The following is a 72,089-nucleotide window of genomic DNA, read 5'->3' as shown; positions in this document are numbered from 1 at the left end:
ATCATGGTCTTTTCTTTTCTCGGGCTTTATTTTTTCATCTTTTTTGACCTTTTTTATTTTTTTTTTCCCTTTGAATTTTCTTTTAGGACGTACCCTCTTTACATTTTTTAATTTTTTGAATATGGAAAACATTTGGAGAAAGCAAAGGTATGTACATATTACAAGTTTAGTCTCACCCATTCAAAAATTATGACTCCTATTGGTATAGGAACCTAACAGATTCTACAACTTGAAGTAATCAACACCAATATGGTTTACATCAAGTCCAAAGGGAGAGATTGTTGCATTATGATGCGTGTGCTTTACTAGATGGAAACCCACTTGTAGCAGAACAACTCACTTGTATATGGTAACTAGATGAATCTATAGAAAGATATCGAATGTGACAGAATGCATGGAAGTTGTGTTTGCAGATGTGGAAAAATACAGGGCAATTCAAAGGAATCAGTTTAGAAGTAATGTACAATGGAAAATCACATTATAATAGGTCTAGTTAGAGGGAACAAAGTAATGCTACAAAAGAATAGGATGAAGGAACAAAGGACTATAGATCAGAATCAAGAAGTTGAAGAAAAAGGACATTTTAGGTATGTTGAGTTGTATACGCGGGTTCACTGTACAAAAAGAGTGTATACATGTGGGATCATTGTACAAAAAGATCATATATGTATGCACACACTTTCACAAGAGGAAAAACATATATGGGTTGGGAAATCAAGGAAATTCAAGACTAAAGAATACAAAGGGTCAATACCATGCTATTAGCCCACAATATTAAGTAGAGTAATGATTATTTGATCCCGTCTAAGAATAACACAAGTTCTAAGTGCTTTTTTCGTCCAAGGTATTGAGAAAGGCTAAAACTATATAAGGAGGAGAAGATCAATTGGATATGAGCACAAGTAATGAATCTCTTATGAAGTGTTAGATCAAAAGAAAATTTGCATGTTATGGATTTTTGATGCTTTGCTTGATCTGGACTAAGTATGCACTTGAGTGTTTGATGATGAATGAGATCTAATGATGGATCAGGATCATAATGACTTATCTTGATGTGATCTGATAATGGATAGGCTAGATCTGAGTGCTAACAAATGTTTTATCCTTTATATGTTATGATTTGGGTATGACTGAAGTCTGGAATAACTACAAAGTTATAAGTAAGTATTTGCAGATCTATATGTTGGTTCGCTTGGGTGAAGGTGCGTATACATGCTGGTTTGGATCTTCCAAGTAGCGTATGCAAAAGAAAATTCTGTTGTTCAGAGATGACTGATCTATCTGATCAGTGCTATTGTTTTACTGTTGTTTGTTAATGATGTATTCATTAGATCTGATAGTAAAATTGAGTGTACAAGGAGATTGAGTCTGGTTGATTGATTGATTAAGTAAGAAGGGTGATCCTTGCTACTATCTATTTTGAACTCTGTAAATTGACAATAGATATTCAGAATGTCACTGATTGGTACAGTTTGTGGTTCAAAGGGTTTTATGATTCACTATCTTTAGAGGTATATGTAGGTTGAGCTAAAGGAATTAGTATATACATGCAGGTTGGCTTTATTGAAGGAGTGTATACATTCTGACACATGAGTTTTGATGTTACAGTTGGTTCTGGTTGCTGATGTAGTGTTCTGGGTTCAGATATGTGTACTGGTTACAGTGATCTATCTGTTCCAGTTGATTGGTTGAATTCAATTAAGTTTGAATGAATGGATGATTCAATTGTGTTAGAGGTTTAGTGATTGTTTAATTTAGTATGTCATAGGGTTCAATAATTGATTGATTCGGTTATGGTTGATCTAGTTATTGATGATTGGGTTTCATTTATATCAGAGATTGATGATTGAGTTTCAATGATTGGTTGATGTAGACGTATTTGATGGATGTATTACAATGGTGATTTATTTTGAGCTTCAATGTTACTGATGGGTCCAGTATGAAAATTTGATGAAGTGTGTCCTACATATTGTTTTTTTGTGTACGAGGAGTATCCAGTTTTGAAAATTTATGAAACGTGGTCCATGGAGGATACTGAGGGTTGGAACCTTCAGTGAGGAATTCAAACCTTCCTGCTAGTAGTGGCTTGTGATTTGATCAGTGGGTTGGAGCTCCCTTCTAGTAGCAATTGGAGAATGAGTGAAGGTTGTAGCCTTCTATTGGCTGACACCTACATACTTGTAAACATATCGGCTAGTACAAGAGATAGGGGGTTGTATCTCCCTTGTTGTAGAAGCTGGAGAACGAGAGAAGGTTGTAGTGTTCTGCAAGTGGGTACCTACATACTGGTATGAGTATGCACCAATACAATATTGTAAACATATTATTCTTTATATTAAAAGAAGAAAAATACAACAAAAGCAGGTGGTTTTTCTCCCGCATTGGGTTTCCACCTTAAATCTTGGTGTTCATGTGTGTTGCTTATGTGTGATGGTTTATTTTGTTATTACTGCACCTGTTTACTATTTAATGTTTAATAAAGTACTCATGAACTGATTAAATATCAACATATAATGAATTAATTGAGTCATAAGTACACTGGATATATGTTGGTTACCTTTAGAACAGTTGCGTGCACATGTAAGTTCCCTTCAATGAAGTAGCACATATAAATGTGACTATGGAAATGAAAACGTTATTGATTTGTAAATATTGATTCACAACCCCCCCCCCCGCCCCCCACATTATTATTCCCAAAAATGTTTTCATCATGTGTTTAATTGATTCTGGAATTTATAATAAGTTCTGGGCAATGGCCGAAATTTTGGGCCAGAAAAGTACCTTAAATTCCGTAGACACTAGCATAGGTCTGATGGGAAATGTTCCTGGACACAGACATGCAATATTGTGGGAGCATCCAGAGGTCCCTAGATGCTATCATGCCCATAGAATGCTAGTGTCTAGAGGTCAAGAGGTCTGAAAACTCAGTGGGACCAAGGGGGAGAATGCCTTAGTGGCTGGGTTACCTCTCGGGAGTGTTGTTGTTGATGTGGAAGGTATAGTTGATGTGTTTCTATTGATTCCATTTCCTTAAGGTCACTAAGGAGGTTGAATCCTATCATAGTATCCTCTCGTCACATGTTTACCCATGTTGGCCGATTACTTGGGTAGATGTGGGTGGTGGGTGGTGACATATAAGTATCAGAGCATGGTTCACCCCTCAAATTGGATGGATCATGTGTTGGTCATGCATTCGTGTTGGTTGCACATATGTCAGGCATCCTTTAATTCTTTTTGCATATGTATGGCATTAGTCATGGTCGTAGTGATGTTTCCATGGGAATAAAAATGTCGTTGTTTGAAGTGTGTTGTCATGGGTGTATGATTGAGTACATGTTGTTTATGTTTGTGTATGATTTGTATACAATGATATGGTTGTTTTTGTCATGCACAAGGTCATGGAATGTGTAGTTGATATGGTCATACATTAATGACTAGACTCTAGCCAGAATGATGGACATATGGTTACATGTTTATGTGTTAAATTTCATATTCTATCATGATTATATCGTACATGTATCATGCTTATTTGTTTATCTTGCAAACAAGATATTCTCCCTAAAGTATACTAAGGTACATTGAATTATTTTGATTTGGTTTCGCTGATATAATATTCCTTGAGGGAAATAGATCAAAATGGCTAGCAATATGGTAGACTACAAAGAATCTCCCTATGAAAATGATGAGTAACGTGGTGTTGGGCACTCTTATGATTTGGCAGATACATTGAGAAGCTTGAAGGGAGAAATAAGGAGTTGTAAGGAAGACAATGACAAAAGCATGCATGCACAAGAGAAACAAGCAGAGGTTAATGCAATACTACTTGAGGGTTTGTTAGAATTGTAACAATAGGGACCACTTCGGATTAGCCATGAGAAGGAGGAAAAAACTAATGGGGCATATGGAAACATGTCTTATGGTTGTCACAAGTCATACAAATATGACAGTATTAGAGATATTAGGTTGTTGGACACTCCGGATAGGAGAGGTGATGGACACAGGTACTATTCTAGTTCTGGTTCAAACATGCATCATGATCATCATCATTATCATCCTTACAGGAGGAGTGATAGGGGATACTTGTCAAATGAGTTTAAGAAGGAAAAGCCACCTACCTCTGATGGAGAGATGAAGAAATCACAGGATTCAGAGGCATGGTTGCTTGGCATGATGAAGTTAATTAGATTGCATGAGTATTCATAAAACATGAAAGCAAAGATAGCCACTTTCCGTCTTAAAGGTAAAGCAAATATTTAGTGGGAAGATGTGAAGAATGTTAAAGGTATAGATGATGATGATTTGACTTGGAATGAGTTTGAGAGGCTCTTCAAGGAGAAGTGTTTGTAAGAGAGATACTTTGATAACAGAGCTAAGACGTTTTATGAGTTGTGGATGGGTTCCATGATAGATGATGAGTATACTAGCAGGTTCTTGGAGCTGTTGAGATATGTGCCTTACCCCAAGGAGGAGAAGGATAAGGTTCAAAGATTCATTAGTGGAATTCCAGTAGCATACATAGACCAGATTGATTTCGATGAGCCTAGATCATTGGAGGAGGCCATCCGAAAGTTGAAACATTGTTATGAGTAGTTGAAGGGAAAAGTTGAGCCTAAGCGTGAATTGAAAGGAAATGATAAAGCTAAAGGAAAATGGCTACCAAAGCAAGGAAGACCTCAATATGCAAGCAAGAAATAAAATGTAGTCCCTTACAAGAAGTTCAATACAAATGAGAATGGATATGGAGAGCAAGATGTTAGAGGCGATAGTAGAGAAACATTGCAGCATTGGATATGTGGCAAGGATCATCATAAGAGGTATTGTCCACAGTATCAGGGTGGTAGATCCAAGATCTATAGTGCTTAGGGGGCACATACAGTTGGTGATGTTGGTCATAGAATTCCTCGGATCAATGCAGTTGTGGACAACAAGCAAGTAGATCATTAGACAACTACCATTGAGATGGACGGTAAGCTTTGTGATCAAGTTGTTTATGTTTTGAACGATCATAGGTCTAACTATAATTATTTTAATCCTGACCTGGTGGATAAGTGTGGTTTAAGAGAAGAAGTGCATGCAAAATATTGGTTGGTATAGTTGGCTACAAGTACAAATAAGAGATTTTACCATTGGGTAAGAGCTTGTGCATTTGAGTTAAATGGTATGCCTACAACAACACATTTGAATGTACTGCCATTGGGATTGTATAGTATGATTTTGGGTATGGATTGGCTATATCTTCACAGGACCAAAGTGGATTTATTCAACAAGGCCATTGAGTGTGTGGATGATAGTGGGGAAAATAGAAATTTGCAAGGGAAGAAGAAGCCGACATCAGTGAGGATGGTAACCACTATGCAGGCTAAGCGTAGTTGCCGAAAAGGCTGTGTGATGTTTACAGTAAATATATCTAGTGACAAGACAAAGATATTGAGGATGAAAAAATATTCAAGAGGTGACCTGTATTGTAGCAGTATCAGGATGTGTTTCCAGCAGAGATTCTTGAGTTACCTCCTCACTGAGAAGTGGATTTCTCTATTGAGTTGGTTCCATGGACGACAATAGCATTGAAGGCACCTTATAGGATGAGCACTCTAGAGCTAGTAGAGTTGAAATTGCAGTTAAAAGAGATGCTTGAAAAGGGATACATTAGGCCAAGTATATTGCCTTGGGGTGCTCCATTGTTTTTCATAAATAAGAAAGATTGTACTCTCAGATTGTGCATTGATTACAAGCAGCTAAACAAGGCAACAATCAAGAACAGGTACCCATTGCTAAGGATCGATGATTTGTTTGATTAGTTGAAGGGAGAAACAATTTTCTCTAAGATAGAATTGAGATTGGGATACCAACAGGTACGCATCGAGGAAGAGGATATATTCAAGACTGCATTCAAGACTAGGTATGGGAATTATGAGTTTGTTTAATTTCCTTTCAGTTTGACTAATGCTCTAGCTACCTTTATGTGTTTGATGAATAGTGTGTTGCGCCCTTATCTAGAGAATTTTTTTATTGTATTCATTGATGACATATTGGTATATTCTAAAAATGAGGAAGAACATGTCAAGCATTTAGCAGCAATGTTTAGATTTCTAAGAGAACATCAATTGTATGCTAAGCTTAATAAGTATATCTTCTTTCAGATAGAGGTGCATTACTTAGGACATGTCATTTCCAAGGAAGGCATAGCAGTAGATCCAAAAAAGATAAGAGCAACCATGGAGTGGGAAGCTTGTAAGAATGTGGATGAGGTGAGATCATTCATGGGATTGCAAAGTTACTATGGGAGTTCATCAGGAACTTCTCACGCATCACATATCCTATCAAATCATTGTAGAGGAAAGGTAAGAAGTTCTAATGGAAGGAAGAATATGTAGTTAGTTTTGAGAAGCTCAAGCACTTGTTGACACATGCACCATTAATAAAGATTGCAGATCCAGACAAGGAGTTTGTAGTGTGTACAAATTCATTCAAGGGAGAAATTGGTGGAGTTCTCATGCAAGAAGGATAGGTAGTTTTCTATGAGTCACAGAAACTGAATGAACAAAAGCATAACTATCCGACACATGATCTCGAGCTAGTAGTGATCAAACATGCATTAAATATGTGAATGCACTATCTTCTTAGCAAGATTTTTGTATTGATGAGAAATCACGGTGGGTTGAGGTGTTTGTTTGACAAGCTGAATATAAATTCTAGGTAAGCTAGATGGGTGGCCACCCTTAGTGAGTTCAACTTCGAGATTAGATACATCAAACGAAAGGAGAACTAGGTTTCTCATGCTTTTAGCAAGAAGGTATGGGTAAATCATATATTAGCTTTGAGCTCTTATGGGATAGAGTTACAGAATAGGATCTTGCAGGTAAGACAATGGGATGAAAAGTACATGGAGATCATGCACATGTTATAATAGAGTATAGGCACATGAACGTGTACAAGTATAGGTGCAGGTACATGCATAGGTATAGGTACAGGTGAAGGTATAGGTGATCAAGATGCAGACTATTGTCTCACGATAGATGTTTGGTGAGATTCAGGGATATGATATATGTGTTGAATTGCAGTGAGCTTGAGAAGATTATCTTGAGGGAGTTTCACATGAATTCATACTTAGGTCACCTAGGATATCATAAGACGTTGAAAACGGTGAATAAGTTCTACTATTGGAAGAATCTAAAGAAGGAAGTGGCATAGTTCGTGGCTATATGTTTAGATTGTCATTAGGCAAAGGAAAAATGTAAGCATCCAGGTGGTCTACTATAGCATATTGTGATTTTGGAATGGAAATGGGAGGTCATTTCCATGTATTTCATTACAGGTATTCCGAGGACAGTGAGACAAAATGATTCTATTATGGTTGACAGGTTGAGCAAGGTAGCTCACTTCATTCTAGTGAAGAATACATATTCAGCTAGTAAGGTGGTAGATGTTTTCTTCAGAGAGATAGTGAGATTAAATGGCGTTCTGCAAAAGATTGTGTCTGATAGGGATGCAAATTTTAATTCCAATTTCTAGAAGGAGCTATTTGTAGGTTTAGGTACAGAGTTGGCATTCTATGTAGCTTATCATCAACAAACAGATGGAAGAACAGAGAGGGTCAACATGATCTTGGAGGATATGTTGATGATGCACATTATGCACCAACAGAAGAAATGGGAGCAATATCTTCAATTGGTTGAGTTTTCATACAACAATGGTTCTCAGGATTCATTGAGGATGAGTCCTTTCGAGGCATTGTATGGACAAATTTGTAATACTCCAATCAAATGGAGTGATCCAGTGAACATGGTACTTATTAGAAAGGATATGTTGGTAGACATGGAACAAGAAATGTAGTTGATAAAGAAGAATCTAAAGGAAACACATGATATAAAAAAAAAAGTTATGTGGACTAGTGCAGGGTATTCAAGGAGTTTCAGATTGGGGAGCATGTGTATTTACACGTCAAGCCCAAGAAGAGCTCTTTGACGATTGGATCATGTGCTAAGTTGGCACCACAATATTGTGAGCCTCTTGAGATCCTTGAGAGGATTGGACCAATGGCCTATTGACTTTCACTGCCTCCAATAGTGAAAGTCCATGATGTTTTCCATATTTCACTGCTTAAGAGGTATATAAAGGATGTTGATCATGTTATTGATTGGTCTATATTGCAGGTGGAGCAATAAAGAATGTTCTCGTTGGAGCCTCAATGCATATTACAACGTAATCATCTCATGCTCAGGAACAGATCCATATAGCAATTTAAAGTGAAATGGATGCACCTTGGGCCGGAAGAAGATACATGGGAGATGGCGGATCAGATGCAAACCATGTATCGTTCATTATTTTCCAATTGAGGCAAAGACATCTTGGTTTGATATTTGGTATATGTTTGGAATATGTTTTGCTGATGTTTTGGTATATGTATATATATGGATGTAAATACCACCATGAGCTAAGTTATAAAGCTCCAATAATTGGTATGGTTGTTATCTTGTCATGTTGTCATGATGTTTTTATTTTGAGCAGGTCTTTCATTGTAAATACTGCAATGAGATAAGTTATAAAGCTCCATGGGCAGTATGCTTGCTTTTCAGTGGTTTAGCTAAGGTCTTGGTGTGGTTTAACATTGAGGATGGTCTTCCCCAAGGGGGGAGGGTTCTGTAATAGCCCTGGTGAAAATTCCATGTAATAAAGGTATATAAAGGTAAAAAATAAGACCACGGGTAAGGGACATGTATTCCAAGCTGAATATTGGGGAAAGATATCCTAGTGGGCATCACAGGATGTGTTTATGACTAAAGGACATTGGAAAAGGAAAAGGAAAAGGCATAAAAAGGAAAAAAGGCATTTTTGGCACATTTATTTATGAAAATAAAGGAATTTAGGAGAAAAGTAAGGTGAAAGGTTCCAAGTTGCATGTGAGGAGGAAAATGAAGGAAAATAATGGAAAATGAAGAAAATGGAGGTGTCATTAATAAAAAGGTTTTCGAGGATCAGTTGGAAACTCTTGTTAGTTTAGTTTTGGAGCTCTCTCATTATTCTCTCTCTGTCTCTCACTCTTGGACACATAGAGTTTTCTTGGAGCACTCTAGCTTTGGAGAAAGGAAGGAAAAGCAAGCAAAGAGGAAGGAAGGAAATCAAGGATCAAGGATGGAAGAGCAGGATGAAGGAAGGAAGAGCATGATCAAGCAACTTCAGTAGGAATCCTTGCAGATAACATATTGCATCTGTTATTTCCTAGCTGGTTTTCACATGCACGACTTTTCATGTTGGTGTATGGTTCTCTTGCTATATGTGGCATGGTTTTTTTTTAGGTTATGACAATGGCTTTTAATCTAACCTTGCCTTTTCTAGATACCATGGTGTGTTGTGATGTTTATCTCAGTTTTTAGCTTTTGAGTTGAAGGATGGATTTCAGAATCCGGGTGGAGGTGGTCTCAAGGTTCATTCTCAAAGGCCAAGGAATCCCTTCGATTTTGGTGGGTTACGTGGTAAATCCTGAGGGAGGAGTCTCGATTTAGGGCATAGTGATCCAATGTGGATTGTGATAAATCCTGAGAGGCTGGTGTCTCAGTTTATGGCCTAGTGATCCTAGATTAGATTGAAGTAAATCCTGAGAGACAAGGAGACAAATTTTCCTCAAGGATAGTGATGGATTCTAGATGGAATTCCAAGTTTAGTTTGGTTTTGTGACTGGAGCACCGATTTTGGTGTGATCATGGTTTGGTGAGGGAGGAGGTGGCTTAACCTCTGTATTCCCTTAGTTGTTTTTAAATTATTTTATCCATGAGATCCGACATTCATGCTTGGAATATGGCATGGGGGTAAGCTGAAAGAAAGATTTGGTTCAATCATGTCTACGGCCAGGTGGTACGTGGAAGTCCCGAACCTAGTCAGATTTTCCTATGGTTAATAAAAGCGAAGTTCTCTTTCTTTTGTACTTGTTTATATGTGTATTTAATGGTTGATATCTCATTTTTATTTCCATGGTTTTATGATGGTTATAAGCATGCTTAATTAACTGGTTCATGTCATGGTTACTTCGTGTATTTACTTATAATGGTTAAAATGATGGATGAAATACCTAATTGATGTCATAAATGTTCAAAGGAGAAGGTGGTGATCCTTCTTATGTTGTTTCATAAGATTTTTTAGTCATTCATGTTTTGTCTTGTATCCTAGACCTGCAGATTACATTGATGCCAAGTGTTTGACAAAATGCGAATCCCGATTGAGGATGGTCAGGCCTAGTCCCGAAGTTGATTTTCGGCTTATTAGTATTTTCATAATGTGTTTAATGGACTTTGGAAGTTACAATAATTTATGGGTAGTGGCCAGAATTCTAGGCTAGAAAAGTGCCTTAAATTTCATGGATGATGGCACAGGTCTGCTGGTAAAAGTCCATGGATGCAAGCATGCATGCTTGTGGGAGTGTCCAGAGGTCCCTGGATGTCTACATTCCCATAGCATGAGAGTGTCTATAGGTGAAAAGGTATAAAAAATCAGAGGTCTAAAAACTCAGTGGGAGCCAGGGGCAAGATGCCTGAATGGCTGGGTTTCCTCCTGGGATTGTTGTTGCTGACGTGGAAGATATGGTTGATGTGTTTCCATTGATTCCATTTCCTTAAGGTTACCATGGAGGTTGAATCCTATCATACTACAATCTCATCACATGTTTACCTTGGTTGGCTAGTTACTTGGGTAGATGTGGGAGGAGAGTGGTTACAACTCTAATCCTCCATGTGGACAACTCTATGATGGTGTCAGCTTCTAGCAAAATTGCACCCATTTACGATAAAATTATACTAGTAAACGTACAAAATCCTATTTGCAAATTACCATTATTTTGATTTTGAAAATGAATAGATGAACAATGATGCTTTCCCCTATAGTAAATAAAAATAAAAAAACAAACAAACTTGACTGGAGGTATGACATCCAATAGAAGTCCTCATGTCAAAGATGAAAGACCATGTTTGTGAACACCCACATGAGTATGCATATTAAATATCAATACTAATTATAGTTCCTAATTTTATCATTTCAGTAATAACATAGTCGACAAGAAATGCTACATTAATACATGTCACAAGGAACATAAATCCATTATAATATTTTCCAACGTTGTTGAGCATCATGCACTTTTTCTTTTTCCTCAATGGTTGAGACCTTTCAAAATCCCACACCCATCAAAATTCAAGTAGAAACAACTTCACTACCTCAATATTGAAAGAGTACAAAATTGAGGAAATAAGTAGTGTCACTCTATCATCGCATTGTTGTCACACCTAACATATTTTCCAGGAATTTCCTTAGGGGACAAAAAATGTCCTTGAATCACTTCGCTGAATTGGTTTCTAAATACATGCTCACTTGAAGATAACACCAATTCTTTAGATACTTGTCCAACACATCTTTAGACACTTTATTGATAATAAGAGGGAGGAGATGCTTCTTGGTATTATCACAATGTAGAAAACCCAAAAATGAGAAGAAAAACTTGAACTCTTAAGCCATGAATATGGTTGGAAACAAATTTTTATCATTATAGAGTGAATGGATGTGTATCAAAGACTTAAATATAGATTTAAATGACTAAATGAATTTTCACGCTCTCTATTTTGCATGCTTGAATCTTGATTAAGGTTATTTTCTAAAAATTGCCTACTTTCATAAAATTGATTGTGTGAAGGTTTTAGAGATTGATTCTCTATATTTGATTAATGGGTCTACCTTCAATACATCTCCTAGACTAATCCATAGTCTATAGTAATGATACTTTCAAGGTATATAGGAACTCATAGCTATGGACAAGAACATATACTAGACGCAAGAGAGAAGGCCTATGAGAATTCTAGATCATCAAGCAGAGAGTGAAGGTCCATTTAGAGGGATCTCACATAGAGAATATGAATGGTTGCACTAAAATGTAAATGACTAAGGGAATTTCAAACCAGTGTAGGGCACATACCTAACAAGAATTGGGGAGTTTCCATCTCTAATACAACTACTGGATTACAAAGAAAAATAGATGATAAGTGCGAGTTACATTTTTATTCAAATAATACACATATAAATAAATGGTCTTATGACCTTTGGTTTTTTCTTCCAAGATCCCTTGGAATCCCAATGATAGTTCCTATTCCTCACCATAACCATAATGGATGACATGTCTAACAATATTGAAATAATGCAATTAACTAAGTATCATGTGCTATGGTCAAATTTGATATCTTTAGTAACAATGTATTTATTAGTTTTGAGATTCAACATGTCTAAGGATAAAAAATGTCATTTTCATTTATCTTCTTATAGTAAAGAGTATGTACTTAGATACATCTAGGTATTTTAAAACTTAATTTACTAAACTTTATAATTAGTTATTTTCTCTTGTTTTATTGAAAGTACATTGAACTCAACATATCTATCTAGAAATTAATGCCTATTGATATTTTTTTTTGTTGCAAAGAATGTCGTGTAATATGGAAATGATTGATAAATTACAAATATGAGAAAATTTGATTCTCCCATGTGATGTTGGACCTAGGACCATAGGAAAATAAAGAACTATTGGGATGAACACTTTATAATATACATCCCTTTATGTCTATAACACTATATCCCTTGAGTTTGGATGATATAGTAGTTTATCACTTCCATTTAATCTCAAAGAGAATAGAAATAATGGGTGACTAGGAACTAAAGAAAAAACCTCCTATACATCTCTCTTGGGATTGTATACCCTTTTTTTGGTCATATAATTCCATAACCACATATAAAAGGGTCATGTTTATCCCATTATCTGAAATTTTCAATGTATCTCACAACGTTCAATAAGGATTCTGATAGCAATAAATCACAAGCATTGTTCTCAACTAAAAAACATCCCCTACATTAAAAAATAATAGGACAATTTATGGGATACATAGAATATGTGAACATGCATTATATTTATCACACTTATTGTATGGTTTGATGATGTTTCCTCCTCTTATCATTATACTCAAGTTGTAATCCCCAACTTTCTAAGGGGCTTTATATGGAAATACTGTTTGTTTCTTAAAGATCATATGTTAAGGCCTTATCACTTACCCATGATTAGTTTATTAGTTATGGTTATGTTGGATAAGTGGTAATTTATGTTATGCTCAATTTATCTCATATTTATATAAAGGAGATTAATTTGTGTAGGAATTATGTCTTGTGCATTGGATTCATTATAAAAAAAAGGTTTCCCACCGAAGCGGATTGTTATTTATTGAAATTTTATCATTCCCAAGATGTGAGGTTTCTTATTTTTTCTATTCTTATACTATTTGTGGATTTTGATTCATAAGATTTGGTATCAAGGGAATATAATCCTATGGCTTTTCTCCTTCAACCAAGATATCTTGGAAATTTCAGTATAACTCTTATGTCGAGAGGTTTCAAATAGTGAAATGTTGATGTTGGGTTGTGTTATATTCTTTCCACGTAGTTAATAGGGGGTTTGAAGGGCACCCTTAACCCCACTTTATGGTGGACCATATGTTAGGTTGGGCGGACCCACCTATGGTTTTGTGCATGATTTTCGCACATGTTTTTTGGACGCGATGGTTTTCGGTCCATGGTAGTGGACGCGATGGTTTTCGGTCCATGGTATTGGATGCTTCGGCATGTATAAATATGTATTGTAACATTGAAAGGAACATAATGAAAAATCAAGCTGGTAGTCCCGGTTTTGGGACCCAGGGAAAAATCTCTGTGCATATGTGTTTTATGGGTTATGCTCTCGCATTGTTTATTTTCTTTGTTTAAGAATTCGTATGCAGGTAATTTCTGTACAGGGTTAAAACCTACATTTGGTATCGGAGCTATTTTGGCTTCAAGGGGATGCCTTTGTTGCTGAGGGGTTTCGCTTGGGCCTGTGGTAGACCCTGTTCAGTGGGAGATCTGCGAGATCGATTCTGGTGGTGAAAGAATATGGCGAGCAGTGGAAAGATAGAGATTGAGAAGTTCAATGGTTAGAATTTTGAGTTGTGGAAACTCAAGATGGAGGATCTGTTGGTGGATAAAGATCAGTGGATCGCGATAGATCCAGGTACTAAACCATCGGGAGTGACCGATGAAGAATGGAAGAAGTTGGATCGAAAGGCAAAGAGCACAATACGGTTGTGTGTCTCGGATTCAGTATTGCTGAATGTATCAGGGGAAGCTACGACAAAGGCTTTGTGGTTCAAGTTAGTGACTTTGTACCAATCTAAGTCTCTGGTGAATAAACTGTTCCTACAGAAAAAGTTGTATAACCTGAGGATGAAAGATGGAGACTCGGTGACAGAGCATCTGAATGCGTTTAATACTGTGGTAAGTCAGTTATTATCTATTGATATTAAAATTTCAGATGAAGATAAGTGCATTAGTCTTTTGTGTTCTCTACCAGATTCGTGGGATAGTCTGGTTATTGCAATAGGTAGCAATGCAACTGCTTTGCAGTTTGATGAAATAGTCTTAGCCTTGCTGATGGAGGAGATGAGATGGAAAAATATGGAAAACCAGAATGGTGATGCCTTGTCTGTACGAGGCCGGTCCCAGAACAGAAACAAAAATAAGTCATCGAGTGGGAGATCTAAATCTAGAGGGAGATCTAAATCTCCAGGAAAACCTACAAAGGTGGTGTGCTGGAAATGCGGAAAGGAAGGGCACTTCAGAAGGGATTGTAAATCTAAAGCTCCTGGTAAAGGAAAGGGATCTGATGATGCTCCTTCTGTAGAGGCAAAAACCACCTCAGATGAAGGTGGGGATGTGTACCTGGCTTCTTCAAGTACACATGTAGATCATGAGGCATGGTTGATTGACTCAGGCGCATCCTTTCACTTCACTCCCCATAGAGAGTGGTTCTGCGAGTATGAGAAATACGATGGTGGTGATGTCTTCTTAGGAGATGATAGGAAGGCTAGAATCATTGGTCGGGGAAAAGTAAAGTTGAAGTTGCATGGTGGAAGGGTTATAACACTTCCGGGTGTTCTACATATTCTTGCATTGGCCAGAAATCTGATTTCTGTAAGCAAGTTGGATGATGCGGGTGTAAAGACGGTGTTCGAGAAAGATACCTGCAAGATGGTTCGAGGAGCACTGATATTAATGCGGGGAGTTCAGATTGGAACTCTGTACAAGCTGCAAGGTAGCACTGTTGTTGATGGGTGCATTAGTTCTATGGTTCCTGAAAATGGAGTAGAGAATCTAGTGGTCTCTGGAGAGAAGACCATGTTGTGGCATCAAAGGCTTGGACATATTGGAGAGAAGACCATGTTGTGGCATCAAAGGTTTGGACATATTGGAGAGAAGGGCCTTCGAATACTTCATGGTAAAGGTATGGTAGAAGGTATGAATAATAGCTCTCTGGATTTTGATTTCTGTGAAAATTGTGTATATGGGAAGCAGAATCGGGAGAGTTTCCTCTCTGGTGGTAAGAGGATGAAACAGATATTAGAGATTGTGCACAGTGATGTGTTTGGACCTGTGAAGGTTCCATCACTGGGTAAGTCTGTGTACTATGTATCATTCATAGATGACTTCTCAAGGAATACATGGATATATTTTCTTAAGAAGAAATCTGAAGTCTTTGACAGGTTTAAAGAATTTAAGGCTCTGGTGGAAAATCAGACAGAGAAGAAGATAAAGGTGTTGAGGACAGATAATGGTGGAGAATTTTGCAGCAAGGAATTTGAAGAATTTTGTAAGAAGTGTGGTATAGCATGGCAGAAGACTACTCCATATACACCTCAGCAAAATGGAGTCGCAGAAAGAATGAACAAGACGTTGATGGAAAGGGTAAGAAGCATGCTCAGTGGTGCTGGGTTAGGACAAGAATTCTGGACAAAGGCGGTGGATACTGCATGTTACCTGATCAACAGATCACCTTCATCAGCGTTGGAGGATAAGACTCCACAAGAAGTATGGACTGGTAAGAGACCCTCTCTTTCACATCTAAGGGTATTTGGATGTGATGCATATGTACATGTTCCAAAGGAGAAATGAACCAAGTTGGATAGTAAATCAGAAAAGTGCATCTTTATTGGGTATAAAGATGGTTTAAAGGGTTATAAGCTTTGGAACCCAGTCACATGGAAGGTTGTGTACAGCCGAGATGTGTTGTTCAGAGAGGTAATGGATGTTATTCAACATGAAGTCCAACCAAAGGAACCTGAGAAGATAGAGTTTGAGCCAAAGGAGGAAGAATCAGACTCTGCAGCAGAGGAGGAATCAGAAGATGAAGAGCCACAAACTCCGGCTGTGAGAAGATCAGTTCAAGAAAGAAGGCAGCCAGAAAGGTATAGTCCATCTGCTTTTAGTTCAAATTTTTCTTTGTCTGTTACTGATAATGATCCTATAACTGTGAAGGAAGTAGTGGATTCAGAGGATGGAAAACTCTAGAAAGAGGCCATGGTCGATGAAATGGCATCTTTGCACAAAAATGAGGCTTGGGATCTGGTGGAGTTGCCGGCTGGAAGGAAACCCATTGGCAGCAAATGGGTGTTCAAGAAGAAGAGAAATGCAGAAGGAAAGGTGGAGAAATACAAAGCTCGGTTGGTAGCAAAAGGTTATTCCCAGGTGCCGGGAATTGATTTTGGTGATATTTTTTCTCCTGTTGCCAAGGTAACTTCTATTAGATTACTTTTATATGTTGCTGCCGCTTTTGATTTTGAGGTAGAAGAGATGGATGTGAAGACAACATTTCTTCATGGGGATTTGGAAGAGGAAATCTACATGAAGCAACCTGAAGGCTTTACGGTGAAGGGTAAGAAAGAACTGGTATGCAAGTTAAAGAAGTCTCTGTATGGGTTAAAACAGTCACCAAGGATGTGGTATCAGAAATTTGATACATTTGTACAGGGACTTGGCTTCACCAAAAGCAAAGTAGATCATTGTGTGTATTTTAAATTAATTGGTGACCGTATTATTTATCTGGTCTTATATGTGGATGATATGTTGCTGGTTGGAAATGACAAAGAAATTATCCAGGATTTGAAGACCCAATTGTCGTCCAAATTTGACATGAAAGATCTTGGTACTGCAAACTATATTTTGGGCATGGAAATTAAAAGAGATCGGTCAAAGAGGAAGATCTGGTTAAACAAGAGGAAGTATGTCGAGACAATACTCCAGAGGTTTAATATGCAGGATAGTAAACCGGTGAAGGTTCCTATTCCTGTAGGTGTGAGGTTATCTACTGAACAGTGTCCCAAGACACAAGAAGAGAAAGAGGACATGTCCCATGTTCCATATGCAAGTGCAGTGGGTAGCCTAATGTATGTAATGGTCTGTACTAGACCAGAAATTGCACATGCAGTGGGAGTATTGAGCAGGTTTATGTCAAAACCTGGGAAGGAGCACTGGACAACAGTGAAGCGAGTTTTCAGGTATTTGCGTGGAACTAGTGATTATGGTTTGTGCTACCAAGGAAGACCAGGATTGGATAGAGTGTTCGATATTCATGGCTTTGTTGATGCAGACTGGGCTGGAGATCTGGATCAGAGAAGATCTACAAGTGGGTATGTGTTTAACCTATTTGGAGGTGCAGTCAGTTGGATGAGTAAGAAACAATCTGTAGTGGCACTATCAACTACAGAGGCAGAATACATGGCAGCCACTCATGCAAGCAAGGAAGTAGTTTGGTTGCAGAGATTGTGTTCAAGTATGGGGTTAGTACAGGGATCTATAAGAATAGACTATGACAGCCAAAGTGTAATTTTCTTGGCAAAGAACCCTGCTTATCATTCAAAGACAAAGCACATTGATGTTCAGTATCACTTTGTAAGGGATATGATAGAAGACAGAAAGGTGTTGCTGGTAAAGGTGGACATTTTGAAGAATACTGCAGATGCATTGACAAAATCTGTGAGCTCTGAGAAGTTCTCTTGGTGTAGAGAAGTAATGGGAATCTCAGGGCTGAAAAATGACTAAGCTCTCCTGTGGCCCCCTGTGGAAAGAAAACAACAAGTGGGAGATTGTTGGGTTGTGTTATATTCTTTCCACGTAGTTAATAAGGGGTTTGAAGGGCACCCGTAACCCCACTTTATGGGGTCCGGGGCAGCGCCTCGGAAAATTTTGGTTTTGGACAATATGTTAGGTTGGGCGGACCCACCTATGGTTTTGTGCATGATTTTCGCACATGTTTTTTGGACGCGATGGTTTTCAGTCCATGGTATTGGACGCGATGGTTTTCGGTCCATGGTATTGGATGCTTCGGCATGTATAAATATGTATTGTAACATTGAAAGGAACATAATGAAAAATCAAGCTGGTAGTCCCGGTTTTGGGATCCAGGGAAAAATCTCTGTGCATATGTGTTTTATGGGTTATGCTCTCGCATTGTTTATTTTCTTTGTTTAAGAATTCGTATGCAGGTAATTTCTCTACAGGGTTAAAACCTACAGTTGATGCCCCTCGATATGGGTCCGAGTTGTCGGACTGATCCATTAAGATCGTCTTTATGATGAGTACCTAGAGAAATGATGTCAGTGGACCCCACATGCTCGAGGCGATGGGGGCGGTGGCCTTTGGCATGTTTAAGATAACTGTCACGAAGAAAGGTGGCAGAGACATTTTGGTAAGTTTTCATATCACTGCAAATGATAACAGTAAGGGGATAGAAGGTGCAAAGGTCCTAGAGGTGAGAGTGGAGCAGCGATTTCAGAAGTGGCAGAGGTTTCATAAGCTCCAAAAAATGGCTACCGGTATGTAAATTAGTTCTTCTTTCCCTCCATCATGATTCCATATGTCTAGTTTGATAATTGGGATATGTATGGGGGAAATTGGCTGGTGGGCAAGAGTGAGTCAGGCTGGGGGAAGTGCATGGCATCAGGATTCTGGTGGTAGAACCCCAACTTCATTGGCATCTCCCTCATGTCAATCTGCTATGGGAATTTCCTCTCTCACATGGGGCTAATTTGGATTGGGGGTAAGGGTGTCAGTCTAGGGGTATGCTTCTGTCTAGCCTGTCTTGTAAACTAGGGGGTCAGGGGCTGGAATGTTGTCAATGTCTGTTATACTGTCTTCATTGTGGTTGTTATAGAGGGGTTGATGGGTTGGCTTTTGAGGGTAGTTACCTAGCACATGAGTCAAAAAACATGTGGGGATGATGTTGAGGGGAAAGGTCATCTAGGGTCTAGGATTGGGCATGAATCTGGTGTTGGACATGCCAACCTCATATGGTTGATTGGAATTCAAGCAACAAGTAGAGTTTTAGCTGGCCATTTCTCGGGGTTAGATGCTCAGAGCTTGTATTGTAGTTTCGGTAAGGATACTACTAAGATTGTGCTGAGTCACTTGGGTTGGGGGACTGGTCATACAAATGTTGGTAGTGGAGGCGAGGGGCTTGGCATTAGTGGGCTTGGTCCCCTTGATACAGGGTTTGTGGCTGCCCAACTGTTGGGCCCTCATACCCAAGGTTGAGGACAAAGCGTCTACAAGACAATGGTTATTACGGGGCGTCAGTTGGGGAAAAGGAACCTATACCAGGGTGAGGGTAATTAACATGCTGGGTATGGGATCCTTAAATTATATTGTTATGCAATTGAACCAAGGGTGGCGGATTTTGTGGAATGGAAAAGCTTGCGAGTGAACGAAAAATAAAATATAATGTTCTGGCAATTCTGGTGTTTTGTTTCCATATCAGGTCCTCAGCACGGTAATCATTCATGGGCACGAAGAGAATCGAGGCTAGTCTCCTCATTTCCACTAGATTCGGTAGGTAGATGTCAAGACAATGTGGTAATGGGAAGAATTATGAAAGGTAAGGGTCGAGGCAAGGTACCTCCGGTGGATGAGGCAGAGGATGAACTAAGATCCTCAGGTAAGAAACGTGGCAGAAAGCCAATGGCTAACCTGATAAATGACGTGGCCACAACATACAAGGAAGGCACTGACGACAAGATCAAAAGGCTGATATAAGAATGAGAGGAGGAATTAAACCAACAAGAGAGTGCAAATGAAGTTAAAATGGAGGACTAAAGACTCCTGGTTCCATATCCTGGTCACACTAGAGGGAAACTTACTCAATTTAAACATACCATATATCTATACTAGACGATGAAAAGTCTTGTGGGAAAGGCCATGGAGAAAATCTATGTGAGCATGGCGACTGCTGTTTAGGATTTCCCTAATTATAAACAATATTTTTAGAAGCTACAATTTTAAATGCAGAAACAAGAAGGACACCTTTTCCACATGGAGAGACACTTCCCTTGCCTATTTTTGCAGACAGATTTGCCAGGCTCCAATGTTAAAGATCTGGACCTGGCCACATTTACCTCCACTGAGTAGGATGAATAGAATTCTTTCTTTTAGTTATTTTTGAATAGTTCTTATGCAAATAACTTTTAATTTCTAGTTTACAGTGATATATATGTATATGCAAATAGAGTATGGATGTGGACATGATAATCAAACTTATATAGCTTGGATAGAGAGACTCATTATTTTTTTCTACTCGATGGCGTATCATGTGGTTAGGTGGTCAACAGACTTGATTTCCAAATGGGAAAGTTGAGACCACCTAACATGTTTTCATGTGGTTGTAACTTGTTTATTTTATAATGAAAAGGAAGGATCTACCAAGCTTACAAAAAAGAAATAATGAAATTTTGATGCTACTAAGCAGAAATAGCTAGGTACATGTGAACATTTTAGGATTGGATTTGTCATATTTTATGAGATATATCTTGAGGAAATTAGGGTTTATGAATTAATTTTAAATGAATCATCTTGGAATTTCGCTATAATTTTTTTCTCAATGAATTTTTAGACTACAAAATTTTTAGGATCTTGAGGAGACATAGCTAATTCATTGTAAAAAAAAATATAATACTTTATGAGGTATACCTATGGAATTTAGAGTTTTTTTACTAATCTTGGAATTATTCTCAAACAACTCATATTGGAATTTTCACTATAAATTTTTTATGTTAATTTTCAAACTATAATTTTTTTTAAAATAATAAAAGACATATTAAAGTTCCTATGGTATAGATTTTATATTTGGAGACACTATAATTTTAGTAATACATACTATGGAAACTGAGGGTTCTTTTACTAATCATAAAACTAGTCTCACATAGATGTTTTCTAACGTGCCCGCATAAACTTCGAATGAAATGCATGATGTTAGAATTTTTTTGCGGAATTTACAAGCATGCAACTTTATGAATTACTTATTTCATAATTCCTTTACTATCTATTCGATAAAATCGTCATCATTACTTAAAGTAATCTTTAGTAAAGGAATAATAAGTTACATAACATAGCATAACATAACATCCATTACTATAACATATTATCATAAATAACCTTGCATCATTTTCACGATTCCTTTAACCAGGTTATTTAACCACATGCTTGATCATGTAAATGCCATTTTACACAAGGAATCAATATCGTAAAAATGGCATAACATGCAATCACATCATTGGACACTGATATACCCCAGAAACCTGGTAGGGTGTAAACCAACAAACATTTAATTTTATTATTAAGCGCTCATGATGGTGTTCACCCTCACTCAATGGCTTATAGTGGATTTTATCCCTTAACCATTGTCATAAAATATTACAAATAAATATCAACTTCAACACAATATAACTAGCTATAAGCTATTACAATCATCACAATATCATTTACCTAGAAGCTTGGAACATTAAGTGTTTGCGATCTGGTTTTTCCCATAAATGGATCATCCTACAACTGGCATTCCTCAATCTGTATGGATCTTTTATCAATCACAATGCTAAACATAATATTTCCTTGGCATGTGTCACCGTCCTTCCCTGTCATTGTTGTCGTAAGAAAACTTCAATATCATGGCTAGTTAAAGTATTAATCAACCACTAATCAATCTTTATCAGTGATGCTTCAACATCTATCTGTGTGCATACATAAAATATAAACAAAATATCATTCCATGCCTTTTTAAAAATCATTTCACATGTACCCCCAATCGGGGTGATATCGGCGGCGATCAGGGCAATTAATACGAATCAGGTAAGAGAGGATGACGAGGCATAAGAAAGTCAAGTAATGATGAAGGAGGACATAGGGATTATCAGCAAAGGATCATATCAAGAAGGGACGGTGTCGAGGCAATGAAGGAAGAAGCCGGTGGAGGTAATGTGGCAGAGCTTGGACGTGGGAATGACCGCACATGTGAAGGACGAAAGGAGGTGGGAGGTGATGAGATAGGCAGGTGGCAGGTAAAGCAAGCGATGAGAGACGAGGAGAACCGTCGGAGGAGACATAATAAAGGAAGGTGAGATAAACAGAGGAGAATGTTAAACAAAGGTGCCGAGGTTCAGTGAAGAGACAGAGTAGTGAAAGCTTTGAGCAGGCTAATAGTAAGGTAGGGAAGGTGGAGAAGACAAGCGGACAATGCCGGTAAGAGGTATCGAATGGCGACAAGGAGGAGAATGAGGAACGATGAGGGTGAAGACAATAGAGAACGGAGAAGCCAGGGAAAGAAGGGGAAGGAATCGAAGAGGGAGAAGCGGCATAGGAGTATCAGATGATCCAAGATGACACAGAAGAAGAAGTAGAAATGTTTGACTCGGACCAGGATAGAAAGGAACAACCGCGCAAGAAGATATGGAAGGATGCGGGGTCAGCAAGGGATAAAAAACATGAGAACAGGGAGCAGGTAGGCAAGAGTAATAAATGGTGAGAGGAGAGAGGTGACTTTGGAAGCACCTCAGGCACGAAGAGTCAGGGAGGCAGGGGAAATTACAGGAACAGAGGAAGAGAAGGACAGGGACGAGGGCATTGAAGCAAAGGAAGAGGAGGATCGGCAGGGAGTCGGGTAGAGAATGAACCTACGCTAGCAAGAAAATACATGAAAACATTAAAGAAGAGGATTCAGTTTGCAGAGGAAGCATATTATGAGAAAACCAATAAAGATATCAGAAGGATAATCCAGCATCTGGAGGAAGAAGCAACCCAGGGGCAATCAGGGTCAGAAATGGAAGACTGGGAATACCTCCTCTCGGATCCAGGGAACACGAGAGGCCGCATGACTCTGTATAAACAGGCCTTGCATGTTTACTGGGTCATGAAAAGGCTGTTGGCGAAGGCGATGGAGCAAGTGGCCATGGAGATGGTAGAACTGTCACAGGGAATCCCAAACTTGAAGAAAGAATTGCAAAACATGCAGGTCACTCTGATAATGCAGGATAAAAAATTGGAGGAGATTCAACAGCTGATCAAGGAAACCAACCCGGGTATAAAGAAAGAAGAGGAGTATCAAGAAGTCATGGCGGACTAATACTGGAAGATATGTATACTGTCTGCAGTTTTTTTTGTGTGAAAATGGTTGAATAGTTTAGTTTCTATTTTTAGTTAAGAATGAAAACAAGAGACAACAGTAATCTTTTTGAATGAATAGTTTACATAGCATAGACAAGAAGAATCAGTATTTTTTGTTTTTGGATGGCTATCAAAAACTTAAGGTGGCCAACAGACCTGGTTTCCCCTTGGGGCGGGTTGGGGCCACCATGAAAATGTAATGGTTTCAATTCGAAGTAATAGAAAAAGAATGGTCCCTCCTTAGTTTACAAAAAAAAAAAATCATTTCACATGCACTAATAAAAAGAGTATAACTATTGTTGGGCTGCCAAATTAACATCAATTTTCACTCCATTTTCACCTTTATCCTCATTTTGTCACCTCATTTCATCATATTATCATTACATAACCCTATATTTCCATTACCATCTGATTTTATATTTTCATTTTCCAAAGTTATTAATTTCATGTATTTAGAGTGAATTTATGATTAAAAGTTAGAGAAATAACATGTATTTTCTTATACCTAAAAGTGGCTTGAGTTTGATGACATGTGTAGATCATTTGGAAGTTTCCAAGGCACCCTTATGTGGCCTCCCAAGATCAATTCGAATTTCAACTCAAGAGGTGGACCATATTCCAAGGAGAAAGATCATGGAGATTTTGATGTGTCATGGGATTTGTATCTAGTATTTAGGGATAAGTTGAGACAAGTATGGGTCTAGTAGATATTTAAGGGATCTACATTTATTGAGTAGATATCCCTAATTCATGTATAAATAAGAGGAGCATCCTTCAAAAAAAAGGGAGGAGGGAGAGGAAACAATTATCAGTTATTCATTAGCATTAAATTTATGTTCATTCAACATGAATAATACCACTTTCTCCAAATCATGAGTTATGAGTGTTGTTTGATTCTTAAGGTGTGATAGTTTTTTCATGTGTGCTCATTGAGGAATGGAAGGATCCCCATACTGAGATAAGTACAATTTGTTGTAAAGTAATGTTGTGAATATACTAATTTTAATTATGATCTTAATCTTATTTCTTTGTTGTAAAAACTTGTAGATAATTTCAATATGAATTCATTTTATGGCCATGTTTTGTTGTGTGAAGGTTGATCTCCTTTCAGTAGCTAGTTTTGATGTGAGAAGGACAACCAGAAACTCCTAAGTTAGGAGTCTCTTCTCCATGAGCTAGATTAAATTGAAATAAGATTTACTTTCTCATATGCTTTCCTAGATTACATTTATGTGAATATTGATTCCCTTTCAGTATATAGTTTTTATGTGAGAAGGGCAATCAAGTCCTCCTAAGTTAGGAGACTCTTCTCCATAAGCTAAGAATTGAATTGAAAACAATATTTACTTGCTTTCATTCATATGCTTTCTTTCTTGCTTTCTTAGGTGTTTGGTAATGTTATTATAGGAAGATTGTAGAAGAACAATCAGGACTCTTGAACAAGAGACTCTTCTCTATCTTCTAAAGTAAAATAAGTCCATTGATCAAACATTTTTTATGCTTTCATAAAATAGATCTGATAGTTTAGATTTGTAATATGCATTTCCATTCTAGACAAACTTCCTACACCTGTTTCATCTAAGGTCCCATATATTTTGGTTTGCTTCTAAGTTTACAATACACCAGATTGACAAATTAAATGACAGGGATTTAGCAGACAACTAAATCACCCAACATTTTGGCGCCGTTGTCGGGGAAGCAAACTTAGATGTAAGCTAGTTAAGAAGATTGTTTAGGAAGAATTTGTATTTAGGATCATTTAGGGTTAGTTGCATTTAGGAATTTTCATTTAAGTTTATTCTCATATAGAAAACATAGAAATAGAACACAAATCAAAAACCCCCCATTCACTAAAAAAAACAAAAACACAATAAAAACGATGAGTATAAGTTTGGAACAACTCGCTCAGATCCTAGCAAGTGTCAGGATCTCCTCTTCTTGCGAAGAAGAGATCTTGACAACAGCCAAAAGCTTAACTACTCTAGAAGAAAACAATGAATTAACATTTGAAGAATCATCCTATATATCTAATGATGAACAATTATTTGAACAGGAGAATGAGGAGGACAAAGAGAAGTTGCAGCATGATCTGAATCAGAGTGGAAATCACGCCTATGAAAGCCTTATCTACAAGTGGTTTCGATGGTTTCAAACAAGTATAAGGTTAGATCGATTTTGTTTTTATTTCATTAGATCATACTCACAAAAACTAGATTCGATCATCCTTGTATATTTTCAATTTAAAATTGGGAAATTGAAAATGAATATATTTTTACTACTATTGCGTGAATGGTTACACTGGAAATTTAATTACACGTAATAGTTTGTAATCTTCAATTAGCATAGAGTAGGTAGGATCATATTTTATGTTTCGAATAAGTATGCTCTCCTCCTGCGTTTTCACACGATCTCGAGGATCAGAAAGTAGAATGTTTATAAATGTTTTTAGGATTGCAATATGCTTGTCTCCATTTGCTAAAAAAATTATCCTAAATCAATAAAATATCCTAGGTTGTTTTAGGGTTAGAATAAAATTTAAATTCTTTTTAAAAAGATTTCAATTTTAAAGCAATATAAAAAAAATTAAAAAGAAATTTAGGAATGAAATTCAATTTGTTTTTAAAGATTTTTAAAATAACATAAAAATTAATCATTAAAAATATAATTAATTTCTTTTTAATTTCTTTATTCATACAAACAATGAATAAAACAATAAAGAGGTCGAATCATATATTAAAAAGCCCATGCATAAAAACAAACATACAAAATCCCATACGGCATTGAAAAAAACCAAAGGCCCGAAGTTATTCGCCTTGGAGAAATTTGCATTACGAGTTGCAATTAGATTTATGTTCTCGTTCCACCTCTTTAAACCTGCAAAACAAAAAAATCTCTGCGCTATTCAACCAAGCGGTCGAGGGGGACAATTTGAATTAAAATAAAAAATTGCGCTAGTGAAGTTGGGAAGATCCACTCTTTTGGGGAAATCATGGGCTCAATCACAGAGAAAATCTCGGGAATGAGGCGAAAATCCAGCAGAAATATCGTCATCCACCATCTATCATTTTGTTGCGGCTTATTCTGATCCAGAATTTCGATTTCTTCGGCATGAGAAATCTTCAGCTCCAGAATTCATTGAACATTCGGCGATGTAGGTGAAGTGATATGGCTATTTCACATTATTTTATGGCGGTTTTAACTGCCCACAATTTTTACGCATCCACTAAACTTAATCAGAGAAAAATCCTCAAAATTCATGTAAAGTCGGCCTCTCGATTTCCTGTGATCTCCTGCCGATTTCACGCGATTTCCTGTATCCCCATATCCCAGGCTTTAAGGCTGATGAAGAATTCGTTGGATACATCAAGGGCTACCAAAGAATTTTTTATTTAACTTGTACTGATCACCGTGGGACTCCACAATCTCCAGCTCGGACCTATACATTGGAAGCACAAGGAGTCGTGAAGAGTAAACCCGAAAGAATAGAAGGGGAAGGAGGCATCGACAACATTGTTCCTCCTCCTCTCCTCTTCTGCATTTCTCAAACTCAAACACCTCTCCTCTGAAAACCATGGAAGGCGGGGTCGTCTTTGAAGCTATGCAAAACCCACTGGATCGCCTGAACACTAGAAAGATGGAACATGGTTGCGCCCATTACAGGAGACGATGTCGGATTTGGGCCCCTTGTTGCAATGAGATCTATGCTTGTAAGCAATGTCACAATGAATCCATGAGCCATTTAAAGGACCCCTTGTTGCGCCATGAGCTCCCAAGATACAAAGTTGAATGGGTTATTTGTTCTCTCTGTGACCCAGAAAAATGTCAAGCAAATTTGCGAAAACTGTGGTGTTAAAATGGGGGATTATTTCTATTCAACGTGCAAGTTCTTTGATGATGATATCTCAAAGCAACAATATCATTGTGATGATTGTGGCATATGCAGGGTAGGAGGACGGGATAATTTTTTTCCATTGCCAGAAATGTGGTTGTTTCTATACGGTTAGTTTGCAGAAGGGCCAACCCTGCGTAGAGAACTCAATGCGCCACAACTGTCCAATTTGTTTTGAGTATCTTTTTGATTCTTTAAAGGCAATAATTGTTCTGTGTTGTGGTCATACAATGCATGGGGAAGCTTTGGCTGTAAATTTTCCTTTGCAGCTCCATCATATGCCTGATGAGAGTGTGAATACAAGTAATCATCGAGATCGGCTTTTAAGAATGGTCAAAAGCTTGTCTCCAAATGTGGTAACGTTGGTGGAGCAAGAAGCCAACACTAATACTGCACCTTTCTTTCCCAGGTTCATGGAGACTTTGAGTTATTACACTGCTATGTTTGAATCTTTGGATGTAACTCTGCCAAGGGATAGCAAAGAGCATGTCAGCGTGGAGCAGCACTGCCTAGCACGTGATATGGTGAATGTTATTGCCTGTGAAGGTGATGAAAGAGTAGAGAGGCATGAGCTTTTTGGTAAGTGGAGGTCCCGTCTGACTATGGCTGGCTTTAAATCTTACCCGCTGAGTGCACATGTTAACTCCACTATCAAGGTTGTCTTGAACTCCTATAATGAAAATTAGAAAACAATTAAAAAAAAAAGTAAAAAAAAAATCAAAACAATGCAAAACAATTTTTTTAGATTTGATTTAATTATGTTTTATTTATTTCTAGTTTTTTATACAAAACAAATATTAGTTTTCAAGTTTTTAATTCAAAAAAAAAAATTATTAAAACAATTCAAAATAAAAAAAATCAAAACAGTGCAAAACATTTATTTTATTTTATTTTTATTTTCATAACAATCCAAAGAAAATTTTAATTTTAACAAGACAATTAGAAATAAAAATAAAATTAAAACAATTAAAAAAAAAAACAAATAAAAAAAAATCAAAGCAATTAAAAAAAATATTAAAACAATTCAAAAAAATAAAAAATAAAAAAACCAATTAAAAAAAAAAAAACAAATTGCAAATGGACATTTTATAACAACTGAAAACATTTTACGCTAACTTGTCTTGTTGGAGTTAAGAACTAGCGCACAAAGGCAACAGGTAAAAAAATTCATTTCATTTTATTTTGGTTGCTAAGCATTCATACTCATTCTTGCATTTTATATCTTTCAAAGAGCTCTTAAAGTTTTCATGCAGGATTTGTACTAAGCTTTTACAGGCACACGAAGATCCAAGTTCATGCACATGTGATCTCAAGAAATCACATTCATTATTGAAAGCTTGAAGGAGTTAGTAACTAATGTTGTGACATTTGTCGCTACACATAAATCTTTTGCGTTGTGATATGTTACCCACACTTATCCTTCAAAGCCTCATTAGTCATCCATGTTAAAGTCCATTGATTCATTGCCTTATCCATCATGACTTCATACATGTCTACTTTTCTGAGTCGCATACATTTTTGCCTACCTTTCAGTTCATCTTTTTGCCTCATGAATAAACCATCCATCTCTCTACATTGCCTTGTTTTCCTTGCCATAAAAACTGTTTGACCATAACATCTTGTATCTATAGTCCTACCAATCATTTGTACGAACTCGCGTTGACTGATGTGGGATTCCTTAAGGCCCACCTTTCAACAAGTCTTGACCCATCGACCTCAGCACCTTATCTAGGATAAAGACTAGAGTCATTATTAGTACCTTGAGGCTTGCATGCCCTAATGGCAAGTCTTCTCGCTAATGAACAATGGGAATACATTAATGTCTCTTGTTTGTTGGATCTTGCAAGTGGCTCGACATCAACTCATTCATTCGCACTTCGCAAGATGTACTTGGGTACCTTGGCACTCATTGACATTAAAGGTGAGTTTCCCTCGCATTGGTTAACGACATTCATCAATGATCGGTAATCCAATGACTTCTTTCCATGTTCGACATCGACACATTCATTCACATGGAAAGAATTGTGCCACGATATGGGACGAGATGAAGACTATATGATTCAGGAGCGGATTATTTTATACTTTGGAACAGGTTTAGTAGTAGTAATAAAGAATCCACAGTTGCAACTTCATCCATCATATATGTAACCAAGACACAGATCACATTCTTGTATTCTTCATTCCATGATTCAATAGCAGAAGCTACACTTTTCTACATATACAGAATTTGTCCACTTAGGTAAGTAAAGGTATGTTCTTTTCTATCTTTTTATCATACAATTCCTTTAATACTAAAATTATAATTTTTGGAAAATGTTTCACCATGTTCATATTCACATCCATACACCATTATCGCCTTCCGTATGTCATATATGTCCTTTCTACACATATCATCCTAACCAACATACTTTTTCCAAACATCTACTATTGCATTATGATTCAAATGTTACATGTTTTACAAATAATGATCCAAGAAAGAATGGTTGATTAAATGTTTTCAAAGTCTTTTGATGCAACACAAAAACAATGAAAGTATTGTTACACAAGAACCAATACTAAACAAATTTTGGTTGTCACACAAGAACCAACCAAAATAATATGTTGCAATCAAATGTTTTTCAGAGAGAAGACGTTGCAAAAAGGAACAACGTTGTCAAAAAGAAAATTATGTGAAGTTAAAAAAAATCGATATCAGCCAAAGTTCATATAAAAGCAAGACAATTCACAAGATCAAATCATGATCAATGTAATAGATTGCATGAGGACATGCAATAACTTAAGTTGGGGGGTATGTTGGGCCCCCAAATTAACATCAATTTTCACTCCATTTTCACCTTTATCCTCATTTTGTCACCTCATTTCATCATATTATCATTACGTAACCCTATATTTCCATTACCATCTGAGTTTATATTTTCATTTTCCAAAGTTATTAATTTCATGTATTTAGAGTGAATTTATGATTAAAATTTAGAGAAATAACATGTATTTTCTTATACCTAAAAGTGGCTTGAGTTTGATGACATGTGTAGATCATTTGGAAGTTTCCAAGGCACCCTTATGTCGCCTCCCAAGATCAAATTCGAATTTCAACTCAAGAGGCGGACCATATTCCAAGGAGAAAGATCATGGAGATTTTGATGTGTCATGGGATTTGTATCTAGTATTTAGGGATAAGTTGAGACAAGTATGGGTCTAGTAGATATTTAAGGGATCTACATTTATTGAGTAAATATCCCTAATTCATGTATAAATAAGAGGAGCATCCTTCAAAAAAAAAAAGGAGGGAGAGGAAACAATTATCAGTTATTCATTAGCATTAGATTTCTGTTCATTCAGCATGAATAATACCACTTTCTCCAAATCATGAGTTATGAGTGTTGTTTGATTCTTAAGGTCTGATAGTTTTTTTATGTGTGCTCATTGAGGAATGGAAGGATCCCCATATTGAGATAAGTACACTTTGTTGTAAAGTAATGTTGTGAATATACTAATTTTAATTATGATATTCATCTTATTTCTTTGTTGTAAATACTTGTAGATAATTTCAATATGAATTCATTTTATGGCCATGTTTTGTTGTGTGAAGGTTGATCTCCTTTCAGTAGCTAGTTTTGATGTGAGAAGGACAACCAGAAACTCCTAAGTTAGGAGTCTCTTCTCCATGAGATAGATTAAATTGAAATAAGATTTACTTTCTCATATGCTTTCCTAGATTACATTTATGTGAATATTGATTCCCTTTCAGTATATAGTTTTTATGTGAGAAGGGCAATCAAGTCCTCCTAAGTTAGGAGACTCTTCTCCATAAGCTAAGAATTGAATTGAAAACAATATTTACTTGATTTCATTCATATGCTTTCTTTCTTGCTTTCTTAGGTGTTTGGTAATGTTATTATAGGAAGATTGTAGAAGGACAATCAGGACTCTTGAACAAGAGCCTCTTCTCTATCTTCTAAAGTAAAATAATTCCATTGATCAAACATTTTTTATGCTTTCATAAAATAGATCTAATAGTTTAGATTTGTAATATGCATTTCCATTCTAAACAAAATTCCTACACCTGTTTCATCTAAGGTCCCATATATTTTGGTTTACTTCTAAGTTTACGATACCCCGGATTGACAAATTAAATGACAGGGATTTAGCAGACAACTAAATCGCCCAACAACTATCAAGCACATTGATAGATGAATGTCACTTTAGTTGTTATTCCCTTCACACATGAGTCCACATTCTTCTCCAAAGAAAAACCATTACAACTGTCCTTATTCTTTCAGAGGAGACTAGAGTATTAGCTATGATCTTGTACATATCATTGTATAACTTTATTAAAAAGGAACTAGCCCCTCAAACTATTTTCTTTGTGCATACTATTATTCTTTCTTTTCCAGAAGAATTAATACAATAGATTATATTCTTATACATGCAAATGCCCGTTCTTTTCCAAAAAAACATATTTCAACAGGAGAACTATTCACAATGACTATTCTACATGAAAATAAAATCTCTGTTTCAAGAAAAGCTACATAATAGTTATAATTTATTACATGCAACTACCTGAACTCTCCAACAAAAAATAACATGATAACTTTTTCCTCGTGCATGTGAAGCATATATTTCCTTCAAAAGGAAGCTAACTAAATCTTGAATGGAAAAGCACATTTATTTTCCAAGAGATCAAATGTATAACGTCCATTCTTTCATGCATGCAAACATTTCCATCTTATCCAATAACTACACATAATCTTCTCCCAAAAGAAAGCTAATAAGATAGCTAATCCTTTTATGCATGCAAATGCATATTATTTTTCCCTAAAAGAAGTCTAACACAATAAATATTATGTGATTGCACCTTCGTTTCCTCAAGAAATTTTCCATGCATGCAAGTGCATATGTTTCTATAAGAATATTCCAAAATGAAGCTTAACATAACATAGCAATGTGATTACAAGTTCTCCTTTCCAAGAATCTAATACAATAATGCACACAAGGACATGTTTTCTCTTCTCTTTTTTTTTTTTTTTAAATTTCTAACACAACAATATTTTTTTTTCCTTGCATACAGATATATATTTATTTTCCAAGGAATTTAACACACTAATTATTCATTTTCCAAAATATAGCTAACTCACTAGCTATTATGTATGCAAACACAAAATCTTTTTCTATCATTTTACATCTCTCATACATATGCAATATTTCCTCAATAAATAGCATAAATAACAAATCCATATCAAATAGTACAAACAATTATCTTTTATGCATAGGCTTTATTTGAAATCTTTCTCAAGAAAGTTACTTATCACTTTCCACATGACTCGAGCCTTTGATGTATGTAAATTCACATATTCGTTTCCAATAGATCAAATATAATAGATATTATTCCTATGCACATAAGCACATATTCTCTTTATGAGTCTAAGTTTATCTTTAGAAATATAATGCATAGGCATCATGTAAATATCCCTGGTAATCTTTTAAATGAAATATCTTAGTTTCTTTGTCCTTTCATAACATACTTTACATGCATTTTTTTTTGATGGATTCTTTATATTCTTGTATACAAGGTTTCATGTATTATTTTCAAGAACTTAAATGCACATTAGATATTTCTCTTACATGCAAACTTATATTTTCACTTCCAAGAAATTAAATGCACAACAACTATTTCTTTGCATGCAAACATTTGCTTATTTTCCAAAAATAAAGCTAACTCACTAGCTAATATTTATGCATGCATATACATGATATTTTGTTTCAAGAAAGTACAATATGGAATCCCTATCTTTTCACGCATGATCCCTGCAATATTTTCAATAAAATGATATGATTTCTTTATCTTCTATTGTGATTTTTTCTTTCAATAAACTAATATGATTTCTTTATTTTTTTATCAAAGAATTTGTTTCAAGAAATTAATATGATTTCTTGAATTTCTTGATGTGCAATTTTCTTTCAAAAATGTCATGTTTACATATCTTTTATCTGAAATATAAAATATAGTTGAAAGGAAGGGTTACTTGTCTTTTATACAAAATACCCTTTTAATATTTTCAAGAACAATAACATACATACACATACCTCAACACATATTCTTTTTCAAGAAATATAAATGCACATTCCTTCTAAATAAAATAAACAAAGATATTTTTTTTGCATGTCACTTGACGTGAGCCCTTTCTCCATATACCTAATACCCCATTGTCAATGCAAACATTTGGGAGGGAAAAATTATCCATGGTCTTATCTTAGTAATCAAGGCATAAATATTAAGGCCAACTTTCTCACACAACATCTCATAAATGGTCAATGCCATATTATACAAATAGGATTTAAATAGGAAACACCAAAAGGAAATAACAAGTGTGAAAAATATAACAAGAGAAGGAAGCACCAAAAATAAATTCAAGTGCATAAAAGGCAAGAGAACCTGCCCAACCGTATTTTTGAGAGAAAATATACTCACTTGGGACCGAAATTTCTAATCCAAGGAGATGATGGCATAGCGAGACTGTAAGTAAACGTTGTGCCTCCACCCGTTGCAGGTGTGTTCTTTGCTATGAGACATTCCAACTAATGGCACCTTGCATGACATTGGTGATCTACCATGCGACCGACTAAACATAAGCCTTCTTCCTGTCATCGTCTCCAAAGGCATTTTGTATCCATCACTTTTCCTCCGTGTTCTCAAGTTCGACTCTCTTATCCTCTCATGGATGCACGAAGATCCCTTTTCCTTCTGCCCTCACTTCTGAGTACTGGGTTACTTCGTTGAAGCCGAAATAAAAAAGGCATAACTCTATCAACCTTGTACAGAAAAAAGAATTGATCCTTACCCTGCATCATAATTAACCTGTTTGACGAATATATATAAATATATACATGGTGTAGGTTGTAATAAACTAAATTATATCCACCATTGAATCGATATATGGACGATAAGAGAGAATGTATGCTTAGTTGCAGAGCATAGCGGCAACCAAGAAAATGACCCAATAAGAAATGGGTAGAGGACATTGATAGACATCTCACCAATCTCAAATCCTAGCCACTTGCTATCTGCGCCCTACATGAAACTTCCTTTCTTGTTTTCCTTTTCCATAGAGAAAGATAACTTCACATATAGTTACCAACAAATTCACGGGTAGAACGAGGCGGAGGAGTTGTCTATAAAGTTATGGAAATTTTGGTCATATTTAAAGAAAATCTGGCAAGGATTTTTGTAAATCAAGTTATAGTTGTGAAACTTCAGAATTTTAGGTGTGTTAGACGTTTTTGTGGTGCTGAACCCATTTTCACCATCAAAAACATTATTCAAACATTGCCTCTACGAAATTTTTTGAATTTTTTTTACCGGGATTCCAGCCACTTTTGACAGTCCAAGCAATTCCTCCGCCTCGTTAGACAACTACATGAATTGTTCATCATTTTAACGATTTTCGTTAAACCTTAAATATGGTAATTAACAACAATATTATATTTTATGTACTACATACAAATATCCCAATTCCCTTTATTTATTTACTTTTAATTAATTTTATTTTTTTTCCTTTCTTTTTGCCTGGAAGGTTGAAATGGATAATAAGGTAAGTTCAAAACCGTTTGAAATCTAATGAATTATTGATTCATTAAACATGGTAAATAATAATAATATTCCAAAAAGAATCGTAAAATGCCCACACGTATCTAACTTATAGGGATATTACATGTTCTAAGTAGAACTGTCATATCTGAAACAAAGAAATTCCAAATTGAGTGCCAATACTTCCGTTGGAAATAAGACATACCATGTTGTTTTATTTGGAAATTTTCAAAATCATATCTAAAATATTGAACATGTGACATTCCATACAAGTTCGTTATTTGGAAAGGGAAAAATTTTAAAAATTTGGGGAAATTTTCATGACTTTCACTTGGCACTTTAAATTGTGTTTGGATCTACGGAGCTGTAAAGAATATATATCATATTACTATGAGAAAAAATACTTATAAAGGTTGAATTTTCATAGATACATCGAGAAAGGTTAATTCATAACAATATCCAATTAAGGTTTTAAATGAGATATGTATCATTCCATCAACATAAGTTTTTATTGTAAGATTTCTTTTTTTATATTGTTATAAAGAGAAAAAGAAGGAATATTATTACTATCCCATATGGAAAAAGGTATTCCAAAAATTACTACACCAAGAAAACCTCGAGAGATCTCAACCATGATTCATGAAAAATTTGAGGAGATGTAGAACCAAGTATTTAGATTGGAGATGCAATTTAAGGAAATAGGAAATACTAGGTTAAGAAAGGTTGAATTGTCCTATATGTACGAATTAGTTAAAGGGGATACAAATCAAAAGATGAAAAAATTGTAAAATTCCATGGAATTGAAGATTGATGAAAATCAAGAACAAATGTAAAAGGAGATGAATGAGTAGTTGGAATAGATGGAACAAAAGTTGTCAACCAAGCTCATACAAGCCCTATATGGAAGGCTCCCTAAAATTGATAATGTAACTAAAGGGATTCATGAAATTAAAGGAAGTATTCATGTTAAAAAATATTTTAATAATGAGCATTTGTTATGTGGATTTAAATCTAATATTGTAGCTAATTTTGGATGGTTTCCTAAGGGTGTCAACTTTCCCATGGTTGAATTAAAGAAGTTTTATGGAACAAAGGTTTTTACATGGGTGAACGAAATGGATTAATACTTTAGATTGCATAATATTATGGATTACAAGCAAAGGAGTTTCTTAACAACTTTGTGCTTTGAGACATAACCATATCAATGGTATTAATAGGTAGTTAAAAGGAAGACCCATTCTTATCATTATACTTGGGGTTTATTTACAAGAGACTTAGAAGCACAATATCGAAACGTGTGGAAACATAACTACTTTAGTCAATACAAGAATCAAGCACCAAGGTGATATTGAAAATTATAATTCAAAATTTTGGGCATTGGCCACAATGGTGGATAACATAAGTGATGCACATATATTGGAAGATTACATGGGTGGATTAAAGAAGACATTAAATGTGATATTTTATTAAAACATTCTAGAATTATTATGGAATTTATGCAATTTTAAGTCATATTCAAGCCAATAATAGGGATATACACAAGTCTACCATTGGAACATATGTAGAAAATAGAGATCGTTTTGGGGTTCATAAGACAAGCATACATCTACCTACTTGAATATAATAGAAACAAATGGATAAAAGAACAAAAAAATGACCATGATTTGGTTATAACAACAAATGGTCAAAAAACAACAAAAAACAAACGAAAAACAAAAAGAAAAACAAAACAAAACAAAAGACAAAAAAACCAAAGTTGTTCATCTTGGAAAATAATGATAAAGAATAAATAGAGGCATCTTCATGAAGGGATGGGGAAGAACTTATGAACTTAAAGGAGTAGAAAGCAGATGTTGAAATTGTGCATAACATTGATTTTAATGTGTGTGAACTATCTATTCATGCATTGGTAGCTTTGTCAGAACTTCACACTCTTAATATTGCAGGATACAATTTTTCCAAGAAGAAAAATGCATATATTAAAAAGAGAACACACACACACACACACACACATATATATATATTTAGGTCCCTATAATACTAGTGATTACCCCATTACTATTGTAGTTGTATCCCTTATTAATATTGTTGTGCCCCTATTGTCCCCATATTGTTATTTTTGTGCCTTTATATTATTATTGTTAGGTTGGCTGGGTTATATTATGACTCCTTAGACTCCTATATATAGAAAGGAGGTTTTGTCATTTGAATCATCAAAGAATCATTCATTTTTGTAATGTAAAGGAGGTTGCCCCCTCAAAGAGGCTGAATTCTAAGGCGTTGATCTATTTTTTCTATCTTTTTATGAGCTGGTTTCACAACATTTGGTATGAGAGCTTTGGATTCTAGGGTTTCGCTGCTCCAAATAGGTCATCGTGGCATTTTCACTATAACTTTTTTTATGTGACGTTTTAGAAGCGAAAAAAACCCATTTGAGACGAAATCACACTAAATCTTAGGTCCAAATTTCAGAGCTTTTCGTGCTATATTTGTGGAGATATGATCTAAGAAAGTTGGTCTTTTTGCAGACTCCTGAATTACATTCCAAACAGGTGACCCCGGGAAAATCGTCATAACTTTCTCTCTGAGCATTGGATTGAAATTTCATCAGAAGTTACAGAAATAGGACAGACTTTAATTTCTTGTATATATTTTTCAGAGCCAAAGGTCAAAACAGGGACATGTGGCATGTCATACAAATTCGCTCTACTGAACTAGTCTTAATCAGGTCACTGTGGGGGATTTGGCATAAACCTTCCTTGGAGAATCTAATTTGGATCAGACTGGTGGCATTGGAAAGAGGAAATAGAGGGCTACTATAGGTTACAATTTTAGAACTGGATGATATGAAATTACAGAGATACAACAGAGGAAATATCGAGCTCCTCCAAAGTGAAAAAAGGTTTGTAGATTTTTTTTAAATTTTTTCTTAAACTTGGTTTGAAAAATTATTTTGAAGGAATTCAAAGGGAATAATAGAGCGTTATTATCGGTAACTGATGCCCCGAGGAAATAAAATGCAAACACCTAGTAAGCAACCTAAAAGCTTTAGCATGACTCATGAAGAAGAGGAAAAAATTCTACATGATATATCAAAATTAAAATACCGAGTGCAACAAATGTCACTCTCATAAAAGCTAACAGAAGCTAAGATAAATGGCGTGGAATCTAATATAAAGGGCGTGGAAGCTAAGATGAATGGTGTGGAAGCTAAGATGGAGGATTTGAAGATAGATTTGAAGACAAATTTGAAGACAGGCATGGCAGATTTGAAGACAGATTTGACAAATTTTCTACAAGAAATACTTACTAATGGTGAAAGGGTAGTAAAGAAAACTCATGATGCGAACAAAATAAATGTTAATCATGATTTCATAGACTCTAATGATGGATCAAAGACCCACCATATTCCAAAAATAGATACGAGGAAGTTTGATGGCAAGGATCCCGCAACATGGATATTACAGATGGAGCAATTTTTCGATCTCAATAATGTGAAAAACACACAAAAGGTATGTATTGCAACTTTATATTTGGAACCAAATCATTTTGTATGGTATCAATGGCTTTGCTCTAATAAACAAATTATCACTTGGGCAATTTTTACGGAAGAATTGACAGCACATTATGAGGATACAAAAAGCAACACTTTTTTTAACCAATTGAGAAGTCTCAAACAAAAGGGTTCAATAATGGAGCACATTGAGGAGTTCCAAAAATTGAACATAAGGGTAAAAAATATTCCAGAGGAGCATAGTATTGATGTGTTCATAGGGACTTTAAAGGATAATATCCAACATGATGTTCGCTTTTGGGAACCTGATTCATTAGAGAAGGCATTTAGGTTAGCAAGAAAAATGCAAAGCAAAATTATGGCAACCAAGAAGCATACCACTCACAACTATAAAGATAAAAGTGTTGTCGCCCCTAGTCTTCCACAACCTATAAGGTTGACACCACAACAATTGGAAGACAAAAGAGTAAAAGGGCTTTGTTACAGTTGTGATAGCAAATACACTAAAGGGCATAAGTGTGCTGAGAAGAAATTATTCTACATAGATTGTGAAGAGGAAGATGAAAAGGAGCAAGAAAGGTCAAAAGAAGAGGATATAGTCCATGAACAAAGCATAGATAAAGAAGAAATGAATCTGACCATATCTTGTAATGCATTAGCTGGAATTACCACTCCTCAAACCATCAAGATAGAAGGAGAAATCAAGAAGAAAAAGGTAATAGTGTTGATTGATTTAGGAAGTACCCACAATTTTATTCATTGTAAGATAGCAAAAGAATTGAATTGCTTCCTATATCCAGCACCAGAGTGTCAAGTGATGGTTGAAAATGGAGGAAGGATAAATTGCTCTGGAAAGTGCGATAATATCAAGCTATCCATGGGGGAATATGTATTGACTAGCCCAATGCTTTCCATTCCAATGGGAGGTGCTGATGTTGTACTAGGAGTCTAATGGCTACAATCCTTGGGTACAATAGCTTTTAATTTCAAGAACTTTTCATGAAATTTTCTACGAAAGGAAAGGAAGTTGAATTAAGAGGTATTGCAGGGAAACCCGGAAAGATAATCAGTTCTAACAGTATGACAAAGCTTCTAAAAAAGGAACAAAGAGGTGTAATTGGACAATTATGTTCACTAGATGTTTCCACATAGAAATCATCTATTTCTCCAGATCTCCAAAAAGTCTTGGAAAATCATTCCAAGGTATTTGAGACTCCCAAAGGTCTCCCACCTATTTGTGATCATGATCATGCTATTCATCTTATTCCAAGAAGTGTTCCTCCAAACATCAGGCCGTACAGACATCCCTATGCCCAAAAGAGTGAAATTGAACGTATGGTTGCGGAAATGCTAGAGGCTGGTATAATTCAACTAGTCAAAGTTCTTTCTCTGCTCCAATAGTATTGGTGCATAAGAAGGATGCATCATGGTGCATGTGTCCAAATTATAGGGAGTTAAAGAAGCTCACTATTAAAGATAAGTTTCCCATTCCTGTCATTGGTGAATTACTGGATGAATTACATGGATCAATTTACTTCACCAAGTTGGATCTTTGTTCAGGATATCATCAAATCAGAATGAAGACTAAAGACATTCCGAAAGTAGAATTTAGAACTCATGAGGGTAATTATGAATTTTTGGTCATGCCTTTGCCTTACCAATGCACCTTCTACATTTCAAGGTTCGATGAATTCCATTTTCAAACCCTTCCTTAGAAAATTTGTGTTAGTATTTTTTGATGATATACTAATCTACAACAAGTTTTGGAAGGATCATGTTGAACATTTTGATAGAGCGCTACAACTATTGGAGGAGAAACAATTATATGCAAAAAGATCCAAATATTTCTTTGGAGTACAAGAGGTGGAATATCTGGGTCATATTGTATCTCATGAAGGAGTTAAGGTAGACCCTAGCAAACTTAAAGCCATTAAGGAATGGAAAATGCCCACATCCATAAAGCATTTGCAAGGATTTCTCGGGTTCACATGGTATTATCGCAAGTTTGTTAATAATTATGGGAGAATAACAGCACCTCTAACAACATTATTGAAGAAAGATGCATTTTCATGGACTCTAGAAGCAACAAAGGCCTTCGAACATCTTAAAGAGGAAATTTTCCAAGCACCGGTCTTAGCTACACTGGACTTCACAAAAATATTTATTGTGGAATGTGATGCTTCAAGAAATGGAATTGGTGTTGTTTTAATGCAAGATGAAAGACCCATTTCTTTTAAAATTCGTTCAATCAAGGGAAAGTTTTTACACAAAGCTATTTATGAGAAGGAAATGTCGGCAATACTACATGCACTTAAGAAATGGCGACCATACCTAATGGGAAGAAACTTCAAGGTAAAAATGGATCATGATAGCCTTAAATACATTTTAGAACAAAGATTATCCTTTGAAGAGAAAAAAAAGTGGGTCACAAAGATGTTGGGTTACGAATTTGAAACCATCTACAAAAAAGGGAAGCAAAATGTGGTGGCAGATGCACTCTCAAGAAAGGATGAGGATATGAAAGCATTGTTGTGTGCCATTTCTATTATCCAACCAGATTGGATAAACGAAGCAAGGGAGGAATGGAAGAATAATGAAGAAGTTTGGGCACTTATTCGAAAGTTACAACAAGATTCTAGTACATCTGATACATTTAGCTAGCAAAATGATTCATTATGGTACAAAGATCGCTTATACCTCTGTAACAATTCCCAACTCAAACAAAAGATTCTTATAGAATTGCACACTTATCCCTTAGGAGGGCACTCAATATTTTTAAAAACTTACCACATGGTTAAGAAGGAATTTTTTCGGGATGGCCTTAAATCGGATATTCAAAAGTTTGTGGTGGAATGTTTGGTTTGCCAACAAAATAAAGTTGAAACAATTAAGACCTCGAGTCTATTACAACCTTTATCCATTCCAAGCCAACGTTGGGAGGAGGTTTCAATGGATTTTATCACAGGTTTACCCAAGTTTGAGAGAAAGAGTGTCATCATGGTGGTAGTTGACAGACTTATGAGGTATGCACACTTTTGTGCATTATCACATCCATTTAAAGCTAGTACAGTTTCTACTGCATTTATGGAAACAATTCAAAAGCTACATGGAAACCCAAAGATTATTGTAAGTGACAGAGATCCCATTTTCACTAGAAATTTTTGGACATAATTATTTTCTTGTCTTGGTACTCAGTTAGCTCATAGCTCATATTATCATCCTCAATATGATGGGCAAACTGAGATAGTAAACAAATGTTTGGAAGGATATCTTCATTGCTTTGTATCTGATAAACAGACACAATGGGTCAAATGGTTGCCTCTGGCTGAATGGTGGTATAACACTTCCTTCCATGCAACAACAAAAATGACCCCATTTATGGCACTTTATGGATATCAGCCACCATCTGTCACATCATATTTAAGAGAAAATTCTAAGGTTCAAGCAGTGGAACATCACATCGAGCATCAACAACAAGTCCTCCAACTCTTAAAGGATAACCTCGTGTTGGTGCATAATAGAATGAAACAACAGGCAGATCAACATCACAGCGAAAGAAGTTTTGATGTAGGTGATTGGGTATTCCTACGGCTACAACCATATAAAAAAATGTCCCTCAAGCAAGCTAAGAAGAATAATTAATTATCACCAAAGTATTATGGTTCGTACAAGGTGTTGTAAAAGATTGGTACTATGGCATACAAATTGGAGCTTCCTTCAGCTTCTCGAGTGCACCCCGTTTTCCATGTTTCATGTTTAAAGAAGGTTATAGGTGACAAGCTACCAGTTCAAACAATATTGCTAGAACTTGACGAGGAAGGAAAAATTATATTTTAACCGGAAGCAGTCACAGAAACAAGAACACGAAAGTTATGAAATTGATCAATATTGGAGTATCTCATCAAGTGGAATAACTTATTAGTTGAAGATTCCACATGAGAGAATGAGAATTTTATACATAAGCATCTAGAACTACTCAAGCATTGAGGACAACACTTTTTTGAAGGAGAGGGCCATGTTAGGTCCCTATAATACTAGTGATTACCCCATTACTATTGTAGTTGTATCCCTTATTAATATTGTTGTGTCCCTACTGTCCCCATATTGTTATTACTGTGCCCCATATAATCCCTCTATTGTTATTTTTGTGCCTTTATATTATTATTGTTAGGTCGGCTGGGTTATATTGTGACTCCTTGGACTCCTATATATAGAAAGGAGGTTTTTTCATTTGAATCATCAAAGAATCATTCATGTGTGTAATGTAAAGGAGGTTGCCTCCTCAAAGAGGCTGAATTCTAAGGCGTTGATATATCTTTTCTATCTTTTTGTGAGTTGGTTTCATAACATATATATATATATATATATATATATATATATATATATATATATATATATATATATATATATATATATATATATATATATATATATATATATATATATATATGTACAGTCAAATTTTCATGAGTACATAGCACATCAGTGTCAACAAAATCAAAATATCAAAACCCTTATAAATTGATAGAGCAAAACCCATTACATCCTAAAAAAAAAGAGTAGCAAAAGTCTAATTTCACATCATATGTCTAAAAGCCATTATAGAAAATCCCAAAAAAAGGAATTATAAGGGTACAATTGTCTCCATGGACTCTCAACACCATCATCATACTAATATTACCTGTTGAAGTTGTTGGACCCACCAACGTTCATGGGATCTCCCTTGTATGAAGTCCCAACTAGAGCTCACACCATTTGGTGTAGGAGTCTCATCTGGTATGATGGACCGGTTGCCATTATCTTAAATACATGCCTTAGCTCTTGCTTGTTAGCATGTGAGAGTGGTCTTCTTTGTCTTCAAACATTGAGGTTCGTGTGTCCGGTGAGTGCTAGTGTTACCTGTGTCAAGGATCTTTCACCATAGAGGGAGAGGGTGGAAGTGAGTCTCCAGTCGAACGGGAAGAGTCCCAACTCTGTTAGACACATAACATGATAGGACATGCACAGCTTCCAGTGGAGTAGTCCACACAGATGCGAAAATCACACACACAAGAAGGAATAGCACATACAACACTCAACAGGGTAGTCCACATGAGTGTGACAGTCATTATAACAAGTTTATGGGAAAGGTTATGTTTGATGTCGGTGAGGGAGCCCACACGGGCAGGAAAACATCAAAAACTTATATAGCACATTTTCATAAACATATGTATTAGAAAAACCAAAAGAGTTCAACTATTTTAACATTGGTTAAAGCAACATGCATTAGAATTGTTCCAATATTAGTCTTACAACAACTACAATACATGTGTAAAAACGTGTTGGCCTCTTAATAGGATTTTGAATTAAGCGAAAGTTCCAAAACACATCAGTACACCATACATCACTAACCCCGTAGGTAGGGTGTTGGAGCCACTTCTCACTCCTGAAAAAAAAAGATTATAGACTCTCAAGGCTATGTGGGAGGAGCCAAGGTGAAAAGTATTTTCCATGTACAAATGAGGGGTATTTATAGACAAGGGTAAAAATGGCCCTTATGATTGTTCGACTTCCCTCATGACTGTTTGACTTATTTGAATCTTGAACATTACATGACTCTTCATATTACATGTGGTTCTCTTGGACTTCCACATTACATTACATTGATTTACAATAGTATGGCCCACAATAGTGATGTGGTCGACATGACTCGTGACACGATTCAACACGACAGTACTGGTATGTTCATGTTGTTGGTGTCCATGCTGAGATGCAGTGCTAGTGAGTGATGAATGTGCTCTTGGTGTATCATAGCTTCACCTCCGCATGGCAAGGCGTGCAGATTCCTCGATGACCTTGATGTTGTATGTGCACGTTGCTCGCTCGGTTGTACTTTGGAATCCTTCGCATGTTCATCTCTTTGTGAAAAAATCTCCTCTCATGCATCATCTGTTCATTCGTTCGAGAAAAAATATCCTTGCATGTGCTCTCCTTGTTCCTCCTGTCCATCGTTGCTTCATGTCTTATTCATGTACCTGTATTTGCAATCACTCATGGTGATATGACATCAAATCCATAAGCATCCTAGTCTACCATGATTCATTTTCATTAGCTTTTGGATGCAGGTGACTGGGAGAGAGGACAAGGTTATGAAACTACGCAAGGCATATTTCAAGCTGGCATGCGGGCTCGAGCACTGCCGGTGAAAATTGCGTAGAAGTCATTGGGAGACTGAGATGGAAAATTTGGATTAGCAATGACTTTTTGCGGGATCTAGCTCGGCTAGCAGGCAGATCTACGCAATTTTTTGGAGGAAGAAGTGAAGGCTGCAGAGGGGCTTGGCAACAAAAACTACACAATTTGTTTGGGGAGTTGGCAGTGAGTTGTAGGGGGCTTGCCGGGAAAAATGTGCATTTTTTCAGGGAGTTAGCAATGGGTTGCGGGAGTTCTACTGGAAAAAACTGCGTAATTGCTTGGAGGCTGACCTGTTGAACATCCCATCGCAGTTTCTAAGATGAGTACGATATTGGGTGGCTGAGAGGCTACTCATGCAAACTGTATAGTATTCTAGGTGAGAAATAGGTTGGCTAACAAGGTGACTGGCTTGAAAAACTGCGCAATTTTTTGAGGGAGACAGTGACCAACATAGGGTTTTTGTCCTGCATTTCTATGTAATTTCTTCAGTCATTGGAGCATGCATGCTTTGTAACTTTTGCACAATTTTTTGGGGAGTGAATCCTGGGGTCATTTCCCAGTCAAACTCTCTAGTTGACCATCTAGAGGCTTGGTTGATGTGCTTGCGGGTAGCGTAGATTGGAATATCTTGCTAGGAAATTTTTCATTGTTCTGGGTGACAGTCGATCGAGTCGATTCTAGGTTTGCACTATGTAGATTGCCCGGGCGGCAACCTCAAGCTCTATGCAATTCTGGGTAGTAGTACATAATAACTGAGAGCTTAAACTGTGCAATGCTTATGAGCAAATTTTTGGTTGTTAGAGAACGGTCTAGTCGAAAAAGTTTCAACAAAATGACCAAGTGTGTGAATGAGTGACTTTGTACATATGCGACCTTGTGAACACACACTCAACATGGCTCAACGACAAGATGCCTCAAACCAATAAGACAACATATACTCAGTGAGACTAATCGATGGTGCGAGCGCCAAATGCGAAACTTGTGATAGATCGTTGAATGACCACGATGATGCTTGTGCGACTATGTATTCAACTTCATGTGTGAGTGCAACGAATGTTTACATAGCGACACAACTTGTACAAATGAAGGAAGACCTTGTGCATGGCCAGAACATGATTGCAAGCATGACATTGTGACCAAAATGCAAAAAGATGTTCGTTGAATGGTCAAGCGAGGAGGGTGAAAAAACTCAACATGAGGTCATGGGATGAGACCGAGTTCTTGTAAACATCAAAGAAAAACCCAGGGAAGGCACCAAAATTGGATGTAGGCCAAAATTTTGGAGGGTGTTGCAGCTGCTACAATAATACCCAATAGTACTAGTGGGAAAGGCAAGGGCTTCTTTAGATAGATTGTCAACTCCCATGTTAAGTTAATGTAGAATGTGGAAGAAGGTAATGATAACAATGGATAGACCGAAAGGATCCTTAGGCGAATGTAAGCCATAAATTCATTTTATTAAACTCTTAATAGAAAAACTATAGGCATTAAGAGATGATTTCATAATGCTCTTTTAAAACCCTATAGGCGCTATTAAAATGATTTCATAGCACTCTTAAAAAACTATATTTTCGAACTTTAGAGAAGGTGAAGTGACTCACCCTCTACAAACTTGATTCTCCTTGGTATTGACTCATCTCCCAAATTAGGGAATGTTATCCTCCCACCTGTCCCTGTCAAGCATTCAACCTTACTCAAGTTAATGATTTGAGTTCTAATCGAAAGAACGAGTCATTGCCTACAAAAATAGAGGCATTGTGAAAATAATTTGAAGGGAAACAGTAAATGGGACACTCATAAATAACCACATCTCAAAGCCAAGTTTAACGTTCATATAACATTCCAAGAATGTTCACAACGAACTCTGAAATTAAAATAAATACATATACAACTCAATTGGAAACCAAAGGAGAAATAACAATGATTTATGGATATATACAGATGCAAATTTTTTTTATTCACTTCAAGCATACAAACTTGGAGGAAGTAGAAGAAGCTCTTCCTCCTCCCATTTGATGCCCCTTTTATTCACAAACCTCAACAAATGGGTTTTTTCCTATTCTCTCCCAAATAAGGTAAGTCGAAAAGACAATATGTGAGTTAATTATTACAATGAAAAGAATAACTCCTAAATTTCTAGACTCTTTGAATTATTCAAGAATACTCAAGTCCTACACCTAAATTAAATATTTAGAACTCAAGAAAAAAAAATTCATTTTCTAGCATTAACACGTGGCCAGTCCACCACATTGTTAAGCTCTACTCCATTTCCTCATCTCTTGATCTCAGTCTAATGAACCTACATTAGAATCCCAAGGAAGAAAAATAATTCATGATCTCTTGATCATAAGGTCCTCTATAAACCAACCTGCATTTTTTAGAGTTTCAACACTCAACCATGTAGAATCCTCCATCAGATGGTCCTTTCACTTCACCAAAAACGCGAGATACTATTTCCCCTGGTGTGCTTTGTAGCTCTGGTGTGTAGCCTTTGGACCCTCTATCATGGGTATCTGCTTCATCCAACTTTGTTCACTGACTTATCCACTGGTCTCATTTTTGTAGTGGCGCCTTCATCACCAACTTAATAGGGATACAAATCAGCCACATTTAAAATAGGTGAGATACCTATGCCCATAGGTAACTCCAATTCATAAGCATTTGTTGAACATTTCTTGAGTATCCTGCAAGGTCCTATTTTCTTCATCTTTAGTTTGTTATATTCTCCTCTGAGGAATATCTCCTTTCTTAGGTGGGCTAAGACCATGTCCCTTACCTCAAAGTTTACCTCTCTTCTTCTTAAATCTTCTCTTTGTTTGGACTTGTAGTTGTTGTCCTGGAGCTTATGTTTTATATCCTCCTATAAGTCACTCATTGTTTCTGCAAAATCTTCCCCATTAGCATTCCTCTTCTCAAGTTTCCCCAAATATCCTAGTTCATAAACTAATCTAGGATGCATTCCATACAAGGTATGCAATTGACTCTTCACCATGCTCCTATTTGGTGAATCATTGTATGCAAACTCAGCTTGAGCTAACACACAATCCCACTATTTGGTATGTTCCTGGCTTCTCAATATGTTTCCAACACTCCTATTCACCACTTCAATTTTTCCATCAGATTGTGGATGATAGGTTGATTTAAAGTTCAATTTTGTTCCAAGCTTCTTCCACAAGGTCCTCCAAAAATGCTTTGTGAACCTGGTGTCCCTGTAAGAGATTATACTCTTGGAAAGCCATGCAATCAAAGAATCACATTTAAAAACAAATGAGCCACATGCGTAGAATCACTAGTATGACAACATGGGATAAATTGAGCCATCTTTGTAAAATTTTTGACAACTACAAGTATCGAATCCTTACCTCGTTGCGTCCTTAGTAAACCTAAAAAACGTCCATACTCACTGAGTCCCATGATCTGTTGGGAATGGACAAAGGAGTATATAGTCTAACATTTTGACCTCTCCCTTTCACATGCTAACATACTCCAAATTTTCTCACATATTTCTACACATATTCCCTCATATTTGGCCAGAAATAAAAATGTTCTAGCTTCCCAAGTGTTTTTTCCACACGAAAACGCCCTGCCAATCCTCCATTGTGCTTTTCTTGTATCATATTCTCTCTCATATAGTAACTAGGAATACGCAATGAACTATTCTTGAACAGAAAAACATCCTACAACATAAACTCCTTTCATGGGATGCTATCTCTGCTCACGAGGTTCTTGCATTCTTCAAAGGCCTCTAAAAAATCAACATCATCCTCATACAATTCCTTCAAATAATCAAATCCAAAAATATGTACATGGAACTCTTGCATGATCAAACTCCTCATGCTCAAAGCATCAACTACCTTGTTTTCTTTCCCACTCACATGTTTTAGAACAAAGGTGAAACTTTGTAGGAATTCCACCCACTTGGCATGCTTATGGTTCAACTTGTGTTGTTGCATTATATATTGTAATGTATAATTATCAGAGAACATAACAAACTTCATGGGCATCAAATAGTGTCTCTAATGCTTTAAAGCTTGAACCACCACATAGAATTCCTTGTCATAAGAGGAGTATTTTTGTTTTGAATCATTCAAATTCTCACTGAAATATGCAACATGTTTACCTTCTTGAATCAATACTGCTCCAATGTTGTTCCACTGGCATCACATCTAACTTGGAAATGCTGATTGAAGTTAGGTATTTTCAACACCAGTTTCTTAGTGATATTCCTCTTCAAGAGTTGGAAACTCTTTTTCATTGTTGTTGTCCAACAAAATGGTTGTCTATATTTCTAGATTATTTCAACGACAGGTGCACAAAGACCACTGAAGTTCCTAATAAACTTCTTATAGAAGCTAGCTAAGCGATGAGAACTCCTAACATCATAAATGTTCTTGGGTGAAGGCTAACTTACAATTGCCTCTATTTTCTCTAGATCCATTTTCAATCCATCGTCTGAAATGACAAATCCTTAATATACTAACTTAGACTTCATGAAAGTACATTTCTTTAGCTTAATCAATAGTTTCTCTTGCTGCAACCTTTCTAGATCATGCCTTACATGCCTAAGTTATTCTTCATTTGCATGGCTGAAAATAAAAATATCATCCAAATAAAAAATAACAAACTTACCGACGAACTCCTTCAATACCTCGTTCAGCAACCACATGAAAGTACTTGGTGCATTTGTTAGTCCAAAGGGTATGACTAGTCATTCATATAGTTTGTTATTGGTCTTGAAAGTCATATTCCACTGATCCCCTTCTCTAATCTAGATCTGATGGTAACAATCCATCAAAAAGTAGGTTGCCCCAGTCAAACAATCCATCATGTCATCCAGCCATGAAAATGGAAATTTGTACCTAATTGTGATTTTGTTGATTTCTCTCGAATCTCTACACATCCTCCATTCCACATCTTTCTTTGGAATAAGTACCGCAGGGACAACATGGACTCAAGCTCTCCCTTATCAACCCTTTAGCCAATGGTCCTTGAAATTATTTCCTTATTTCCTCATTTTCCTTGGGTGTCATATGGTAAACAAATTTATTTGGAAGGCTTGCTCTTGGTATCCGGTCTATGTGATGCTTGATACTTCTCTTAGATGGAAACTCACTTAGAAAATTGTCTACTATGATATCACTAAATGCATGCAACATATATTGAATCTCAACAAGTAAACATGCAATATCAATGTGTAGAAGTATTACCTTTGGTTCTAAAACCACCGCATAGCTAACCTCTTCTTTCTTCATTTGTTGCAAAAATTATTTTCCTCCTAACAACAGTAATTTTGAGCTACTCATCCCAATTGTACTCTCCTCCTTTAATGGTACAAGAGTATGCTTGATACCATCCTTTTCAAACTTGTAAGTTTTTTTCTCTCCATCATGCACCACTTTCCTATCAAATTGCCAAGGTTGACCCAAAAGGAGGTGGCAGACATCCATTGGCATGATGTCACAAATTATCTTACCTTTATATCTGCCTATATGGAACTCCACTTCGCTTTTCTCACTCACCAACAATTGGTTTCCTTTTTACAACCATGACACTTTATATGGTGTTGGGTGCTTTAGCCTCTTCAATCCAATTTTTTCCACCATTTATGTAGAAACTAGATTGTTAGTGCTTCCACTGTCAATCACCACTTTGCAACACTTTCCTCTGGCCTTGCAAATAGCCCTAAAAAAGGATTTTCTTTGTGTTGGTTCAACAATATCCTTGGATGGTTTCAACAAGACTTTATTCATCACTAAATATTCTCCCATATCTGATGCATTTTATGACATAGGTGCTTGTGCTTCTGCTACTTCTGGATGAGCTACATATGCATCTCTCTACCCTACTTTCTCATTCTCATGACACTCAAAAGATTTGTGACCCAGTTGCTCACATTTGTAACATCGATAGATAGTATCTCTACCTCTACCTCTCTGGTAAGGTCTTCCTCATCTGAATTCACCTTCTTTCACTCCCTACCCTTGCTTCCTTGGGTTAAATGCATCATTCTTTTCAGAAATTTTTTTCCCCTTCCATCTATCTGTACTTTTCCTCTAGTAAAAACATGACCTCTACCCAAATTCAACTTCTTTGTTATCTTCTCCTCTTCCTTCAAGGAAAGCTGATATGCTTATTCGATCATCATGCAAGAAATCATGCTGATTTCATCTTGAAACTCTAGATTCAAACCATTGATGAACCTTGTTGTTTTCTATGGGGTGTCTTCTACATAACCTGCCCTCAAATTCACCTTGTAAAACTCCTCGGTATACTCTCTGACTGTCAGTAACCTTTTCTTGAGGTTGTGAACTTGCCCATAGAGGGATAGATGATAATCCTTCGGCAAAGAATTCCCCTTCATCTTTTCTATCATCCTATTCCAACACTTTATCAATGGTTTCCCTTTTTTTCTCCTTTCATCTTACACATTGTCCCACCATAATGCAACATGATCTTTCAACCCAGTTATAACAAATTTTACTCTCTTGTCTTCATTAATATCCTCATACTCAAAATACTTATCTAATTCACTAATCCAATCCATAAAATTCTCAGCTACTAGGTTGCCATCATAGGTAGATAATTCATGTTTTGGTATTGAACTTGAGCTTAACATCGACCTCAATAAGTTAAATTTCAGAGCTTCATCCATAGGTGCTTCTCTTTCTACTCCAACTTCCTCGTATGATCTTCTCTCATCTCCGGCCTCAACATCTCATTGTCTATCTTCCTCCATGGACTCTAAATAAGATTGCAGCCTCTGTATCTCTTCTCGGAGTTCCACATTAGCTACGAGTCTCCCTCCTTGACCTCATGCTCTCCTTACTCGCATAACCATATTCCTCTGTTGTAGACAACAAGCCAATGTTAGATGTGGCTATGATACCACAAATTAATAGCAATAGTTAGGAAAAAAGGAGACTTAGGTGTGAAAATGTAGCCCAGAAATTCATTTTTTGCAACTCTCAACAAAAATCCTAAAGGCACTATGAAATTATTTCATAGCACTCTTTTAAAAATTTTTGGCAATATGAAATGATTTCGTAGTGCTCTAAAAAAACTATGCTTTCAAACTTTAGGGAAGGTGAAGCAACTCACCTTCTGCAAATCGATTCTCCATGGTCTTCACTTGTCTCCCAGCTCGAGGAATGTTCTCCTCCCAACTATGCTCATTAGGGATTCACCCTCACTCAAGTTAATGGTTTGAGTTCTAATCGAAAGAAGGATTTATTACCTACAAAAATAGAGGTTCTACGAAAATAGTTTGAAGGGATGCAGTAAATCAGACACTCATAAATAACCAAATCTTGAAGTCGAGTTTGGAAGGCATATATCATTCTAGGAATGGTCACAACGAACTCTGAAATTAAAATAAATACATATTCAATTCTATTGGAAACCAGAGAAGAGAAATAACATCGATTTATGAATATATACAAATGCAAAAATTTATTTTTATTCACTTCAAGAATACAAACTTGGAGGCGGGAGAAGAAGTTGCTGCTCCTCCCATTCTATGCTCCTTTTATTCACAAAATTCAACCAGTTTTTTTGTTTCTTTTTCTCTCCCAAATGAGGTAAGTTGAAAAGACACTATGTGAGTTAATTATTACATTGAAAAAAACAACTCCTAAATTTCTAGACTCTTCAAATTATTTAGGAATAGTCTAGTCCTACACCTACATTAAATATTTAGAACTCTAGAAAAAATAATAAAATTATTTTCCAGCATTAATGTGGCCAATCCACTACATTGCTAAGCTCTGCTCCATTTCCACATCTTTTGAGCTTGGTCTAATGCACATGCATCAGGTAATGATTTCAAGGGACCCAGCAAAATCCCTAATATATGATGACAAAGTCTCTAGATCAAGAAATTTTACATAAACCCTTTTGTTATCCCAATCGATTACAAGTTTTGAGTCTCCTAAAACTTGTAAGCATGAGAGGCCTTTGTTTCTCACCAACTCCAATAGAAACCATAGTGTCGTAAATTTCACTTTATTGTTAGATCCTCTACCCAAGGAGTGACATCAATAAATGCAATGTGAACAAATAAGATATAATACCACCCCTATGCTACATCATGGGGGATAGTCTTGACTAGCCCCATTTGAGTAACCCCGGGGATTACCATAATCTATTTCAAGCATAATCAAGATTATAGGTTTACTTGGATTCAAATTTGATCTATATTCCTAATCTAAAGGTACTACATTCGTTGCACACACCCCTATTACGGTGACCTTATCCTAAAAAAATATCTTAGGATACATTAAGAAGCAAAAGTTCATAGTTCTTATGGACTTGGATAATACTTATAACTTCATTAATGACATATCAATATAGCGCCTCAATTTTTTTGTATATCCAATGAGAAATTCTCAATTTTTTTTGGCTAATGAGGGGAGTATTGATTATGTAAGAAAATGGCACAATATTAAATTTGAAGAGCCCAATGTATGAAATTCCCATTAGAGGAGTAGATGTTATTTTGGGGATTCAATTTTGAGAACATTAGGTATAGTTTCTACAAACTAGAGAGAATTATGCATGAGATTTGAATTGGAAGGAATTCAATATGAATTTAAAAGGTTAAAATCTATGCCTTCCCAAGTCATCAATTCTGATAGAATGAAAAATCTCCTAAGAAATGGTAGTAGAGAAGTCATGCTTAGACTATATTCTATTGAAGTATAGTGGGAAGATGAAAATATTCCAAACAAATTAAAATTCACCTTGGAAAATCACTATAATGACTTTCAAAAATTTCCTAAATGGATACCTCCATCTAGAGATCATGAACATCAAATTGAACTAATATCTAGAAGTACTCCTAACAAAAGGCCTTGTAGATATCATCATTAACAAAAATGAACCTTGAAAAAATGGTACACAACATGCTAGATTTGGGTATTATTCAATCAAGTAGGATTTCATTTTCAACTCCAATAGTAATTTAGAAAAAAAATATCATTCTTGGAATATGTGTCCTAATTATAAAGATCTAGAAATATCACGATGAAGGATGAATTCCATATTCCAAATATTGATGAGCTATTAGATGAGCTTCTTGAAGTGGTTTATTTTACAAACTTAGATTGTAAATCAAGATACCAACAAACCATGGGGTCTTCACTCAATGTACCTTTAATATTGCACGTGCATTTGTGGCATACTAAACAATACCTTTAATTTGACTACATATTGGAAACTACCTCTAAAATATACAGTATTTAACCCCTTACCAATATGAACCCAATACACCTTCCGTATTTAAAAATCCCTACATTCACTAGAAATTGTAGGTTTCCAATATGTCATTAGCATTTTTTATACCCCTTTATATTTTTCATTAACTTTGAGCTCCATTTTTTATACCTGTCAATATTAAAACCCTTTACCCCCTATTATATGTTCAATATATTGTGTCATTTTTTCCTCAATATATATCCCCCAATATGAACCCATGAGGTTTGGCATTGCTCCCCTAGTGAAGCCCCCGTGCACCAAAGTAGATTAAGAAATAAGGTATTCCCAAAACAAATTTTAGAACATATGAAGGTTATTATGAGTTTTTGATCATGCCTTTTGGGTTGATTAATACCCCATCTACTTTTCAAAACCTTCTAAATAAAAAAAAATTGACCCCATTTTAGAAAATGTATGTTGAATTTGTTTGATGATATAATTATCTATAGCAAATCATGGGAAGACCACATTAAACATAGGGATAAATTCCTAAAAATTCTCAAGAACAATCAATTGTATGTAAAAATATCCAAATGTGATTTTGGGATAGAAGACATAGATTATTTGGGTCGTATTGTTTCAAAAGAGGGGGTTAACGGGGACCTATTTCTAAGAACATCAAGATCCTTAGAGGATATTTCGGCCTTATGTGATATTATCATAAATCTGTTAATAATTATGCATGCATTATAGATCCACTGACATCTATCCTGAAGAAAAATTCATATGTATGGAATGAACAGACTATTTTGGAATTCTCTCTCTTAAATAATGCCATGTCTTCTACGTTATTATTATAAACACCTTTTTTTTCTAAAACATTAATAGTCAAATATGATGCAATAGGACAATGATTCAAAGTAGTATTAACACAAGAAGGAAGACATTGGCATTTGAAAATAAACAATTTAAGGGAAAAGAATTGATGAAATTTACATATGAAAAAGAGATTCAAGAAATTGTACATGCCATAAAGAAATGGTAATAATATCTCATGGAGATGCAGTTTAAATTCAAGATATACCACGATATCCTAAAGCACCTTTTGGGGGGGAAAATGTCATTATAAGAACAACAAAAATGGGTAGCAAAAATGTAAGGGTTTGATTTTGAAAAAATCTACAAAATGGGAAAGGTTAATGTGGTGGTAGATGTTAGTTCTAGATTACAAGAAGCTTCGATTTTATATTCTATTAGATATTCTAGTCCTATGAAATTGGAATAAGCTCACCATGAATGGAAAAATGACAATACTACTAAACTAAAAATAGAACATATCAAGGGACGAATTCTATGGAACATTAGTTGTGGAAGAGAGATATACTTTCGTATAAGTATAAGTATTTGTATGCCCTCAATCAAAGTTGTAGCAACAAATATTAAGGGAGTCTCATGACCCTCCAATGGAAGGACTTTTACAGTTCTATAAAACATATCAAAGAATTGAAAAAGATTGGTTTTTTGGGGATGGGGGGGATGAAGAAAGATATTCAATAATTTGTAAGAGAATGTTAGGTTTTCCAAAGAAATAAAAGAGATACAGGAAAATATCTAGCGTTTAATACTTTAGCCATTGAACATAACTAATCAAAGATGGGAAGAGATATCAATGGAATTCATACATGTTTACCAAAATCTGAAGGTAAAAATTCCATTTTTGTGGTCATGGATAAACTCAGAAAATATGGACATTTTTTTGGAATTCAAAGTACATATACAACAAGAAAAGTGGAAGAAGTGTTCATGAAGGAAATTACTAGAGTAAGCCACGCATTTCCTAAATTAATAATAAGTGATAAAGATTCAAAATTCACATGAAATTTTTGGAAGGAATTATGAAGATGAGTGGAAAAACATTGTACATGAGTTTAACATACCATCCACAAATAAATCATCAAATAGAAATAGTTAACAAAGTTTATAGGGTTAACTATGATTTTATTCTCCAAACAATAAATATCAATGGTTAAAGTGGTTTCCTATAATAAAATGGTGGTATAATACCACATATCACACATCAAATAAAATGTCACCATTTAAAGCAGCTTATGGATATCTCACTCCTAGTATACTATACTTTTCAAAAGATGAGTCCAACATACAAGAAATAGAGTAACATATGGAGAAGGATAAGGAAAATCTAACAATTCTTAAGGAAAACCTTCAAATGAAGAAAAATAGGATGAAACAATAAATAGATCAACATCAAAGTGAAATACAATTTGAAGAGTGGTTGATATTTTTGAGATTACAATTTAATAAGTAATCTATGCTAAAAAAAATAAGAATAATAAATTTGCTAAATTTTATTGAACCCTAAATGAATATTCAAAATGTTGGATAAGTGGGATATGAGTTTGGAACACCCTCCCCCCACATCCACCCAAGTAACCATGCCAACCGGGTAAACATGAGACAAGAGGCTACTATGATTAGATTCGACCTCCTATGTGACTTTAAGGAAGTGGAATCGACAGAAACATCACACACAATCATTCAACATCATCAACAGAACTCTCAAGAGACAAGTGAGCCACTCAAACAGTCTCTCCCTAGGTCCCACTATTGTTCTGAATCTCTTAGGCCATAGTCGCTCTCATGCTATGGTCAAGGGAGAGACCAACAACCTAAATTCACTCTCACAGGATTTCCTGTCAATGACTAAGGACCAAACTTGCTAGTTCTATGCGAGCGAACCCAGGATTTAAGCCACTTTTTTAGGCCCAAATCCTAGGCCACTACCCATAATGGAGTAATAGCTTGAAATCATTAAAAATACAAGGAAACAATGACACAAAAGCAATAGGTTGAATGAAACCATAGCCATACACCTACTAGCCATGCCAGACATTTTGTCAAACATATCATCAACATGTAACCTACAGGTGTAAACAAAAAAATTAAGTATAGGGATCTCATACTTATCTAAGAATCGCTATGAACCATTGTTCCCTCATGTCATTTTTTGCATTATCATTTCTTAGTCCATAGATACACTATCCATTCATTAATAAGTAAAAAAATCCCAAGAGCCATACATAGTTGTTGTCATAAAATATACATATAGCCAGCATAGTAGGAACATAACTACCATAAACATATCAGCCATCAAAATAGACATATACATCAATACATTTACACACGAAAATCAAGGGAATGAATTTCTCATTAATGAATGCAATAAATCAACTGGAGATGGGACTACCACATGATGTGCCTCGATATTGCAACAAGAATGCTGCAACTCCCAAGGCTACGAACTTTATTTATCAACCCGGGTTCGTACAAAATTAAGACGTATTTTCACTATGTTTTTTGCATATATTGTGTCCTTCCTTTGTTGTCGTGATGTGATGGAGTGAATGTAATGAAATCAAATCCTAAAATATTTACAGTAAATGAAATGTTTGAAATGGAAACCTTAACCTATTGCAAGAAAGAAAATACAAGGAAATAAAACCTATTCTAATGTCATAAAGAAAATATCATGAACTAAATATCAAGAATTACATTTCAAAGAGTTTAGATCCATTAGGAGAGTTCATTCGATGTGGCAATCAATAAAATCATCATTGTATTCACATTTCATAAATCTGTCCATTAACCCAAATCACTGAGATGTTTTGCATGGGTAAAAAGGCAACTCTTAAGTGGTGTTTATTTCTCCTCAACCATTTATTTAGAGCCTAAGGGGTCATGATTCAACCCTAAGGGATGAAAACCAATCTTTTTGAGCAAATATGGGCAAGTATATAAATGCTGGAAGAGTGCTAAATGAAACTACAGGATGCTACAAGATGTTATAATTCACCAAATAACCAAGAAAATAAAATAAAAATTGGATGGGAATGTTTTTTTTTATTGACTATGATGTATTAGGTCTCCATTCCAAGTGGAATCACTCAAAAATACCCCTCTTAGCACATGCTAAAAAATAGCAGAAAATTACTAGTCTAAAATCTAGAAATTCGAGAACTAGTGAGCTAGTTAATCTATCAAATGCATAACCTAATCAAGTGAAAATGTAGTGGGATAAATTTTGTTATTAAACGGAATTTTTTTGTGATCTAATGGAAATGGAACAAAATTTATTGAATCTCATTAACATGTTCTTAAAAATAGCATAAATTTACTACTATTTGCCACAAGGGACTTCCAAAAATTTAGATTTGGGAATAAGAAAACTAATCTAAGTAGCTCAATGATTACTATGAATTTCCAAAGCTGTTTCAAGGATGAAATGATGCTTTTGATCCTGAAAAATAACTTACTTCAACCATTTAACCCAATCCTACAACAAGAAATCATTAATACTAAATGCAGAAATAGAAGAAAACAAGAACAAGAGATGCATGTGAATAAGAAGTGAAAGGAAGAAAAGTAAATGATACAAAAGGGCTCTGAGGCTCCTAGGATGGCCAATCCCAAGGAAACTCAAAGTCATATGAATGAGACCAATATTTAGAAGTTGAACATGGCACCAATCTTCATTATTTCCATCAATACAATTACATCCCTCCAAGAAATGATAGTGGAGCTACAAAAATATGAGTTCTCTCCACAAGAAGACTAAAAAAAATAAACCCCTAGAGGAAAATTCGACTTGGTACTTATACAAAATGATTATGAAGAATTCCCCATAAAAGGAGGAATATTTCCCCTCCAAAATCCCCCAATTATGGGTCTAGTTCCCAACACTAGGAATTTGCGTTAAATCACAGCGAACACATCCCTAGATTTTCTCAATCATTGGAGCTCCACAATTTGTACAGTAATTTCGGAATATCTTGTTGATTTATTATTCAATATTGATCCTCTTGTAGCAGGGAGAAAGTCACTAAATTATCTCCTCTTCCATATCTACATAATCTCCCCAATATTCTCACAATATTCCACAAAAATAAATAATATTAGGCACAAATATGGAATTATCCATAAACCTTCCTAATCAACATATTAAATTTAAAAATACATTATCTAATGCAAAAAGAGACATTTAATGTGTTGAGGGATGATCATATGGACCTTAATTTATGTCTAATTTGAAGGCCCATCATACCCCCCTACTAAAAGTGTTGCTCATCCTTTGAGTAACTTAATGAACTCATTGTGCCTCATTCATGGCCCTGGTGGCCTCTTTGATTTTTTCTATAGTTGTTCAACACTTTACTGTAGCAACTTTCTGCCTCCTTGTACCAAAATTTTTCCTTCCTGTAGTAGGGCATATTCTTCTTTTAGTTTCTCAGTCATGGATCCCTTTGTGCTTGGTTTCTTCTGAGAGGCTTGGGGCTCCTTTATTTTGGATTGGGGGGAGGTTATCTCTTCAATTTGCTTCTTATTCTCCATTTTTCCTTTGTTCTATTTTTTTAGGAACTTTATCTTATGTTTTAACATTTTTTTTCTTTTCCACTCTCTTCTTCTTTTTCAGATCCATCTTTGTTTGTTTCTTTAAGTCCATAAAATATTCTCTATACTTGTCAACAACATTTGTCCATGTATTCTAAAGGTTTGCACAAGGGAACCCTACTACCAATTGTCAATTTCATAGCACGAATCATTTCAGCTTATGGCAAGAGGAGGAGTGCTTCCTGTTGATGAGTGAGGTGAAGAATGGTATGCCAATCTCAAAACAATTTTATTCTCCCATCATAATGCTCATGCTCATAAGAAAACTCCACACTTCAAATTTTTATGACTCTGCTACCAAATGTTTAGTGGAGGAATTTTGCAAAAAATTACATTTTTTTTTTGTAAGAGGTGATAGATCAAGTACTTACCCCTTTCTTGTAGACTCTTTCAAAGTTCCAGGGTTTTTTGTCTAACGATTCTTAAGATGGGGCCCATTTTTATCTCTCGGGAAAATCCTGTAGTAGACAGACTGTCTCCTGTAGCAGCCCTGTTTTTCCTGTAGTATCTCCATTTTCTCCTATAGTCATTAGAGGAATTTTGAGGTCTAAAATGGGCCTCCTAAGAAAATGTACAACCATAATAAACTTTCCAAGAATCAATAGGATTCAAGATGATTATGCCAATGATGGGGGATGATTCACCATTTTTGGAGTAAAAAAGTAAAAAGATTAAAAAAAATAAAATAATAAAACTACTTTTTCAACTCGTATTTTCAACTTATCTCCCTAATGTTTTACTCAAATTTCAAGTAGGTGTACTCGTTGGATGAAAAATTCAATTCCTCATCCAAAGAGTACCGATGTTTCATACTTTCGATGAACCTTACTACATGAAAAATGAGAAATACATGAAAACGAGTGATTGCAATCATGTTTTTAATGTATTTCTCATTTTTCATGTTGCAAGGCGCATCAAAAGTATGCAACATGGGTACTCCTTCGATGAGGAATGAAATTCTACATCCAAAAAGTGTTCCCACCTGAAATTTGAGTAAACCCATAGGGAGATAAGTTGAAAATACGAGTTGAAAAGGTAATTTTTTCTTTTTCCATCTAATATTTGATGATGTAATCTAATATTATTTTATTATTTCCACTATTATTTTATGATTTTGTTAGGAGGCCCATTTTAGAGCTCAAAATTCCCCTAATGAAAGGAGTTTGTGCTTTGAGATTCTTAGTTATGGTTGGTCTATTGGTAGGCCTCCTCACAGGTGTCAAAAATTGCTTCTGTTCCATTAAATCCTACATCCATTTCTCCTAGTGCTCCTTCTCAATACTTTCTATTTTTTCTGTTTCTGTGTATTTCTTCTATGCCCATCATGGTATTTGACTATTGTTGTTGCTATGTTTGCAGGTTCTTTATTGCCACCCAAGGTGCTACTGCTGTTGGTGGAGAGCCTGCTTGGAGTGGTAGAGTGCCTCATGAGCTAGTATCACCTCCTCTACTTGATGGGAAAGGGAAAAAAATAGGATTATGGCTTGATGTAATGGTTTCACATGTTTCTATAGGAGGAGGTTTTCTTCCTGTAGCAATCCTTCCTTCTCTTTCAGGGTCTTCTCACTGTATGACAGTGATGAGAAATGTTGTAGAGGGTTTGGAGGATGATGATAGGGTTAAAAGGGAGTAGTGTAGGTTTGTTATAATGGAGAGGATGTGCTATGTGTGTTCTTTCAAGAAATTTTCAGCGTGAGCTAGAGTGTAGGTTTTGTTCTTGAAAAATATTATTTTTTTCTTATGAAATGGGATGGATGAATGATGGATAGATAATGGATGGAGGGATTGAAGTGCTTTAGTGACTTGGCCTTTGCACAAATTTCCTCTTTAATTGTTGTCATCATTCCTCATAATCATCACCCTTCCTAATTTGGCTTTTCCACATTGCATGAGTGAGGGAGTTAGTTGCAATTAACTAGTTGAGGGTGGTTGAGATTGATAACCCATCCTTAGCTTATAAAACCTCACCTCTCATGAATTGTCAACAAACTTCTAAATATAATATGCTCAAGAGAAGAGGTCAAGAATATTGCATACTTCTACCTACCTGATGGTTGTTGGAGAGGCATGCATATTGTTGCTGACTTGATGATCGATCCATGGTCCTCTAGAGGTGATAATATCCTTTGTTTTCTTCAGCACAGGTCTTCATAGCTTGATGATTCTTTGACTAATAAGGTTGTTGTGTGCAAGTTTTTTTTGAGTGCCCAATCTGTTGCTGGTGGAGTTGATGGATGTCAACCCATATTCTAAACCTCCGTCTTTCAGTTACCGTGAGAAAGCTATCTTAGTCAAATTTGAACTTCTTAGAGGGTTAGGCTTGGCCATGTGTGATGCTCACCTTCCCCACACTTTTCAAAACTATCATACACCCTTCTAGCACTTCATCTCACCATTATTTTTCCTTCAAAACCCCTCAGCCAACTTATTGTAGCATACCTGTTTTTCCCATATCTCCCAAATGGTATACTGGATTGACCTAAAGTTTTATGAGCATATTTCCATCATCCTTGTGCACCTCCCCATAAAAATATATTGGCCAATGGATGCATGAATCTCGAGAAAAGCTAAAAATGGTTGTAGGTGATGGAGGTCGATTTTCAAAAAAATCTGCACTGGAATTTTTTGAATTTTTTTGAGCATGTTACCATCGTCCATATGAATCTCCCCATGAAACAACTTTTCAAATGGATGTATGGATATTGAGAAAATTTAAAAACTGCTTTAGGTGATGGAGGTCAATTTCTCGCAAAATGTGCATTGGAATTTGCTGAAATTGCTTGGGCATATTACTATCATCCATATATATCTCCCCTTGAAATAGCTTGGAAAATGGATGCAAAATTTTCAAGAAATGAAAAAATAATTTCCCGCCCTATCTATTTTTGTTTCCTGTAGCAAAATAGAGTCTTCTTGTAGCAAGTTAGGTGATGAGCCCCAAAAATGGGTAATTATATGGGCTCATTTAGCCTCCTAATTCTACTTAATCCACCATTCTCATTAGTTTATTGCATGTTTTTTATTATATTTATGCTAATAGAGTGAATTGGGTTAGTCATTATGCCAAAAAGTCTAATGTGTTCTTTCTGCAGATTTTTGGTCAATTTTAAGACAAAATCAAAGGTTTTAATGAGCACTTGGCAGCCAAATTCATGGAAGAACAAGGGAGAGGATTTGTAGGAAGGTGTCCCCTTCATTTATGAGCCCTTACCTCGAGTTATCCACCAGCAGCTCGGAGTTAAAGGGCCACCACATCGATGATCACAAGGGCAGCCGAGCAGGGCTAGTGAAGCTGTTGTTAACTGCAAGTTTTGGCAGCCAAGTTCGTAAAGTTTAGGAGGACTGTTGGGTTCCTTAATTTGTGTAAATAAGAAGGCTTAGGGCTCCATTTTTGTTAGGCAGATTCTAGTTATATTTTAGTTAGTAAGTTAGCTTTGCATTTCAACACATTTTCAAGCTTTTTCTTGTAGACAGTTTTTGGGATGTAACTATTATTTTTTGATCAATAAAGATGAATCCAGGTTTGCACGAGCTCTAATCTTTCTTAGGAGGTTGTATCTCTTGGGATTGGGCCCAAATTAAGTGCCAATACCTCCTGTGTCTACTTTTATGTGTCTTTGCTACATTCATAAAATAATTTATGTTATTTAGGTTAAAATCTTGCTTTGTTACTTAGGTTGTTTTTTATGATTAAAATAACTTTTCATGCTTAAGGTTTATTTGACAGTTTGGTAATAGAAAAAATCTGCAAAAAGGCCATCAAGCAATCCTTGATCTCACCTCTCCCTCCTTGGGACCATGAGCTGAGACCAAGGCATACTTGCTGCCACAAAAACACTGTTTTTGCCTCTTCATGCTATTGCTAGTGTTAGATTTTTAGTTAGGGAAATTGATACTAGTTGTACTTGCATGTTTAGTATCTATTCTTGCTTAGTTTCCATAGATATCTTGCATGATTTTCTGCCAATAAACTTCTACTCATCATGTTTATGGTTTTTAGGTTAAATTAGGTCAAAATAGTTAGATCTTTGGCTTTCCTAGTCTTTGTTGATCAGTTTTGGAAAATAGTGTGCAGAACACCTACAATACCTCCCTGCCTACCCTTCCTCCATCATCCAACCTGATCCAACCCGTAATCCAAGATTCCTTCCCTTCATTTGCCACATTTTCCCACTTTTCCCTAATTTCTACATTCTCGTGCAGCATTGCTCCCTCCATCCTTGACCAAATCCAACCACCTTAATCACTCCTTAGCTTCATTCAGCAAGTCCTATACCCCTTCACATCCTCATCCAACTTCCATTTCCACTTTCCCACCGTCTTTCCACCATCAACCCTCCAAAATCCTCTTTCAAATGTTCCTGTAGAACATCCTGTAGAATCCCTGCAAACTTCCTGTAGAAGATCACATGAGCAGTTTTTCGAGATTTGATTGCTGTGAAACTATCTGGAAGGGTGCTAGGGACCCCTTAGGCCCTCTTCTTACCTTCCCAACCTCCTGCAAGCGCCCACTCCATTTCCTTTCACCAATAAACCTCTGCACAATAAAAAACAGTTAAAGCACATGCATAATAATTCTGCAAGATTACTCAAAAATACAAAAAGATGTTTCTTCCATATTTTCCTTCAGAAGTAGCTTAGTCACATGCATTTTACCTTTCCAAGAGTCAATGGAATCCATTTCCGTAGCTTTCATCTCTTTTCTTACACCAGTAGGGTTAGTCGGTAAAACTAGGGTTTGCTAGGGTTTGCATTTCCTTTCAGCTTTCAGCTTCTTTTTGCAAGTAGATTAGCCTCTTTTGAGTTAGCTTTTGTCCATAGCGGTTAAAGGCTTCTTCTAAGAACTCATAGAAGTTGGTTTAAGCTCCTAGCGAACTTGTGCTAGCTGATCAAGTGACAGCCTGCAGTAAGAGCTAGTACTTGTCCATATAGCACCATCGCTTCCAAGTTTGTTACGAACTACCATGTTGATAAAAGTAAAGAAGGAAGCCCCAGCAGTTGTAGCATTATTGCTGCAATACTAGAGCCCACCATCTTTTTGGTGCCATTTCTGGGGAAGCGTCAGAGTATTAGTGATTGCTACTTTTCTTCTATTTTCTACTACAACCTTCTGCTAAGTAGTTTATTTCAGCAAGAGTAGAGTAGTTGTTTCATTTCCATTCTGCAATTTCATTTATGCAAAAGTAGATTAGAAAATTCCTGCTTTCATTTCATTTCAGCAAGCATAGATTAGCATTTCAATTCCTCAATTTCAATTTTGCAGGCGTAGATTAGCATTTCAATTTCGCAATTTCAATTCTGCAAGCGTAGATTAGCATTTCAATTCCACAATTTCAATTCTGCAAACGCAGATTAGCATTTCAATTCCGCAATTTCAATTTTGCAAGCATAGATTAGTATTTCAAATCTGCAAGCGTAGCTTAGCATTTCATTTCTGCAATTTCATTTCAGCAACATAGATTAGTCCTTCTCTGCTTTCATTTCAATTCTACATTTTCATTTCAGCAAGATAGATTTTAGTGAGTTGCAGTTTAATCTATTTTAGTTTTTGTAGCTATAAGAAGAAAAAAGAAAAAAAAATCAACCAAAAGGATTTCCTTTCATGCCTTGTAGGAGTAGAGATAATTTAGAAAAATTTTTGCAAAACACCCCCACTGCTTCCCACAGCCAACCTTCTCTCTTCTTCGATGGCTGTGATTAAGAAGAACCCCTAGGTGGATAGCAAGACATATTCTGAAGAACCTCTAGGGGAGAAGAAGAAGGAAACATTCCTCTGGAGCAAATGGCTGGAAACAGAAATGTTGGGAGCAATATCTTTTCTTCCAACTCATCCATTGGAGGTGAAATTGGAAATATGTTGAAAGATTGCAAGAGCGAGGTGAGGCAGTTTCTTTCCATGCAAATGGATACCTTGCGGATCCAAAGGAAGCAAGAGGAAGTCGAGAGGGCTTTGGCCATCTTTTTTCCTAGGTGTGCTAGAAAGCATCCTAGGAACGAATATCCATTGCACTCCATAGAAGTGTGTTTTTTCTGTGAAGGAGACCATCCTATGAATCAGTGCCCTTCCTTGCCCAGAATTAAAGCTGCATATCAGAGGGCCAAAGGAGCCACTGAACCACTCTATTATATGAGAAAATAGGAGGCCACATGGACCCAGACCTTACCAGTAGGGAATGCAAGGAACATCTCAGACCTATTACAACCCCTATCAAGCCACTTCCATGCCCTCTTGGGGTCCCCCTCCTCATTCTTCCTTGTCCACACCTCCTCCTTGGTCCTTCACATCTCCATATTATGCGAAACCTGCTGCTCATCCATTTCACCCCTATGCTTAGCCATAGCCTTAGTGGAATGCATCTCATCAGGGGTGGAGGCCCCAGTACAACTTTCCTCTCACTCTGCCTCCACCACCTGCTCAACTACAACCATCGCCTCCTGCTCCACCAAGGCAACCCCAAATGCCTGCTCAACCAAATCCAAACACAAATAATAGGTAGGCTCAGCAAGTATATAGTGGGAAACCACCTGCCCAACCACAACCCCATCCACATCCATCTCAAATATACACCCCCACTCAACTACCCATACCACCATTTCCAAACCCGCACATTGGAGTAGCTCAACCCAATTGCAAAGCTGAGGTACAACATGTCCAAAAAACTCCTCTTGAGCTCAATGATATTCACCATAGCTCAATAAGAGTGTTGCAAAAGAGATATTATATTGACAACATTGAAGGACCAAATCCAGCAAAATAAGATTAAAAAGAGGAGATCAAAGAACCATGGGCTGCACTTGATGAAGAGAAGACATCAGAATCAGAGATCGAGAGAGCTCCCTCATGGTTACCATCAAATCCTCCATGTATTCAAGAGAAAAATCAGCAAAAAGAGGAAGATGTGAAGGTCATGATAGAAGAAGATATGGAGAATGATCCATATCAGCAAAAGGACCAAGGATATTAGAGCTATATTGAGATATGGTTCCAGACGGTCACTAATTTGCAACAATACTCTCTTCCTCAACTATGTTTGATCCCTTCAAAGTCAAATCATTTGGTCTCTGAAATTTGAATACCTGTCAAAGCATGCATTTCAAGCCTCCACATCATTTTGTCTATCATCTCGATGTGCACATGGATCCATTGGAAGTATTCTTATACTTGAAAATGATTTTGTTTTTCAAGTAGGGTATGGTAGAAAAAGAAAAATGAAAAATGAAAATAAGAGGAAAATAAAAATCTAAGGTAAAAACCTCATTGGAGGCGCCTCAAAATGGCTAATTGATTGAAAACCTCCATGAGTCAGTCAATGGGTTGGAAAGAAGAGAAAACAAAAAGAGAATAAGATCCCTGGGTGAAAACCTCCCTTGGAGGCGCCTAGGGCAGGCAATTAGGGTGAAAACCTCCATGAGGTGCCCTGGTTGTTTTCAAACAAAGAGAAAAAGAAAGAAGAAAAGAGAAAAAGAAAAATAAACCTAATTTATGTTGAATAATTGCAGGTTGCAGGAAGGGCATTGTAGGTTAGGAGGATCGCACAAAACAAAGACAAAGGTTAGCACCAAGCTGCAAGCATCCCTCACAATCCATTCCTTCATGACCACTACCATTTCCCAAGATTTGGTCTCATTCGGACTGAGATTTCACCCTCTACAGGAAGTTCTATGTCTTCTACAGGAAGTTCTGTGTCTTCTACAGGAAGATCCTACAGAGCCTAGAAACAAGCCAAAATTGATCTCCGAAGAAGACCCGAAGGTTGGGAATCTATCCATGAGGCCTGTAAACATCCTTATTTCCATCCGTTGCCATATGTCACCTTTTTCCATCTCCGTACACCTCCATTGCATTCATTTCTTTTATGTACCTGCCCAGTCACACACAGAAATCCTGTTTTCTTCATACTACCAGCAAAAACTCCTTAATGAAAAATCAAGCAATAGTTTTTCACTCACCATACCTGTTACCCTCCATCTAGATTCCTCATCAGCTAAGACCCAAGTCTGCATTACAACCCATGCTCATTTTTTTCTTATTGTCCAAAAATTGCAAAATGCTCTGATACAAAAATACATAGAGCAGAAATTTGGCTTTTCCTTAACTTGAAAACCATGCATCCATTCAAGAAACTGTTTCATGGGAAATTGTATAGGGATGATGGAAACATGCCCAAGCAATTTCAGCCAATTCCAGTGCACGTTTTCCAAGAAATTAGCCTCCATCACCTTCAGCCATTTTTGCATTTTCTTCATATCCATGTATCCATTTCAAAACTTGTTTCATGGGGAGATGCATATGGGTGATAGTAGCCTGCCCAAGAAATTTCAGCCAATTCCAGTGCACGGTTTCTGAGAAATTGACCTCTGTCACCTTCAGCCATTTTCAGTTTTTCTCGAAATATGTTCATCCATTGGCCACAATTTTGCTGTGGGAGGTGCATAACGATGATAGAAACATGATCAGAAAGTTTCAGGTCAATTCGGTCTATCGTTTGGGAGCTATGGACAAAACAAGTCACTGTCTTGCAAAACATCCAGCATCAGTAGCATGAGGGTGCAAATCTGAACATTGAAATAGACTCCTGTAGCTTAGATCCAGCTAGAGGATAACTGCACAAGAAAAATAACCACATATCAACAACCAAACTAGCATGCATCCATAGAAACAAAGGCATGTAGCAGAAGGAAATGCCACAACACCGTCGCTTCCACGTTTGTTACAAACTACCGGGTTGATAAAAGTAAAGAAGGGAGCCCCAGGAGTTGCAGCATTATTGATGCAATACTAGAGCCCACCATCTCACAATAAACACATTCGACTTCCAGGTATGTGACTAAAACCGTTCCTCTGTTGCATGAATGTAATTTAAGAACTGCATGGACAGTGAGATGGTTGTGATTAAACAAGATCAGTGGCCAACTAACTGGCCACCCTCATTCAATTCAAACAATGCCTCGTCTAGTTCAAACAACGCTCAGTGGGTGAAAGTGGCATGTGTGCTCAGCCATCTTGAGAAGAAAACTGAAAATAGGTAGTGGTGGCTGTTTAAACTCCAACGTAATTGATGGAAGTGATTACGGGCAAGCAGCATATAGTTTCATAACAGCACTGCAGTCTGCATGGGGCCAACGTACATCTGGCCACCTCATCTCCTCACCACGAATCACGCCAGCAGTTAAAAGACATCTCAGTTAACACATTCACCACTTTCTGTTCACTGTGCCTTCACGACATTCTCTACTCGAGTACGCATCTACCACTTCCAAAGTAGCTAACCAGTCATCCTTCACTAGATTTCTACCTGTTTTTTTTGAAAATATCCTGCCTATCGGGCTCTACAAGAAGTGCAGTTTCATTCTATAGGAACACTGTCTACAAGAACATTTCTATAGGAAGGGCAGAGAGGAGTTCTGCAACCAGAAAATTTGAGATTTTTGTCAAAATTAGAGCTTGAAAAGAGGTAGGCTCAGGAAACTGCTCTGCCTATGATATATTTATATAAGGTGGAGGATTAAAAACACAGTATTGGGTCGAAAGAAAGGAAAGTGAAGCTTAAAATTCTGCTTGTGTTTTTTTCCTTCTCTGAGTTCTACACAATCTCTCCATTTTTCTGCTCTGCATCCAAAATCTTCCTTTTCCTTTATCACATTCTTCTAAAAAAGGGATAAAACCATAGAAGCCAACCTATGAAAAACCAAATTTGCGAGACTGTCCACTCTCTGAAGAAAAAACATTGTGTTATAAATATTCTCTGTTCTATCAAAAGTATCTATTTTTCTCAAAATCCGAGAAGCAAATTCAAGTTGGAAATAGTTTGAAGAAAAAATTGCAAATTGATGTTGTGAAAAAGAAGAACATGAGAAATTCTTGATTCAAGAAAGACAAACCTCAGCCATTTCTCTATTTTTGGTTTTGAAAGTTTGTTTCCTCCCTCCTCACATGAACATTTCCAACATTCACTACACATCATGATAGGGATATTTTTAGAAATATGGCAGGGGAAGATGAGGAGGAAATAGAAAAAGAGAAAAAGACAAAAATGGAGAAAGAAGAACTTGAAACAGAGGAGGAAATCAAAACAGAAGATGAGAAGGAAGACCTAGAACAAAAAAGAAAAAGACTAAAGCAGAGAAGGCAGAAACTAAACAAGATGAGAAGAAAACCAAAACAGAGCTTGAGGAAGCAAAGCTAACAGAGGCAGAGAAGACAAAAGAAGAGGAAAAAAAGGAAGAAGAGACACACCCTGAGATATCAGGGACACAAGCAGAAATAGGGGGCATAGAGATTTCTACAGGAAGTGAAGGAAAAGAATAGCAGAAAGAGAAATCCCTTGAAATGTTGGCAAGGGAAGTAGCAGTTGTGCTTGTTGCATTAAACATACCTACAAAACAAAAAGGAAAAATAAAAAGGCATGCCTCCATGTATTTCAACGCCAGGAAAAGCACAAGAATTCAAACAAGAAGAATAGGAGGAGCAGTGGAAGGACATGGACAAGAAGGCAGAATTTTATGGCACACATGAGTAGATCGCATCAGAATCTTGGGATGATAAGCATGTCACTAGAGCCATCAAGAATGAAGAGATAGATTAGTTTCTCAGAGGATGAGGAACACTTTCAGTAGGGGGGTGATGATGAGCCCCAGAAATGGGTAATTATATGGGCTCATTTAGCCTCCTAATTTGACTTAATCCACCATTCACATTAGTTTATTGCATGCTTTTTATTATATTTATGCTAATAGAGTGAATTGGGTTAGCCATTATGCCAAAAAGTCTAATGTGCGCTTTATGCATATTTTTGGTCAATTTTGAGACAAAATCAAAGGTTTTAATGAGCACTTGGCACCCAAATTTGTGGAAGAACAAGGGAGAGGATTTGTAGGAAGGTTTCCCCTTCATTTATGAGCCCTTACCTCGAATTCTCCACCAGCAGCTTGGAGTTCAAGGGCCACCACATCGATGATCACAAGGGCAGCTGACCAGGGCTAGTGAAGCTGCTCTTAACTGTAAGTTTTGGTAGCCGAGTTCCTAAAGTTTAGGAGGACTGCTGGGGTCCCCAATTTGTATAAATAAGAAGGCTTAGGGCCCCAGTTTGGTTAGGTAGATGGTAGGCAGATTTTAGCTATATTTTAGTTAGTAGGTTAGCTTTGCATTTCAGCACATTTTCGAGCTTTTTCTTGTAGACAGTTTTGGCATGTAACTATTATTTTGTGATCAATAAAGATGAATCTAGCTTTGAACCAACTATAATATTTCTTAGGGGGCTGTAGCTCTTGGGGTTGGGCCCAAATCAAGTGCCAATACCTCCTTTGTGTACTTTTATGTGTCTTTGCTGCATTCATAGGATAATTTCTGTTATTTAGGTCAAAATCTTGCTTTGTTACTTAGGTTGTTTTTTATGATTAAAATAACTTTTCATGCTTCAGGTTCATTTGAAAATTTGGTGACAGAAAAGATCTAAAAAAATGCCATCAAGAAATCCTTGATCTCACCTCTCCCTCCTTGGGACCATGAGCTGAGACCAAGGCATACTTGCTGCCACACAAACATTGTTTTTGCCTCTTCATGCTATTGCTAGTTTTACATTTTTAGTTAGGGAAGTTAATACTAGTTGTACTTTCATGTTTAGAATCTGTTCTTGCTTAGCTTCCATATATATCTTGCATGATTTTCTTCCAATAAACTCCTATTCATCATGTTTATGGTCTTTAGGTCAAATTAGGTCAAAATAGCTAGATCTTTGGTTTTCCTAGTCTTTGTTGATCAGTTTTGGAAAATAGTGTGCAGAGCACCTGTGAAACCTCCCTGCCTACCCTTCCTCCATCATCCAACCTGCTCCAACCCCTAATCCAAGATTCGTTCCCTTCATTTGCCACATTTTCCCACTTTTCCCTAATTTCTACATTCTCGTGTAGCATTGCTCCCTGCATCCTTGAACAAATCCAACCACCTTAATCACTCCTTAGCTTCATTCACCAGGTCCTAGACCCCTTCACATCCTCATCCAACCTCCATTTCCACTTTCCCACCTTTTTTCCACCATCAACCCTCCAAAATTCTCTTTCGGATCTTCCTGTAGAACATCCTGTAGAACCCTTGCAGAACCCTTGCAGACTTCCTATAGAAGATCACGTGAGCAGTTTTTGGAGATCTGATCACTGTGAAACTCTCTAGAAGGGTGCTAGGGACCCCTTAGGCCCTCTTCTTACCTTCCCAACCTCCTGCAAGCGCCCACTCCATTTCCTTTCATCAATCAACCTCTTCACAGTCAAAAACAGTTAAAGCACATGCATAATAATTCTGCAAGATTACTCAAAAATACAAAAATATGTTTTTTTCCATATTTTCCTTCAGAAGTAGCTTAGTGACATGCATTTTATCTTTCCAAGAGTGAGTGGCATCCATTTCAGCAGCTTTCATCTCTTTTCTTGCAACAGTAGTGTTAGTTGATAAAACTAGGGTTTGCTAGGGTTTGCATTTCCTTTCAGCTTTTAGCTTCTTTCTGCAAGTAGATTAACCTCTTTTGAGTTAGCTTTCATCCATAACAGTTAAAGGCTTCTTCTAAGAACTCATAGAAGTTGGCTTAATCTCCTAGTGAACTTGTGCCAACTGATCAAGTGACAGCCTGCAGTAAGCGCTAGTACTTGTGCATATAGCATCGTCGCTTCAAAGTTTGTTACGAACTACCAGGTTGATAAAAGTAAAGAAGGGAGACCCAGGAGTTGCAACATTATTGCTACAATACTGGAGCCCACCTTTAGGGCAGCATTAACATGTAGAGTCTTCCTATAGCATGCTAGTGGATGGTGGAAATAGATGAGGGTGATGGATTGGCATGGCCTTGGTCCTTCTAGAGCATCTGATCAAATGAGGAGAAATTCCAAGTTTGACTTCTTTTGACTAAGTTTTTGATCAACTTTTATTTTGGTGGATAACTTATTTTTGTTGCTTCCTAAGGTTGGAG

The 72,089-nt window shown here is 36.4% G+C and overlaps 1 pseudogene; it reads left to right on the top strand.

The window, feature by feature from the left end:
* Positions 1-26,881: 26,881 nt before the first annotated feature.
* LOC149250059 (scarecrow-like protein 14) lies at positions 26,882-60,566 on the top strand (annotated as a pseudogene).
* Positions 60,567-72,089: the final 11,523 nt, after the last annotated feature.

This window comes from Pinus tabuliformis, chromosome 7 (genome assembly GCF_031772625.1).
Source record: "Pinus tabuliformis cultivar Carrire ecotype Pingquan chromosome 7, CPIR1, whole genome shotgun sequence".
In the NCBI taxonomy this organism is placed as follows: domain Eukaryota; kingdom Viridiplantae; phylum Streptophyta; class Pinopsida; order Pinales; family Pinaceae; genus Pinus; species Pinus tabuliformis.
Note: the sequence above shows the minus strand (reverse complement) of the source record. Positions and strands in the feature narration are given on the sequence as shown.